At 36.4% G+C, this 71,912-nt stretch overlaps 3 protein-coding genes across 5 annotated transcripts; 1 reads left to right on the forward strand and 2 right to left on the reverse strand.

Annotated features, from left to right (window-relative positions):
- The first annotated feature begins 209 nt into the window (after positions 1 to 209).
- On the forward strand, positions 210 to 34,365 carry LOC140155812 (uncharacterized). Of its 3 annotated transcripts, XM_072178796.1 has the most exons (17): positions 210 to 319; positions 4,855 to 5,118; positions 6,546 to 6,680; positions 9,054 to 9,245; positions 9,553 to 9,744; positions 15,449 to 15,616; positions 16,148 to 16,321; positions 17,245 to 17,448; positions 17,825 to 18,076; positions 19,467 to 19,742; positions 21,936 to 22,163; positions 23,571 to 23,627; positions 24,405 to 24,515; positions 26,243 to 26,527; positions 28,546 to 28,639; positions 29,595 to 29,640; positions 31,976 to 32,091. In XM_072178796.1, exons 2-16 carry the CDS (start codon positions 4,992 to 4,994, stop codon positions 29,626 to 29,628), a joined length of 2,529 nt encoding a protein of 842 aa, XP_072034897.1. In that variant the 5' UTR covers positions 210 to 319; positions 4,855 to 4,991; the 3' UTR covers positions 29,629 to 29,640; positions 31,976 to 32,091. The 3 variants fall into 3 exon arrangements, with proteins under 3 accessions (XP_072034897.1, XP_072034895.1, XP_072034896.1); XM_072178794.1 differs by lacking the exon at positions 29,595 to 29,640 and having other exon boundaries at positions 31,976 to 34,365; XM_072178795.1 differs by lacking the exons at positions 23,571 to 23,627; positions 29,595 to 29,640 and having other exon boundaries at positions 31,976 to 34,365.
- A 15,634-nt stretch (positions 34,366 to 49,999) lies between these two features.
- On the reverse strand, positions 50,000 to 58,288 carry LOC140155813 (uncharacterized). Its single transcript, XM_072178797.1, has 3 exons — positions 57,556 to 58,288; positions 54,142 to 54,268; positions 50,000 to 51,770 (listed from the first exon to the last, which is right to left on the reverse strand). Exons 2-3 carry the CDS (start codon positions 54,223 to 54,225, stop codon positions 50,475 to 50,477), a joined length of 1,380 nt encoding a protein of 459 aa, XP_072034898.1. The 5' UTR covers positions 54,226 to 54,268; positions 57,556 to 58,288; the 3' UTR covers positions 50,000 to 50,474.
- A 2,870-nt stretch (positions 58,289 to 61,158) lies between these two features.
- On the reverse strand, positions 61,159 to 68,696 carry LOC140155814 (m-AAA protease-interacting protein 1, mitochondrial-like). Its single transcript, XM_072178798.1, has 5 exons — positions 68,256 to 68,696; positions 66,017 to 66,088; positions 65,413 to 65,536; positions 62,682 to 62,805; positions 61,159 to 61,833 (listed from the first exon to the last, which is right to left on the reverse strand). Exons 1-5 carry the CDS (start codon positions 68,688 to 68,690, stop codon positions 61,737 to 61,739), a joined length of 852 nt encoding a protein of 283 aa, XP_072034899.1. The 5' UTR covers positions 68,691 to 68,696; the 3' UTR covers positions 61,159 to 61,736.
- Positions 68,697 to 71,912: the final 3,216 nt, after the last annotated feature.

Here is a 71,912-nt window from a genome sequence, read left to right on the forward strand (position 1 = left end):
CAAAAAATATCTGCGCTGCAAAAACGGGGAAATTCCTTCTTTGCTTCCGGTTCCGGGTTTTACGTGAGTTATGCTGAATTTATACTCTATCGCTGAAATACGAGTGATTGGTATTTGACCAATCAAGAAGGGCACTTTTCCCAATGCAGCAAAAAGCGAGCTACCTCACTGGTCAAAAGCCAATCGCTCGTCGCTCAGCGATTGAGTAATAAAGTTCAGCTATACAAAAAATAATAATTCTCGGAAAATTGACGCAACGAATGCAACGCAATCCCCATCCAGTCTACCATTATTTGCATTGAAGGACTATTGTGAAAAGGTAAATATCCATTTCGAATAAATCTTCACAAATCAAAGACCTATCTCATACCTTTATATTTGTAATTCTATGTTTTTGATGGCAAAAATCAGAGCTTTTTATTTCTGACATCACGAATTTTGCACAGTTCGCAAGCATGCAAGGGTGCATAATTCGGCGAAATATCGACGGTAATTTCTCTTTGACTTTGAACAGATACTTTGCAGCCCCTCCTCTGAAACCAACATAAGGATTGTGAGCTACGGATTTTTTGCTGTTTCCTCAAGTGGTTGGTTGTTTCTTGCTTTTAAACGCTTCTAAATTTGTGAAGATTTATTCAATGTTGACAATATAATATTTGTCAGGCAAAGCCAAAGCAAAGAACCATTCAAAATGAATTCATACTAAACATACATGTATACGCGCTAAACTTAACAACATGCGTGATTGGTTGATAGGCGGGCATAAACAATGTTTTCTGGTCGTAAACAAGCTGGCGCTAGAATAGTTCCAGTAACTGTAACTCGGTATCTTTATTTAACATTATGACATTATCTGATACCGAAAGGGCCCAGTAAATGTCAGTATGTTGAAGGATAGGACCGAAGACATGCAGGCAGGTCTAGCGCTAGAACCGATGGATGCTCGCGAGTAGGATATGGCCTATGCACCCGGGATAGACGCATGTATGTGTATGCTCGCGAACTGTACTAGTTCAACAAGTCATAGAATATTTTCTCAATTTAAATTTCATCCTTTCTAGGTACGACTGATTTTAATACCGTAAAATTTGTGTCAATTCCCGATGTCATGATATATATGCGCCACATTTTGTAGGCTCCGATTGCCGATTACATACAAGTACAACTGGTAACCAGCTAAAGCCGGAACTGTGCACGCAGTGCCGGTCTGCTATTCAATTGCGTGGTGCATTGGGTGTATGTATTTTCTATGTCATTTGCCTATACGATGATCCACCCAAAAATAAAAATCATCGTATAGATAATTCCTGTACTACTCACGAACTATTTACGCAAAGCGCGAGTGATATACGCGATGATCGCACACGTTCAAACACGATGGACTGAGCAAGTAAACTTTTTCTCACAATTAACGATGGAAAAACTTTTAAAAAGGATAAGGAACTTGCCTTATTTCTGACCCCACTACACCCCTCGATAAATTTGTGTCTATTTTTGCATTTTTCTCAAAAACTAATAACACAGCGGTAACAAAAGTTAGGTATATTATAGGGGCAAGGAATCCAATTACTACACTGGAATTCCAGTGGCCCATGACAAGCGGTTCGTTATTTATGATAAGAAAAGAGTTACCGCTAGGATGTACCTCATTTCCAATCATTAAAACTGAACCGCTTGCCTTGAGTCACTGAAATTTCAGTATAGTAATTGGATTCCTTGCCCCAATAATATACATAACTTTTGTTACCAGTGTGTTATTATTTTTGAGAAAAATGCAAAAATAGTCTAAATTTACCACACAGGTGTACATGTAGTATACCCCTTAACTGCTGAGGAACATAAATTTCTTGTTTTCTTGTGATGTAGGACTATATCAATCGTTTTGTTTGTTCCAAGAGTTCCTGGTCATCATGTGCATTATTTGAATTTGATTCAGATGTACAGTTTTGAAGAAGCAGCATCAAGGTTTTTTTTATTGTATTTTGTGTACACCAATATTTCATAACTTTTAAAAACCTACACTTAGAAATTACAGAATTTGTCCTGGAACTAGAGCGTTCCTATGGCATGAGCATTAACATATTTTACTCACACTAATTTTAAACTTGCATTGGGTAATTTGATAAAAAGTAGATACACTTTTGGTAAAAGATATCTACAATTTAAAAATTACCATAGAAAGCATTCTGTGCATAAAACATTTATGTCACTTCATTTCCTGGGTAGGGACTTCCAACAATTCTCCAAAAAGCTCTCTCTCTCTCTTTCTCTCTCCCCGCGCCCATTAGCATTATAAAACCAATTAAGGACCTGTCAGTCACCTGTGACTCTGATTAGTCTTGTCATGTGTTATTCAGGATTTGGAAATTGTCCACGTGTATAATATATACATATGTAGGAAATTGATACCGTACATATTTTAAGTTAAAATTCGTACATGTTTACATGTGTGAAGAAGTTTATATAAAGATTTTTCATACCGTAACATATTGTGTTTGTACCATATGTTGAGGCATGTACCAAAATAATCAATTTTGAGGTAAATTGTACTGGTGGTTTTGATATCAAAAATTATACAAAATGTGTTTTACAAGATCCCATAGAACAGTATGAGTGGTATACATACCGTAAAATTCCGTCTACAAGCATATATATAATGCCTCTAAACGAGGTTTTTTTGACACAAGAGACAAGAGGCAGACACTCTCAACAAAAACGTTATTTGGAGTTTGAACAACTATATTACTGATAAAGGCGGTTGTACAAACATGTATATTTGTAAGACCAATCTATTGCAATGTTTTTGAGAAGGGTATTGGCCTTTCATATCTTTCGTTAAAAAAAACCCTCGTTTAGAGGCATGCTTCTAGACGGAATTCTACGGTACATATGTAGTATGTACCACAATTGGGGATGAGGCTATCACTTGTTTGTTCATAACATCTAAACAGAACATTCAGGCCTAAAATGTCACCAGGATTATGAGAAAAACATGACCTTTCTTCTGATGCCAAAATCTTCATTTTGATAGGAAAAAGTGGTTACCCCTCCCCCTTTATTTAATATTGCAGTGAATTCTAAATTACACTGTAATTTCACTTTTTGTCTTGAAACATAACATTAAAATGAAAGTGAATTGTATCAAATAGTCATTACCTAAGTCATTCAGCTCCTCTCTTAAAGAACTATAAATAAAGTACTTTGTGTTTATGATACCTACATGTACATGTATGATCTTGAACTAAGTACTTTCATAGTTATTCATATATAAACATTTTACCAATCAACTTCCTGAAGCCTTTCAAAATTATTTTATAAAAACTGCATAGGTCATTTGAGGTCAAAGGTCAGGTCAAATTTAAAGTTGCTCCAATTGGCCTGTAACTCAGGAAAAACAATCCCTGACACTTCAGGAGTATGAAACTGCAAAGGTCATCCGAGGTCAAAGGTCAGGTCAAATTTGAAGTTGCTCTGATTGAGCTGTAACTTGCAGAAAATGATCCCTGACACTTTAGGAGTATGAAACCGTGAAGGTCATATGAGGTCAAAGGTCAGGTCAAATTTTAAGTTGCTCCCATTGGGCTGTAACTCATGGAAAATGAGCTCTAGAAACAAAATAAACAAAAACTATCCTTTCATTTTTAGCATTTCCACATTTAATATCATCAACCATATCAGCTGCCACCTGATATTTGTGCTTCTTGAAGCACAGTAGCTCTAGTTGTGTTTGTTTTTGTTCTGTTGTATATTATTATTGAATGAAATAAATATGAATGAATGAAAGTACTTGAAACAAAATACTGTTAATCAGGACTGTTGAATCACAGTCACTGTGCAAACTGATCCTTTATTTATTGTCTGTTGACAGACATGTATTACAAAATAAACAAAAGATTTATCTTCAATTCTTCCAGAGACCATCAAATAATTATAAGATAAGGTTAGGCACAACTTTGGTAAAGGTTTCATATGATATAAAGATCTCAGCAAGTTAATTTGGGATAAGGGGGAGAGAAATCAGAGAATGCTGTTGAAATGCCCCTTTAAAAGATATTTGCTTGGCTACGCACTATTTCCACTTCCTTATGATGAAGGATGTGATTATCTGAAGGGAAATTGGAATTTCTTATGTTCTTTTACTTTACTCTTTCAGATCTTTTGTACATGGTATAGTCAACAATAATAGAATCTGACATTGGGTTCTCCCTGTTTCATGGTATGGGTATGTTTTAGCATCTAGGGAAAATGTGTGATGCACAAAAAAAGCTAAAATTTGTGCATTTTGGGTGGATCGTGCATTAGCATTATAGGTCCGGCCTTGAATTTTAAGATTTTACCAAGAACTCATTTTTTCCCAAGAACTCATTTTTCAAGAACTCATTTTCCAGAAACCTGAATTTTTCACCAAAATCATAGAATCCATGCAGCACAATCCATGTTAAAAAAAAGTATAGAAAATAGAACATCACAAAAAATTGTAAAGTATATGGAAATACACATTTTCAGGAAATGTTAAAACAGTTTCAGGAATTTATGTCTGCTTGTTTTCATCCCTGAATAAATGCAAAACCTACATACTTTCACAAATCCTTTCTTTATGAGAGGCCAAACATTTCACAATTCTGAGAAACAATTTGAATCCACATTTTATATCGTCTGATCATGATTAATAGCCACATGTCTAAAATTACATTATTGCCAGTATGGGGTTTCCCCGTTGTTAAGCCAACACCTATCAACCACCTTCTTAGTATAAACAGAACCAGAAACTTGGCATTCAGCATCAACTAGGATATCCTGTACATACTTCCTATTATAATGTAAACTAAACCTTAATTATTTTCATTATTTCAGATGTAAGATGGTACAAGCCATTGCCATGTGGTCTATCACAACTCAACGCAATGTAAATGAGAAGCAACCATCAATTCAAGTATCCGTATTGTGTTGGAATTTCTAGAATTTACTGAACAAGTCTGTTGCTAACACTGATGACCCATACAAAAGGATCAAGGCGGCATGTGAGGCCATGGAGGATGGCTGTACTGCAGCTTGATATGCCAGTGGTGGTCTTGATTGTCTGCATTACAGGTTTGGTAGCTGTTGTTAATGCACAGGGTAAGATTGTTATAGTTACCACATTCATTTGAAAAAATCTGTAAATCCCACTGGACCTATCAAAGGCCCATGCAGTGATTTACTCATCCAGAATACCGTAATAATCATCTAAATTCAGATTTTGGCACCTTTGTCGTTGTCATATAGATGTGCTAACATAGCATGCTCGTGGTTCAGCCGAAAGCTGTGTATTTAAGGCAAAATAAGGCATCTACATGAATCTATATGCTGACAGTGACGTAACTACATATATTTGAATGAGGTTTAAAGTTCGTCAATGCTGCTGTTTACTTTGTTTTATGCCAAATTTTTCATTTCAAAAATACCAAGTGATAATTTGCATGACTTATCCTTCACTTTTAAGCAATTTTTAAATAATTTTAATTTTTTTACACTTGCGCTGGGATCACTGAATGGGCCTTAAACTTTTTAGTGCATGTTCACTTGCAAATATGTTATTTATTTTAAAAATGTAGCAATCTATAGAGCAACCTGTAACAAAAATGTCTCCCATTCACAACACTAGATAAAGGGTTATTCTAAGTCAAATAATGTCATCGATGCCAGTTGGAATTTGAAGAAAAAAAAATTGGGTCATGAAGACATGTATTTGTGACCTAAAATGAGTAGCAGGCTGCATGATATTAATATTACAGGGTTGTCAACCCTTGCATATACATGTAAGGCGTGAGTTGTCATGCTTAGAAAAAATCTTCTCATGGCCATCACCTAGTAATCAAAATCTACCACTTTTAACTAAAGTATCACATTGGCCTTATAATTAAAAATTCATGAAATTTACATTGGCTCCCTTATTTTATTGCAAAATTTTAAGACAATTTTGCAGCAGGGTTTAGGATTAATTCAGTAATAATGGTACCAAATGAACTTTGACATTTGTGGTGTGATCAAGCAAAATCATTCTGAAGTTGGTCATATTCAATTTTCATTTTCTACTTTTGATGTATATAGGATTTGCAAAGCTACATTTTTCAGAAAACCCCATGGATATTGCACATTTAGTTCCAAAGATATGAGCAGTTTGAGGGTTTCCAAAACACTAGGAAAGAGAAGAAATTATTTCCTTTGTTTGACTACATCTCAAAATCAATATTTCCGACTTCCGGCTGATTTTGCTTGATCACATCACATTTGTTGAGAAGACCATGATTTATTTTGATGACAGTTGCATAATGCTTCATGTGTGCAGCTTAATTGTCATCAGACTTGCAGCGACTTGCAGCCCTCTTAAAAGATATTTAGGACAAGTTGTTTTCTGTGTATGACCTCTCATACCAAACATGAGGCTCTGTCTTCCTTATCAACAAACTCATTTCAAAATCAATAATATATATAACATCTGCGCATTCGCATTCAGAAAGAAAATGTGTATTTTGATTCACAAATGAAAGCGTTGTTGCTTCCAGATTGCAGTAAGGATAATGCAGCGGTAACCTCTGCTGGCAGATTGTGTGGCAAGGCATGTAATGGAGCAGCTGACTGCAGACGCAATCGGGAATGTGTTTGTGATGATATATGTGGAAAGACTTGTATTGCTACATGTAAGTCAGACATATTTTAATGGATCTTGAATATAGGCCTAACAGATAAAACAAAAAAAGGTTCATTTAATCCTGTGTATTTATCTCTAGCCCTGTATGTGGGAAACAAAACAAACATACTAAATACCAAGATATGTGGATTTCATGTTATCAAGAAATGCATCATATTATCATTCTCAACCAAAGTATATGGAAAGCCACACTGTTTAGGAATTTAACCCAGTGTTTACGCTCTCTAGAAATATGGTGTACTAAATGAATATTTTTTCTTTAAAATGACTCAATTTTGGCAAATATTTAATCAAAGTTTTGACAGATTGTCAATTCCTTTGCCTTGAATCTCATTTTTCACTGCACCAAAATCATACAGCCTTAGACGAGTGAACATTGATTCTATATAAATGTACCCTATTTGCCCTAATTAGCAGAACTTTAGCACCAATCACCTGGTGCTAACATCCGTCACTTTTCAATCAATGAAATTAAAATCAAAATTGGGAATTTACATACATGTACATAAACTTTAAAAATATAATGTATCTGAAGTCGAAATCATCACAAGCCAGAAGATTTACATAGTTACATTATTTAAATATGTGACCAGCTCCAACAAATCCTGGAACAAGTCGCCAGGCATGTTTTTGAGTTATAGGCCTTTAAAGATCATGACATTCCCATAAAAAAAAATCAAAATTTGGAATTTTTATCCCCATGGTATTTGACTGTGAGACTATTCAGACTAAGTTGACTTTCAAATTGTTGAAAGTACATGTACAATCAATAATTAACAGTTGAACTATGATAATCCCCATTCAATCCTGTGTAAGGTAGAAAACTAATTGGCCCATGCTCAGAATAGCAATTAGGCAAAAATATCAAGGTATCATTTCAAAATTATCCATATCTTGAAAAGTGGTATCATTTTAAAGCTTATTGTCTAGTACTTACATTTTTACTCAAATCATGAAATATCAAAAATGCAACTTGTTCCTGGTTTTGTCAGAACGGGTCACATATGTGACACGATCAAGGGAAATGAGTCAGATGTCTCTAATATTGATTTTGAGATATTGGCAAAGAAAGTGTTAAACTTCTTTTGTTTTATATTGTTTACAGCGATTGATAAATTGACGAAACTTCGCAAAGAAAAGTTGTATCAACATGGGGTTTTCAGTTTCTGAAAGCTCTATATTTCCTCTTCAGAAACATATATGAAACTCATTTTTGACGAGGGTCGACATGTGACTCATTCCCCCTGATCATGTCACATATATATATGATGGAATTTAGTTGTACAGGTGCAATGGTGCATTGAAAAGGGGATAGTTAAAGGGGGGTAACCCTATTGGTTTTGGATATGGATTGTCTTTAAAATTACATAATAATATCAAATATCTCCCCCTTTATGCTGCTTTGTGAAAAAACGAGAGCATTTTCAGCGTAAATGTGAATAAATAGCCAAATTTGCAATCCAATACCTTGTATACGTGAATTGCATTCTGGGTAGGCATGCAACAACAACAATTCCCGTTCAGTATGACTGAATGCTGACATGCTGCAATGCCGGCCCGTATTGAACGGAAAATATTTGTTGTTGTTTTTTTTTTTTTTGTTTTTTCGTACCGTTTCAGAAAAAAAGGAAACAAAATATATTTCCCCTTGCAATATGTACATTTCAAATGAATATAAAAAAGTTTGGGTTAAAAATGGAGAGGAAAAAACCTTCCGATACCGGGTTTTGAACCGGTACCTCTCGGTAAAAGAACGGTAGCTTAGCCAATTGAGCTATTTCACCAACTGAAATAATCAAGGAATTGTTTTAATTATATACGGCGGACCGTCTCCTCAGCACTTAGCGTAGTCTCCTACACAGCCAGTTTGCGTCGGTCTGACACTCGTCGATCTTCGTGATAGCCACATACAGTCTGACCCGCGAGACTACACTTAGCGTAGTTCGCTTTTTTCTCTTCCCATGATCCGAAGAAATTTTTATTGTTTACAAACTGGTAACCTGTAAAAACCGCTGTGATTCATGATTTCTCCGAAATACATCGACTTGGAGCGTCAAATTTCAGGATAGTAATGAGAAAAATAGTATCTATTATGTGATACCAAAACCTCATCAACAATGAAAAAAAATCGGGGATGATGCTGTCGATCGGGTTACGGACCTTTAAACAGTTGTCACTCAAAAATTCCATGGGATTTTGAAACTCATTATTGGGGGGGGGCACTAGGTTGAATACAGTACTGGTCTGTTACATCTCAACCCTAGATGGATAGAAAATGGAATTGAGGTGATGAATCAAGTTGATATGTGCTATGAAATGGGAATCTTAAAGCTTTTTTCCATTCCACTTTTGAAATTTGCAGCAAGGGTAGACTATTGTGATGAAGTACCAGCTAGTGAAGGTGTGATATTGACCTATAATCATCCAAATAGGACATTCCATGCACAAGTACGGGGTCAATGTGAAGATGGATATCAATATGAACAAGGAAATAATACAAGAATCTGCCAAGGGGATGCTAATTGGAGTGCGGATCAATACACCTGTGTAAGAAGTAAGTTTTGTAAAATGGCACTCATTGAGCATAGAAAGCCTAGCAATTACAATGACCTTGTTTACACAGAAATCGGCTTCAATTGTGACATTCAACTCAGTCAATTGTGACATCCAACTCAGATTGCGACTAAAGATTAGTTTAAATTATTTGTTGATGGGGTGTTTACACAGCAAATAAATTGTGAATTATAATTATATAATGATCAACGATTGGTGGATCAGATCTAGGGTGGATTGGTTCTTCACCAACAAATAATCAGTCATAATCAGAATAACAAGTAACTTATGTTTTATTTTATCCCCAGTTATTTGTACAAATCCACCTGTAGTACAATATGCCAGTGTAAACCAGGATTATGTGAAAGAGAGCTATAATGTGAATGAATGGGTCTTCTACACATGTGATTATGGCTACTATCGTCTCGGTGGTTATAATGGAATACAATGTACAGGTTTTGAACAGTGGAGCACGCTTGATTCTTCCTATGAATGCAGACGTAAGTTATGTCATAACCCTTCATCAACAACTCTGTGTAACAATTTATAGATTATCCAGTGGGGGGGACTATCATTGTCAGATGCTATGGGTATGATGAGTACCTCCATTTTCGGGCTCCTCTCCCTCCTTTTACTTTTTACTTAAAATTGTTTGCAGTTTTAGGCATTATTTGCACCAAATTGGGTAAGTTTCAGCTCTCAAAACTTGTGAACAGGGCAGAATCAGTTTATAAGGAAAAACAAGAAAATCTATGTGGCATTTACCAACTCAAAAAGTATGAGTACCCCCTCCATTCCCCCTGGCTTGGGAGGTCATCAAGGGGCTTACCAAGAATTGTGGGCTACCAGGTAAACCTGGGAGTACTGCTGAGCTTTTGATCACTGATATAACTGCTAATGGTCTGAATACATATGATTTTGCTGAAAACATAGGGCGGAGCCAGGATTAGGGTCAGTTACAATTGCATTTATCACATAAGTCAGCAACAATTAAATTATTTGTTTTCCAATTACAATTCAGCTGGTTCACAAAACGATGTGCCTACAGCAGGCGAAAATATCATGTATGTACATGATCCACCAGTGGAGCTTCTGCGACCCCTACGCAGAACTTCCGTTAGTGGATTAACTGCGCACGGTGGACGCAGGGAATCCACAGTTGATTTTTTCGCGCACGCCGTGCGCTGAAACTCCCCTCCGTATATAGGCGCCGGTGGAGTATTTCTGCGCACGGTCACAGGGAATCCACTGACGGATTTTCGGCGACGCGCGCTGAAACTCCCCCTCCGTATATAGGCGCCGGTGGAGTATTTCTGCGCGACGGTCACAGGGAATCCACTGACGGATTTTTCGGCGCACGTGCGCTGAAACTCCCTCCGTATATAGGCGCCCGGTGGAGTATTTCTGCGCACGGTCGCAGGGAATCCACTGACGGATTTTCGGCGCACGTTTTTCTTGAATTGTTATGATTTAATATTTGCCTACCCTAGAATGTTTAATAAGTGATAAGATAAAGGGTAGAAAGTAAGAAATATTATTTAGGCCTATATTTTTAGAGTCAGAAGTTACGATTCTGGGCATCAAAATGTCTCGTGTTTAAAAAGAATAACTTAGAAAGTATGAAATGTATAAATTTGTAGAGTTTATTTTTAATACGGTGGAGTAATTCTGCGCTTGACGGTGCAAGGAATCTACTGACGGATTTTCGGTATGACGTTTTTCTTGAATTGTTATGATTTAATATATTTCTTACTCTATACCATTTAATAATAATAAATAATAACAATTCATGAGATGATTATAACGGCGCCGATAATCCGTCCGTCGTGGATTCCCTGCGACCGCGCAGAAATACTGCACCGTTCTGACTCTAAAAATATATATAATATTTCTTACTTTCTAAGTTATGTTTTTAAACATGAAACTTGATGCATAGAACTGACTCTAAACATATATAGGCCCTAAAATAATATTTTTACTTTCTACCATTTAATAATGTTAAATCATAACAATTCATGAGATGATTAAATCGTATACCGAAAATCCGTCAGTGGATTCCCTGCGCAGAATTACTCCACCGGAGCTATATACGGAGGGGAGGTTCTGCGCACGTTCGCCGAAAGTCCGACTGTGGATTCTCTGCGACCGTGCGCAGAATTACCGTTCTCACTCTAAAAATATATATACTAGTAACTAGATTTCGCGGTTCTCGGGTAGGGCGGTTCTCGTGATAGGCCTATACCCGTCCTGCCCTGACCTACTAATACCGTATGAAATGCGTATCTCAATGATCAAGATCAAACTTGACACAACAATTCTCTTGTGTTTTGTAGCTGTGATGCTTAGGCCTACTTCGGTAGTTAGGTAGGCCTACCTATAATCTGGAAATTTATCATTCGCTTCTTCCAAGCCCTGTACCACATTGTAGGCCATACTAAAGTAATGAAATCAATCGGGAGAAATAGGCCTATTGGTCCGATGAGATGCACCTGTTACTGTTAGTCACACTGTAATGCTTTCCGATGCGCACACTGTACTCCGCGCCCATTGATACTCCGCGATAGCACACCGCGAGCACGCGATAGCACACCGCGAACTGCGGGCACGCGAACTGCGGGCACGCGAACGCGATAGCTCGCGGACGGACACTCTGTAAATAGTATTATGATATTTCTTACTTTCTAAGTTATTTTTTTAAACATAGTTTTTATTAAACATGAACTGACTCTAAACATATAGGCCCCTTAATAATATTTCATACTTTGTACCATTTAATAATATTAAATCATAACAAGTTCATGAGATGATTAAAGCGTGCGCCGAAAATCCGTCAGTGGATTCCCTGCGACCGTGCGCAGAAATACTCCATCGTTCTGACTCTAAAAATATATATAATATTTCTTACTTTCTAAGTTATTTTTTTAAACATTGTTTTTAAACATGAACTGACTCTAAACATATAGGCCCCTTAATAATATTTCATACTTTCTACCTTTTTAATAATATTAAATCATAACAATTCATGAGATGATTAAAACGTGCGCCGAAAATCCGTCAGTGGATTCCCTGCGACCGGCGCAGAATTACTCCACCGAACTATATACGGAGGATTTTCAGCGCACGCGCAGAAAAATCCGTCAGTGGATTCCCTGCGACCGTGCGCAGAATTACTCCACCGGAGCCGGAGGGGAGTAATTCTGCGCACGGTCGCAGATGTTTTTTAAACATGAAACTTGATGCGCAGAACTGACTCTAAACATATAGGCCCTAAAATAATATTTTTACTTTCTACCATTTAATAATGTTAAATCATAACAATTCATGAGATGATTAAATCGTGCGCCGAAAATCCGTCAGTGGATTCCCTGCGACCGTGCGCAGAAATACTCAACCGGAGCTACATACGGAGGGGATTCTCAGTGCACGTGCGCAGAAAATCCGACTGTGGATTCCTTGCGTCCACCGTGCGCAGATAATCCACTATCGGAAGTTCTGCGTAGGGGTCGCAGAAGCTCCACTGGTGGATAGCTTACATAACTCAAAATATGCAGTACATCATGGGAAAATGTTGATATCCAATGCCCGCATAATACAACACAGGAACATATATCGTTGACTCATTGTGTGTTTAAATGTCAAGATATAATACTGTTACATGCGAATGCATATTAAAAGAGCAATTTTACAATTATAGTAGATCCATTTTTATCTATCGATCACATAGAATCCTTTGTGGAATTATTTTTATCACACTCACATGAATATCCAATGGTGGTCGAAAATTGGACTGGCAAGAGCAACCGCTTGGACTCAAATTATCAGACTATCCATGTGATATATGTTAATTTAGCCACACTCATATTGCAAGCCCTTGTGGCTATTACGTATTGCGAAAGTTAGAGTTCAATATTATTGCTCCAGCACAGGGGCGTAGCCAGCTTTTTTGGTCAGGGGGGCAAAATAAAAATTTTTAGGGCACAGACGAAAAAAATTACAGTTGCATCATACAATACATAGAGACTGTATGTCTTTGAGCTTCCAAAAAAAAGACCATTATCAGGATGGAAAGGGCTTTATCCGTACAATGTGCGCGTGTTGTACGCCCATGATCAGGCTGTCCCTATTCTTTTTCTTTGCCCTCCTGATTTTCTCTTTCATTTTTTGTCAGAGGGGTACTTTTTTCTTTCATTTTTTGTCAGGGGGGCACTCTGCCCCCCTGCCCCCGCTGGCTATGCTACTGCTCCAGCAGTTTTGTATAAAAGCAAAAATGTATATCATTGTTGGTTGTGCCAACTCAGCAACTCAAAACATTAGGCTTAAAATTTGCCTGGGCTGTAATAAAAAATAACAGCTTTTTTCTTCTGATACCAATTATCATTTTGATGGGATAGACTGGGGGGATGAGGCTGCCAACTGAATCACCTACCTTCAATGTACATGTAGGGTTCTAAAATACTACACTAAGAAGGTAATTTTTCAACATAAATGTTTCTGTGTGTCATTCATCAGTCATGTGTGTGACATAAAAATAGGCTCATCTGATTACTGAGGATTTCCTGGTGTCTGAGTATATGTGTACATCCATATCAAAGCGATGCACTTATATAGTTGCTACATGTGTCTCATTTCACATAATAGTTAGAATAAATACCAGACTCATCTCTGAAGTGGAGGTCACTTCAAATCATCCCCAAGTCATGCGGTTAAGGAATGTTCTGTGACTTGCGATGATTGGAAGTGACCTCCACTTTGGAGATGAGTCTGGTATTTATTCTTTGCTATTATGTGAAATGAGACACATGTAGCAGCCGACAAGTGCATCGTTTTGATATGGATGTACACATAATAGTTTCCTATTTCACATACTGTTACAATATATTTTGAGGGGTCATCAATGTTCGGTCACATGTGTTTTTTATCATGCCCATCATTTTAGAAATTTTAAATCCTTTTCTCCTAAGTTTGAAGGACTCACTCACCCAAACTAATTAGTAAATAGTAAGGCTGATTTAAATGTCATTCAAAATGTCAAATTCAATACGAACAAATTAGATGCACTGCCTCAGGCCTCCAAAAACCGCGGGAACGGCGTTCCCAGAAAGGTCAGAGAGGTCACAGAAAAAAAAATAGCAAAAAAAAAATAAAAAATTTTAATTTTTTTTTCTAAAGTTTTCGGCGACCTTTGAGAACCACTGGACCTATTATGAAATTTAAGGATCATTCGCAGTTAATTTTTAAAAAAGAAAAAAAATCAGAAACAAATTACTAAAAAATTACAGTTAAATGTTATCCTGTATATGCAAACCATTAACTAATGTTTATTTCTTGCATCTATCACATATTATAGATGCATTGGTTTTCCATGCATTTATAATATGTGATAGATAAAAAGGTAAACACAAGTTAATGGTTTGCATATTAAGGATAACAAACTGTAATTTTTTCGAAATTTTTTTCCATTTTTTTTTCAAATTATCTGTGAATAATCGTAGCCCTTCAGAATAAGTCCAGTGGTTCTTCAAAGTTGCAGAATACTTCTAAAAAAATGTTAAAAAATACATAAAAAATTGTTTTTTGAATTGTTTTTACCGACATCCAATAATCGGTTGAGCCCTAGATGTGATTATACCCGGTATCAATCATATACTATATGTACTATGACTTACGACAAAAAAATGACAACATTGTTGGAAATTTGTGAGTTTTGACAGTAATACTTTGAAATTTTAAGGTTGTGTTTTTTAGTGAAAAAGGATGTAAATTTTTATAGAAAACTGTTCCAAAATAAGGCCCAGACTGCACAAGAGAGCATCTAAACCCTGAGAGATTCCAGGTCTCGCTTGTGATGTCCGCTACGCGCACATAGGCCTATTTCAGTTATTTCACAGAAAATTTCCAGCACTTGTCATTAAGTTCCCAGACAGCAGAAAATTTTCTGGAGGCCTGCACTGCCTAAGTTTTCTTGAATATGAATTTTTATTTGGTAACCTGTGTAACATTTTGTATTTAAATCAATGGTAATTTATGAGTGAAAAGACACAATTGTGTGTATTATTATTGTATTATTTTGAACATTTCACTGAACAAAAATTAATTGTATGAAGCCACATAAGAAAGTTTTATCAGGAAAAATCATTAGTTTCAATTTCCAAAGATACAGTAATCAACAGTGATTAAGATTTTGTGTTGTTTGTTTTTTTGCAGCCAAGACCTGTCCACGTCCAGATATAGATAATGCATATTTTGACGGCCTTTTTGAATTTGGAAGTACATTGACTGTACGTTGCAATACTGGATATGAATTGCAAGGTTTGCCATATACAACATGTCAAGGGGATCAGACTTGGAGTGGATATACCAGGAGTTGCAATAGTAAGCACTCATAACATCATGTTAATTAAGTCATTCCAAATATAGTTGACAAAAATTTAGCCTTTGTAATATGCTTGCATTGAAGTGATAAGCAAACAGCCAGAATATAAAATTCAGGTGTCTGGTTTGTTGATCCCATCCACCTTTTTCATAATTGACCACTTCATTGCCGTTGGAAAGCGAGGCTAATGATGTAAATTACATACGCCCAATTATGCAAACGTTAATTAGCCAAGTAACTATATAGAACTATCTAGCTGAGACTGAGTACATATGTAGTACAAGCACAATAGAAGTATAGGGAGAACAGCGCCAGTGCATTGATTGGTCACCCCAGGTTAAATAAGAAATAAATAAATAAATAAAATAGTCTTGGGAGTTACAATGTGTTTAGGACTTAGGATGCTTTGTTACTCTTTGTGAAATCAATTGGTAGGTCAAATCAATAGCTTCATTTAATTGTTTTATGTATATATTTTGGCTTGACATACCAGATATAAGCTAACCATATGATGATATTTCAATTTTCAGTTGTTCAGTGTCCAGCTCTGTCAGCACCCTCAAATGGCATAAAACGGGGAAATGTGTTTGAATATCAGCGTGAGGTCAGATATGAATGCTCAGAAGGATATATACTGGAAGGGTCAAAGGTGAGACAGTGTCAAGCAGATGGCTCTTGGAATGGCCAACCTGCATCTTGTAGAGGTAAGTTCAATTTGGTGGAATAAAATCAAAGGTTGAATTTTGAATATTCACAATATAGAAGTGTTGCTTTATGGATAGTAAGCATTTCCAGTATAGAATTCAAAATCAGTTATAATGAATAAACTGCTGGTATATGTAGGTTAACTGATGGACTGGTGACATTACCACTGAAATATGGCTGTGCTTCTAAAGTCATTTACTGTTTTCCTCAAGTCTTGTGTGAAACCTTTATGGATAAGAAAGAGAAAAATATATTTCCATAACTGCGGTGCTCACTTGTCAGCTTTGGGCATGCTTTATGCATTGGTATGGGCAACCATGTATGGTGCAGGTCAAAATTTGATGTGAAAGTCCATGTGGATTTGCATAAACATCCCAACATGGGCAACTGTTATAGAAAGAAAACAAATAGGCCTATAGCTTGTAACCCATCCCAGGTTGCTAATTTAACATCTGTTTGGATTTGATGTATTTCATAATAGGAAGTTGGTTCATTGTAATAATGAAAATGTCAGCTATTCTATTGCTTGTCTGTGCACACGGGATGTTCTTGCAATCAAACAGCAGATTGAGTTACTGTATTATGGTGATGACACATATCAGAAATTATCCTTTAGTTGACATGAATTCTGTAATCTCATTGGTCAAACACCACTTAGATAAAACTTTGAATTACCTGCGTGCTCCTAATAGTCTATGGGTACTACTAATAGCAATTATTTTCATTTGTAATACACTCAGATGTTCTTGCACTTACACTTGCAATATTTATTGTATGAGTGTAATGATACATATATCGGAAACCATGTACATGTATGTACTACCAATAATTTGTATGATTATATTTTCAATTCTCTGCTCATACAAGACTTGGTATAGTGTTACATCTAATAGTTTTGTGTCTAATCTCCTATGTGTTACAGCAATCAACTGTGGTGAGCCTATATGTCATTATCCCAACTTCCCTAACCTGACCACCTTAGAAGGAGGAAATATAGAAGCCGCCGCATACACTTACAGTTCTGTGGCATACTTTACATGCAATGGTGGACGCAGACGGGAAGGCAGTGTATCAGCTGATTGCACAAATCAAGAAACATGGAGAAATCCATGCCCCAAATGCAAAGGTTAGCTTACAATACGGTTGTATATTATTCATGCTATGATGGGCAGACACAGGGGGAAATATATCAGGCCAAAACATGAAGTTTGCCATGTCCCAAATGCAAAGGTAAGCTGTAGAGAGGGAGAGACTACATGTGAAGTGAAAACTAACCTTTTAACTAGGGTTTTTTTTTCAATGTATTTATTTTTTAAAGTTAGAAAATATTTGAAGTCCTTCAAATGCCATGTAGTCATTAGTCAACCCAGGGAAAGGGTACCCTGGGTAAAGTTACCCGGGGTAGAATATCATATGGGTATATCCAGTTGTGTGTGTGTATAATTTCAACATTGTAACAGCCTACTTTCACTTGTTTTGTCTTTGCATCAAAATATTAATAGAATCTGCAGATCCTGAGTTTTCAGACCCTAAACATATGACTGTAGACACAGATCTAGGGAAATCTACAGCAGAAGTGGCATATACCGAACCGATTGCAACAGACAACTCTGGCTTACCACCCTATGTAACATATAGGCGTTCTGACGGTCTGACTGGAAATGTGTTTGGCATTGGTATTACTACTTTATTCTTCACTGCTATTGACCCATCTGATAATGAAGCTGAAGTAGAAGTAACGATTACTGTGTTAGGTAAGGAGAATTTGATATCAAATATTCATATTAATCAGGTTTCCAGCCACTCGGGGAAATCGGGAATATGAAAATCAAGTTAGGGGAGCAGGGAGGCCATTATTTTCATGCAGATTGCTTGTGTATCTATCAGTATATCATTTGCTTTATTGTAACCACCTCTTACCTTCCCAACAACCTTGATAAACTAGAAGTATATCTCATATAATTTTGGAAATTGGTCAGGGAAATACTGGGAACCCAGGCCTGTTAATTATCAGTACATTGCCTAAAATCGGCTGTAAAATGCTATCACAAATGATGGAATTCCCATAATTTACAAATGATGTCGCTGCTTGCTAAAATAGCGGCAAATGCAGTGTAAGAATAATTTCAGCAATAGTCAAACATCCTCATAATGCACATGTACATTGTTTTAGTAGAATACTGTTAATATCAGTTGTTGTCATGTGCAGCCATCTTTGTTTGCAGTGGCGTACCGTGGCCGCCCCTTCCCCGGGGGGCTGAAGAAAATCCAAATTTGCCGCCCCTTCCTCAACAGCCCGAAAAGGTTGCCCCAATTTTTTTTTTACGGTCGTTTGAAAAAGTGAAAAGCAAAAAAAATAAAAGGATTTATAGGCGCTACCACCCCAAAAGCAACACATTTTGATGTATAGTACAATTTTTTCACATTTTCCGCCCCTTTTTCTTTACTAATTCTTTTTTTGCCGCCCTTCTTCTTTCCGCCGCCCTTCGATTTTGGCCGCCCCTGCTTTGACCCGGGCTGGCGCCCCAAAGCCCCCAAACACGCGCATGGTTTGCTACATACTGTAGATGTAATATGCATCTCACTGCAATGCATTCCATCATACTATACTGCAGTTCAATGCATTCAGAACAAATTTTGTGCCCCAGATTTAGTCATTTTATTTGTGCATTGCATTTTATATGTGCATGACATGCCTTGCATTAGTTCAGTACAAAAATTCATCAGGAAATGTAAGAAAAAGGAACAAAGCTAAAATGGAAACAGGATTAGAAATAAATAACAAGGAAACAGGAAATCACAAGCTGAGCAGCAAATTGAACAAAATATGTAGAAGAAAGAAATAAGACTGAAATGAAAGGTAATAAAGGACAGATTTATATAGTGAAATAAAATTGACCTGTTCAGTGATTCCTCTTGTTTTAGTGAATGCTCCCGTTTACTCAGTTAGCAGGGGCACACATGGAGTACAGGCATCCTGCTATTATGTTAGAGAGTTCAGCAAGATATTTTGGATTTGGGGGGGGGGGGGCAGGGGATACAAAATTTGTGTATGTATTCATAACCATCACTTTGGCTTCACATTGATTCAGTAATTTGATTGGGCAATTTTCCTCAACACAATCTATTCATATTTTGTTTCAGATAATGAAGTTCCAGTGCTAGTCTCCGGCTGTCCTGAAGATATAACCAAAACCTTAGCCATTGGGGAAGGCACAGCGCAAGTAGAGTGGAACGGGACTGCTACAGATAATCATGGAGTAAACACTGTGACTTGCAGTCCTAGTTCAGGCATGGAAATAGTAGATAATATCTACTATTTCCATCATGTTTTTAATATTGATAGCACAGAAGTGTGGTGTACTGCCACTGATTTATCTGGAAACACAGCAACATGTTCATTTGGGGTCACCATTATAGGTATGTTGATTTGTATTCGTCTCTCAACATCAAATGGTAATTCATTGTACAGTTTTATTTTCTGCACATTAAATTAAAGTAAACCAATTTTTTGGGTACTTTTGTTATGATTTTTATCTTGTCTGTTCAGAAAGAGACAAATATGTTTGTGCTACTGCTACATGTAATTTGGTGTAAGTTTCATAGATGTCATTCCAAAAGTATCACTACTAGTAGTGAACTCAAACTTGGTTGCAATGATCATTTGGTGGGGATTTAAGATGGCCTGAAGGATGGTGAGGTCAAAGGTCATCTTGGGGTCAACTGAGGTCAAATATGCACAATACTAAAAATCACATTTCCGTCTTGAAGTAATGGATCATTACCAAGGTTAGTTAAATTACTTCTTATGGGAAGGGTGAAGTAGGGTGTAAAGGACAATATGGTCAAAGGTCATGCAGGGGTTATATACACAATATTTGTGAAATTTTAGGAATTGGTCTGATTGGGCAAATACTTGCTAGGAGAACAAACTCATCTTTTTGCCCCAGATTGGTCTCTGAAAGATATATTTGGTACCGGTATGAAGTTCTTTATTTCCTGGAATATCATGGCAGTGACATGGGGTTTGCGATCAAATAATGCATTTCTGTGAATGCTCAATTCAGGTGTGGCTAATGCACCATCGATGATTTTTTATTAGAACTTCCGTTTTGATGTATTATTGGTCTTAACTCAAAAATCTCAAGATCTATGGAAATATAAAATGCAATTATTGGCTTCCTTGATTCATTTCCTGTAAGATCAATATATTTATATTTAGAAGTACAGTGCAGTTGTTTGGTTAAATTGCTAAAACAGGAAAAAATGGCCTTCACATTTGCCTTTAAATTGTTTTCTTAACTCACTTTTTCCCCTTTACAGCTAAAATGTTAATAACAAAATGGTCTCATAATATGGAAAAAAAACACATTGGAGTCGATTTTTGATAAATAAAAAAAAAATGTTATTAATCATGATGAACGCATTCAGTTGAAATTATTATCATCATCATCATCATTATGATCACCATCAGTCGGCTGCGGAGCAGGCGACTACAAGCTTTCTCCAACTATTGCGATCTTGGGCAAGCGAAACAATTTTGTTTGGCTGTAGCATCCCTTCAGTATCTCCCAGGAGGTGCTGGACATACTGTAATTAAAAGTACAGTGTGCGCGGCCATCCCGGTTTCCTCTTCCCATGTGGTGGAATATAAAGGGCATATTCTTTCACAGGTTCATCATCTTCAAGACGCAGTATATGGCTGAGAAATTTGAGTTGATGAATCTTGAAATTATACTGATGTTTATTACATGTAAATACTAGTAAATAGTTATAAACAAATTTATATAATTAGAGACATTAAAAGTAAAGTATACATAAGCTTTAATACATTATTCAATGCAACATATCTTAATGGCATAATTATAATGGCTCACTTCAATACTGAACAATTCTGATTTTAGAATCTACCAGTTTCGCAAAAGCATGAGTAAAAATTGACTATGTACTTTGCATTTTGAAAAGGACTTTGATCGGGGACTTTGTCCCTAACACACACTGTCAATCACACTTGTTTATCAATCCAATTTAACCACAAGCACAAAGCATGTATGTACAAAACGCGCTGGAACACACGTCATGCACCTAGTGAGAGGTTAACTTTCATGCTTACACAAAGCTCCGCAAATTCCACAGACAGTTGTGTACGATGTAGTTAATGGTAATGGCACGTGCCTGGAGGATTTAAACCATAATGAGATTTGGGGGACCAATCACATGCCAGATCCATTTAAAGATGCATTACATCATGGCCAATTTTAGTAGGCCAGAAATCCGACAATCTCATCCATAGACAACCGTGTTAAGCAAGTTAACGGTAATCCAAAGTAAGTAGTCCACTTTGGAAACTAACAAACAGAGGGAGTATGGTGACTGAAAAGATTCGATGTGAAATCTATCAATTGCGCACAAATTTATACAAATCAAGAGTTTTATGCTTAAATGTAATAATAGGCAGAGTATACGCACAATGGGCAAGTGCACTACGGAGAAGTCCACATAAATAATGCAATTTTGACTTCTGAGAGAAGGCAAAAAGGGCACATTTTTGCTAGGATCATGTCATTGTTCTAACAAGCATATTTTGATGTATTCATATTTTTCTATTCATAGACCTGGAACCACCGGTGTTTGTCAGCCCACTGAAGAACATTACAGTGTTAGTAGGCACCAATGTTAATTTTGAGGAGGAAGTGATAGTAACAGACAATGATAAAGTCATTAACAGAACGTGTAACCCTAGTTCTGGAATATACCCAATAGGAAAAACAACAGTGATGTGCATAGCAGTGGATGCAGCAGGAAACCAAGCAAACCATTCTTTTTTGGTCATCGTTGAAGGTAATATGTGTGTAGTAAAATGCAGATTTATTCAGGGTAACTATGTATTCAGAACTGGAATTAGTGAGATTTGAATAGATACTGATATTTTTTTCAAAGTTGCATAAATGTGTACATCCATATTAAAACGATGCACTTGTCGGCTGCTACATGTGTCTCATTTCACATAATAGCTAGGAATAAATACCAGACTCATATCAAGTGTAGGTCACTACAAATCATCCCCAAGTCAAATTGTATAAGGAATGTTCTCTGTATTCCAAAACCATGTGACTTGGGGTGATTTGAAGTGACCTCCACTTTGAAGATGAGTCTGGTATTTATTCCTAACTATTATGTGAAATGAGACACATGTAGCAGCCGACAAGTGCATCGTTTTGATATGGATGTACACAAATAAGTTTTCTGACAGATGCATTTCAATATTAGAACTTAATGTAAGAAACGGTAAAGAAAGGTGAATTTGCTAGAAGCAGGCAACCCATTACCTGAATTGCTGATACATATCCATTATCAAAGAAATGTAGAGTAAATAAAGGATTGACTTTAACATTGGATTTTCATTACCATCAACTACCAATTGGAAGTGTCATTCAGATGCATACTGATGGGGGGGGGAAATACCAGGACTAAAAGGTTGTAAATACTGGGACAAGATTATACCGGGACAAAATTGCTAAAAAGTTGTAATGGGCACAATTGTCCTAATTTTAGGTCATATTGTTATTAAAATTGCAATCGCGCAACCTGCATGACCGAACCTTGACCTTGCCTAGCAACGACCGTGTGATTGGTCAATTCTCAAATGCTGTGTTTGCGCCGTAAGCGCCGGTATTTGCGTACTACGCTCGGCGCAAATACCTGTGCGTACCCAAGTTGGCTCTCATGATCGAGAATTTAATATTTTAGCTATAGTGGTATTGGATGTTATATTGCATATTTTGCAACATCAATTTGGTCAAAACAAGTTACTTAAGAAAAACGGTAAATTGCAGAAAAATTATTTAGCCCTAACCCCCCTACTTTTTAGATTCTCAAGCACCTGGCAAATTGGGGTCAACAATTAACTGTATTATAGTCTTATTTAGCTTTCCATGGATAGCAAATTGGACTATAAATAAAGTCAGTAAACCATCTCAGGTATCTCACTATCTCAGGCCTGTCAGCAGGACAATTTGGAAACCCTCTCAATTTGGTCGGCCTCCCTGGTGTAATTAATCATGTTGTTTTAAACTCCAGACACTTACTTTGAGCAATTGACACAGATGCAACCCATAACATGTAAAATGATTTACTCAATTTTTGTGAATGTATTATTGTCTCATTGAATGTTTGTCTGTGTCTTGTATCAAACATGTCTGTGTCTCTTTGTTTTGTTTGTTTTTGTGTGCTTGTTGTGCATATTAGAAATAGTGTCCATATCAACAACGACAACTACTGTTGCAACAACTCAGTTTGCCGATGGTAATGCATTCAAATCTAATCTATCTATCCATTATGATGTCAGCTGTATTAATTCTCCTTTTTGGTAAATCCCATAAGCCTTTGTGGGTAGACCTGAGACAACGTCATTCGATGTAAAGCCGATGTACACATCGCTTAGTAAACTTTGTTACTGCACATTTTAAAGCTCTGAAGTGTGCAGTAATGCTGTGCGAATTGGAGTGATGACATCAGAGGTCTACCCACAAATGCTTATGAGATTAACCGAATAAGTGAGTTAGTGACATACAAACTTCTTGAGTTATAACAGAGTGATGTATAGTAAATAGCCAAGCATTATTAGATTGAAGATCAGTTTTAAGGAAAAGTATTCTTATGTAATGGAAGCATATTATATTAAAACAAATACATGTTATGCAACATGTAAAACCTGAAAGGGCCTATTGAAGAACAATTGAATCACTTGAAAGATAATACAAATATATTTTAGGCTGAGATGCACTAAATAGTGCAGTTTTATTGTAACAATACAAAATGGACTAGTGCATAATGTCTCCTTAGTTTCCTCTTGGACTTTCAGAGAAAAAAAATTTCACTTTTCATCATTCATTATATTGGACCTCAAACAAGATGTCATGTTTGATCAGATTGTTTTTAATTCCATGTAATTTGTTTTTGTGTATTTATGTTTGTTTTTGTGGTCAGCAATGGATGTTGTTTATTGTGTTCTATAGTCTGTTATTTATTCCAGACCAAGTAGGTCAATCAAATTAACTGTTTTATCTTGTTACCTTTCAGATAAGACACTTTTTAGTTTTGATACTGAACAAGTGTATGTGTCAAAGGCTGACCCCAAAGTGGACGTGTCCATACTGAGGCAAGGCAATGTATCACAGGCTGACAAAGTATGTAAGTGCACAAACCAGTGTAGTCCAGTCAAAGTGGGTTTTCACTCAACACTAATTGCAACAGAATTTTATTCACTGCTATGCATTTCATAGATGTCCCCTGAACAGTATACAAAAAGTATACTAAAACAAACATGGTGGAAAAGTAATTAAATCAAATTTCAAAATTGCTCCAATCATTTGAAAAAATACTATACTAAATTGTTCCGTTTGTCATAAGAATACAGAAAAAGTATAGTTTGCCATATCTGTGATGTACGGTTCTTGAGTTATAAGCCAAAAGATAGCCACAGAGGTAAAAAAATAAAAATTGTCTGATTTTAACCAAAATTGTCTCAATTGTATGCCTTGCAAACTTAATTTTAAAGAATTGCACTATTCAGGATGTTAAATTACATAGGTAACATCGAAAAATAGGGCATGGTCAATAGAGTTCAATGGTCATTGACCTCTTTTTAAACTGCTACCTAGGTAACAAAACATCCAAGACATGGCAAACTATTCTTAATTTAGAGTGTTTTTCAAGAACGAACAAATTGAGACTATTTTTAAGGAGATCTGAGCATTTTTCGAAGTTGACCCACATGGAACCCAAAATATGACCTTTGACCCTTTAACTTGAGAATGGAACAGCATAGATATGACAAACTATACTTTTTCTACATCCTTATGACTAGAGTAGTACTACGGAATAGTTTTTAAAAAGATTGAAGCAATTTTGAAATTTGATCCCTATGTTACCTTTTTCCACCAAGTATATTTTAGTATACTTTTGGTATGGCACCGATGTATCACAGATTGACACCGTATGTAAGTGTACAAACCAGTGTTGCATTTAAAAACTCAAATGAATCCTAACAAACCTTATCAATCATTCTAGGTCATGCAATTTTTTTTATTTGGGAGACCTTACGGCATAACCATGTGTCCTCACTGTCATGTGAATGCATCAAAATGAACTCCATTTGAGTTTGTCCATGGTGGAATTGGAGATGAAGAACATGAAAGGGTAGGGTAACCAACTCAAAATTGCCCCACATGTAATGCTAGACTAAATCCACCATATTGGTTTCTTGCATCTGTAGGCTTAAGCGTTACAAAATGTTTCTGCATGCAGCGCTTAAACACATTTTTGGCACAATGCGTTACATGCATAATCTTTGAATCAAAGTTAACTGGTCACCTACTGAAATAGTGCGGAGGTGCACTATTTTGCCAAACATGGCCGAGTCGGTACTCTTTGCTTCTACCTCAATGCCAGGGACAGGCGATTTGCGCGAAAAAAAAAGAAGCAAATTGCGCGGAACTTTATTTTAGTGCAAATCATGTATCCCTGCCCATAGGAAAAATATAGCCAATTGCGTGGAGATTGCGCGGAAAAAAAGTTCCGCGCAAATCGCCTGTCCCTGCTCATTGCATATACACAGATCCAAAGATTTTCACAACTGTATGACCTTGTTTACACTTAATTTGTTAATTTACACTTAATTGCCAGTTAAAAGAACGACAACATTAGGTCAAATCAACCCACCCTTTTTCAAAATAAATACCTTCAACCACTTCAGACAAAATGTAGAATAACACATTGATGATCAATTCAAGTAATATTTACATCATCAGCTTCAAACACTTAACTGCACAATCAAGTAGAAGATATAGGTAGTCTCCTTGTTTTAACCTACATATTTGTAAATAATTGTATTTTGATGTTTTCCCCTTTTTTTCTAGGTGTCAGTGTCACAGATTCATCTTGTCAACCTTTGTTCATAGAAATATTGAATGATTACTGCAGCTATATGGAGTGTGTGGAATTTGAACCACAACAGACAAAACCGCACAATATTAGCCTTGACTTTGGTCAATGTTTAAATGGAGCAAAGAAGAAGACTAATAATAAACAGGAAGATGTTAAAGAATTCTTCAATTGTTTGCAACTTAAGATGGAAGGAACTGTCACCGATAGGAAGGAGTATGGTAGCAGCATCAAAATTACATATGAATTCAAATCACCAGGTAGGTAATGCCTGAGAGGGAGGGGCATGTCTTCCATTAGGTTGGTCCTGTCTGATCAATGAGGTAAACAAAAATAGGTCAGCTAACTGAAAGAAATTGTATGGTTATGGCTATCAGAACACTTGGATCAGTCATGATGTTCAGCCTTCACAGATGTGACAGATTGGGTATTTTTTTATTTTCAGGATCACTTTTTTTATGTCGGGAAACACTAGAAGGATTTGCATAGAAATTATGCTAGCCCTCCAATGAGATAAGACTTGGTGACTATGGACATTAAAATGCCTCGTGTGTAATGCTGTTGTAAATTGGCCATGTTGTTTTGTTACTCATGGAGGAGTAAGCTGGGCCTACTCAAATGCGCCGCCAAATGCACTGTGTCTGTGACAGTGGTAATGAACCATGTGTTGCATTATGTCACATGAACAGCTTGCCTCGGAATGCGTGAAATAAAACTGAACAAGTTATATTCTCTGTTCATCAGAATAAAATACTGATCTGTCATGCTATGCCTGGGCCTACTCAAATGCGCCGCCAAATGCACTGTGTCTGTGACAGTTGTAATGAACCTTGTGTTGCATTATGTCACATGAACAGCTTGCCCAGGAATGTGTGAAATCCAGGTTAACGCGGCTGTGTACTATAGACATTGTTTCTTTCGCAAAATTGAGTTTTTTTGATATGTTTGTACTTTGTTATGTTTTTTATAAATACAAGGAATGAAAATCCAGATTTGTAAACTCCAACTGCAATATTTTAAGGATTTTATTTCACTGTTCCACTCGTATTTGAAATTGAAAAGGAGAGAAAATCTTTGTTGTACCAGCAGGGTACATCGCGCACAAGAACCAGCGCAAGATCGCGTTGGGCGTATCGCGCAATTTGTTAACGCACAAATACGCTACGCATACGCAACGCTGTATCTACATGCGTGGCGCATCTCATGGAAGCACCACGGAAGCACTGATTTCACAAAAACCTAGCGGTCAAATGGCTCCGTTTTAGCTGATAAAATGTGGGTTTTTTTCAAGTTCTTTCCCCCGATTTAAATATCAAGTTATGAATGGATTTCGCTCAAACTTCTCAAGGGGCTGTGGATTTACCCGATGTTCACGTAATATAAGGTACAAAACGAAAACTGCCGATTCTCCTGTGAGATTCGATGAAAGTGCAAAATGTGACCACTTTAAACTTCAACGGCCATTATTTCAATGTTCATTTTCTCGGTAAAATGACGATTTAGGTACACGATAACTCAATAAATACAGCATCTATAGGTAAGCAAATATGATCATTGTAAAAAGCATGATCGACTCAAGAAACGGTTTTCTCATTTTTTTTATATTTTGGTCTATTTCCGATTTTAGGCATCACTTTGTGCAAATAAGCGTTTGTGAATTTTAAAAAGTTCAATTTGATGCCTTATATGGTCAATATCTCAAAAAATAAGGCCAATATCAAAAAATAAAAAACCGTTTTTAGAATGGAGCCTCAAGATTGAGCTAAAAACAAAATAAAATATTTTGGAAAGAGTGTTTTTTGTTATGATGTACCTAACAAATATTGCCAAAAACTCACTTTTTGTGATTTTCTTCAGAATTGTTGTTTTACCCCAAATCTGTATTTATATTAATATTTATTGATGTCTTGCCTTCATAAAAATGTATACTTTTATATGTCTTGCGCGAATAATTACAAAGTTATTGCACTTTTACTACATGCATGTCTGAGAGTACACAGCCACCTTAAGTACACAAACTGACTGACATTCACAGGGTTACTAGTAGAAGGTACATAGATTATGTCTTGAAAAGGACATTTATATTTGTTAACATTAACTTAGATTATTTTCAAAAATCTACATGTAACCCTTTTGGGGAACACCCAGTATATAGACATACAAAAGCATTGTTGAAAAATACTGGACTGGTAGGGACTGTGTATATGATACACCCAAAAGATATTGAATTTTTCATTTAATTTCAAGGCAACATATTGTTTGTATTTTTCCATTACAGAATCCCATGTTAATCCTGTTGTTGTTGGTGCTTCAGTAGGAGGAGGAGTAGGTGGAGCAGGTCTACTAGCATGTCTATGCTGTTGCTGTAAGCGGTAAGTTGCACATAGGCTGTGGGTGTTTGGACAGGTGGCAGACCTAATGACATCATGATCCCTGTGTCCATCAGCCCGTGTAGATGCAGGATGTATCAAGATGATTGGTCTATGACTATTTTCAATTTTTGAGATTTTGTTTTATTATAAAAATAAAAATAATTTGATATCAGCAGGACATTCCTCGTATTCAGAATGCAATCGCGTGTGCGTTGCTGTGGCGCTTAGAAACACCGTGTTCGAGGAGTCATTTTGAGTTACTAATGACCGCGCAATAAGTGCACGGTCAGGCAATCAATCTCTTTTGATTGGATCGCGCTTGCTACATATATTAATGAGGTTATGAATATACTTTACCGACTCGAGGAAGGTATACAGACTATAATCGGTATAATCAATTTCTGACTGTACTGTAGCATGAAAAAGAATGCCCAAAACACAAGGTATCAGAATTTTGTCTAGAGTCAGTCTACTCTGAAGTGCAAAGTACTGACACGGACGCACACATTGTGCCGACTTTGAAGGCATGCATACTTGCAGCAGAGACGCAGCACTGCGCACTGTTTACATGCCACTTTGTACTTCAGAGAGGACAAACTGTAGTTTAGGGCTAGTTTATGTGATATGATTTGGATGGGAACTTCTTTTAAGGATAATATTACTGTAGTCTGATAAATAGGCAAAGTTAGGATAAATAAAATTTAAGAGACAGAGTCGAGACTGTAGGACAGTCTAAACAAACTATAACCAATTGACTGATCCTCATTTGTCAGCCTCAGAAGGAACAGAAACATTCAGCTTATATAGTTAAATTAGACTGGTACTGTAAGCTTTGTTTGACAGGAATTTGGGCTTCATTATGTCTGGAATCTTAATTTAATACTCCTGTACATATGATATACATGAAGCATGTGCAAGCAAAATAGCTGTTTTTATATATATTGCATTTTTTCAGTAAACCAAAAAGAAACAAAATCTCAACTGGTTAGCAGAATCCCATGGTAAATGACTCTAATACTCTCAGTGAATGATTGCATAGATACTGACATGAGTGGAAACATGTAGAGCATAATACCTATTCCTCTTGCAGCTGCATGGTTGCCTTAAATACTTCATGTTTGTGATATCTGTTGTGGGAGTATCTTGTTGGCTTCCTCCATCTGTCTGTCCGAGCTTGTAGCATGATTTCTTGGAACTGGTGAGGCACATGGTAGCAAAACCTGATGCAATGAAGCATTTGGAACTCTTCCTCATCTGATGAAGTTTTTGAAGCCATCACTACCCCAAGGGCCCCTTCCCTGCGGTCCTCTTGTATTCACCCTATTGTGACTCTCCCTCTCTTAATCTCACTCAGAAAACAATTTGGAGACAGATCCAATCTTCATTTTTGCTGAACCATGAAATGGTATCAGCCTATATTAGTGTATGTTACTAGGTTCCTAGGTTACTAGGTTACTAACTAACCATTTGGTCTGAAATGGACATATCTCAAAATGCCACGAAGGTATGACCCCATGAGTGGTGTCCTATGAAAGAGGAAAACATAAAGAACATAATAAAAATATTTCCAAACGTCAGAGGTCATCCAGGGGTCACAGGGGTCAAAAAAGGTCATTTTAACCGAAAATGCTCCGATTGAGCTTAAATTGGAATGCAATGATCCTTATGACATTCTAAACATGTTTAAAACATTTTAAAATTTATTTAAGGTCATTAAGGGGTCATAAACGGGTCAAAGGTCAAGTTCTTTAAAATGCTCCAATTGAGCTGAAATTTAAATGCAATGATCCTTATGACATTCTAAACATTTATAAAATATTTTAAAATTCATTTATGGTCATTAAGGGGTCATAAAGGGGTCAAAGGTCAAGTTTTTCAAAATGTTCCAATTGGGCTGAAATTTATATGCAATAATCCTTATGACATTCTAAACATTTTTAAAATATTTTAAAATTTATTTAAGGTCATTAAGGGGTCTTTAAGGGGTCCAAGGTCACGTTTTTCAAAATGCTCCAATTGAGCTGAAATTTAAATGTAATGGTCCTTATGACATTCTAAACATTTAAAATATATTTTAAAATTCATTTAAGGTCATTAAGGGGCAATAAAAGGGTCAAAGGTCAAGTTTTCAAAATGCTTCAATTGAGCTGAAATTTAAATGCAATGATCCTTATGACATTCTTAACATGTTTTAAATATTTTAAAATTCATTTAAGGTCATTAAGGGGGTCATACAAGGTCAATAGTCAAATTTTCAAAATGCCAGCTTCCCACGATCAAGGTATATTGAAACGGCAATTAATGAAACAGTCTTATTAAAATTAATACTATCCAGCACAGTATTGCTGCTTGATCAGAATCGGATCGTCACAGTCATCCGCCTAACTTACCTCGTGCATACCTTCGTAGCATTTGGAGATTATGTCCATTACAGACTCTGGGTGACAGTGGTATAGGCCTATACCACAATATACTGCCGAAGCCACATGGTTCAGCTATGGTGCGGTTATCGCTCTAGTTTTAACTTCCCTCAGCCTTTTATACTCAATGGCAGTATAGACTGAGGACTTTGCGTGTGACATATTTGTATCAAGGTGGAGGCATTGCTGCTGACACTTTGTGTCAAGAACCACAAAATTTCTAGTTCGCTATTCAGCAAGGGAGTTTGACCTTTATATTTGGATAGCTTTGTAAAAGCATTGTTTGATATATGTTACATTGTTAAATGGCTAATTTATGTGCATGTATGATAATTCCCCTGGATCTCATTAGGGGCCTTAAGACAGTCCACCGGACCAAATCATAGTGCCCAATTGTCACGCTAGTCAAAATCACTCTGCTTAAGTTTGACATTGTAGTGTTTTCATAGACTGTGAACATTAACAGTACATGTAGTCCTTATCACTAACTATGAATTTGTTAATAGTAATACTCTGTTTTTCCCAATTAATCATTAGCTATTCCTGCGTGTTTTCTGCAATATATGCATGACCTTGTTCTTTGTGTCACTCTGAATTGGCATGATGTTATAACTTGCCATGTCCCAACCTAACCAAACTTGAGGATGCATAATGTGCATGCTTGACACTGCTTACCCAAAAATTATTAGCTACCATTATTGTGCCCAGTAATGGTTTTTAAAGATCACAAACATACATTCTATGATACGAAGTGCATTTAATTATGTTATATAAAACTATAAGAAAGTTTGACTTGCATGTCACATTATTCAGAGCTGTGCTTGTGACTTGCATCCACATTGAGCACATGCAAGAATGTATACACAAACTTGTACTATGTATAGTATATCATGCAATTTGATTTTTTTTGTTGCAGCATTCGAGATTTCTTCAAAAACATCTACAGTCGCATGTGTGAGTGCTTTAGAAATGGTTTACTGGTTATTTATGAATGTATACGTTCATTATTCCCTTGCTTTGATAAGACTGCACAAGAACCTGTACCTACTCCTGGCGAGAAAGTGCCGTTAAATGGAAGAAAAAAAGAACAATCTACAGAGACGCCATCCCAATGGACTAATTCACCAAACACAATTGAAGTTAAACAAGCTTCATCATCATTAACAACGGAGGTGTAACTGAGCAGAAATACCACGCCTATAGATGAGTTCACCTCAATGTTTATCAACAAAGGCAAGTGACTGGTATATCGATATGCTTGAGGGAACTGCATACAACCACTACATTGTTCAATGGCCTTATTGTGATGTGGCGGGAGTTTTAAAAGCCACAGGCCTTGAACAAAATAGGAGGCGCGCACATGATGCCAGGCAAAAAACAATGGTGTAATGATGCATATGCATACTACCAGGCAATGACTACCAGGCAATGACGTCAGAAGTCAACTCATCTATAGGTACTCTTTATAGTATGATATGGGTTTGAAGGAAAGGAAGTTAATATAGGAAAATTATTTAATTTGTGTTCATCATAGAAGTTTCCCACCATGTACACGTGGCGTATAAGGTAGGACGCAGATGTGAACATGTTATTGTAGAAATGCGATTGGTCAGTTTTGAGAATGTTGCAGCTGCGCCATATACACTCTCCTGTTGCTACCGGTGAAGTCGCTGGCGTACCGACAGTTCCAGGATGAAAACGAAATTAGTAATTTTCCTATAGTAAGTATGTATGTAGTGTGACCAAAGATTTTAGCCTATGAGAACTCAAGACTCTGTATTGTCCTGTGCATAATAAGATGAGAAATTTGCTATATTGGATTGTTTCACATGGAACCACAGTAATGTAAAACAAAGTGCCAGAAATTATCGGTAAAGATCCAGTATTTTGAATGCTAATTGGCCCTTATAAGGGTATTGTATGTAGCGCTGATTGCAACAATACATTAGTAGTAGTCCGACGAGTAGGACCTGTTTTTTCTTAGTTTACCAACTATATACTCTAACTCTGATCGCTCAAGAAAGATTAACCACAAAAATCCACTAACCGCTTCTCCCGAAAATTTGGGGGCGGCGCGGTCACTGGACTTTCGCGATTCGTCTTTCTTGCGCCATGTGAGAGAGTGATCATAGTGTGAAATGTGTATAGTCTGGTAACTTAGAAAAAAAAAGGTCCTACTCGTCGGACTAATTAGTAGTTATGGACAAGCATGCTTTAAATGAATGTTTGCCATGGACATGTGAAAATAATATGGAGGTGTACTAATTCCCGTCCATGAGTGACATGCAATTGAACATGGCAGAATCTGAGCTCTCCTAGTCTTAACTTCTTTGAGTGTCACACTTGCCTTTGATATTTTTGGTATGACAGGTAAAGTATAATTAAAAGCACCTCTGATAATGGGGTCATTCAATTATGTATTACTAATTCTCATATTATATTAAAAAACATTAAACCAGTGTACATTGTTTTATCATCAGTATTATCACATCAATCTTGACAGTTTGTAAGTTCCTTAAACAGTCTTGTATTCCATATTTATGAATACGAACTCATAAATTCACCATGGGGTACATGGGCACAGCTATTACACAACATCATATCAGCAAAAAGTACCTAGATAAGCAAAATTAAGCATTCACTCCATACAAATGAATAGGAAAACAAGATGTTGGTATTCATGAATTTTCACAAAAATGATTACTGCAAAAGTCTGAAGATTGGGAGATCCTGTAACTAACAACTAATTTGAGAGAAAAGTTATCGAAAGCATTTGAAAAGTTATCGAGCACCATTCATTACAATGAATTTTATTCAGTAAAAAAAAACACCAAATTTTGAACGACAAGTTGCTGAAGTCAAATGCCTTAGCATTGAAATGAAAGTACAGAAGATCACCCACTGTGCTAAAGATTAACTCTACAGACATACTGCGCCCAGCCCTAAATGGCAGCCTCCAGTTCTCTCTATCAAGAATTCATAAATTTGTATTTATAAATACAGTATACAAGACTGTTAAAGGCAGATGACCTGATTGAAATCAACATCAATAACCCCATCAAAATAGAAATTTTTACATTTAATGCCAGTAAAATGTTAGACACAACTTGAAAATGTTTGTTGTGAGGACAAAATAGAGGTGATTACAATCATGTATGTACATTGGAATGCTAGCTGAGTAGCTGGTCTGTGCAACCATTAGTAGTCTGTTGAATGTGTTTTATAAACTGCAAAGCAGTTAACGGGGTACTACACCCCTCAATAAATTTGTGACTATTTTTGCATTTTTCTCAAAACTAATAACACCCTGGTAACAAAACTTACGTATATTATAGGGGCAAGGAATCCAGTTACTACACTGTAATTTCAGTGACTCAAGACAAGCGATTCAATACTTGTGATAGAAAATGAGGTGCCGCTAGGATGTACCTCATTTCTTATCATATTTACTGAACCGCTTGTCTTGGTTCACTGAAATTTCAGTGTAGTAATTGGATTCCTTGCCCTAATAATATACATAACTTTTATTACCAGTGTGTTATTAATTTGTGAGAAAAATGCAAAAATAGTCACAAATTTACCACAGGGGTGTAGTACCCCGTTAAACCATTGAAATGTATAACAATGAAATTGTTTAACACTTGACTTTTCTCCATGTCAGATGCATTTATGATTTATAGATATGGAATGTATGATGTATGTAAGAATTATCCACACTGTGGGTTGTATGATAATTGTGTTTGCACTTGCCCATCACTGTGGCCTGTCATACAGTCATGCAGGCAAATTATATAAGGCTATGTAAATCCCCCATTTTGGATTGTCGCCAAAAAAAGGCCTTACATCGAACAATTGTTGGTATTTTTACTTGCAGAACACACAAAAAAATACTTAAAATCAAAATTTGTTTGCATAGTACTTACTTAAAATATCATGTAAGGTTCACTATTTTGATCTCCATGCATGACATATGGTCTAGAATCTTTAGTTTAATATTCTTGGCTGATAGTACACATACCCTGTAGATCTTTTAGTGCAGTCAGTGCCAAAGTAAAAGTCATGAAGAAAGAGAATGTTAATTGACAAGTGCTTTCACCATCACCATATTACTCAGTAATGGAGTCATATGACGAGACAATAATATTATGGAATTACACTCACTATTACAATGATTACTTCAAAATATGATAAGTCCTCGGCTTGTATAGTGCCACCAGAAGAAGTTGGGTTGACAGTCTCATGTCTGATGAAGAGCATGAGAGTTGCGTAGCAGCTTGAAACTGTATTTAGTCATGTACTGTGAATGATTTTATTTCAATTTGCTAATATGGATTCCCTTCAAACATAAATCACCTACATCTCTTCCTTTGAAAATCTTCACTCATGGGGATTGAGCAAATTTGGGAAAAGTGCTCATCATTTAAATCTCGCGGTACTATGTTTAGCTTGTAATACAATTATAGGCAAGAATTGTTCAGTTTTTGTTACTTCACTGCACCCAGCTGTATGTACGCCATTCCACGTCAATCCTTGATAAGTCCCACCTATTATGAGCTGATAATAGAAACGGTTATGAAACTTTGGACTTGGTTGACATGTGCTAATCAGATATTTTATAGAATATAAAAGTATGCTTGTGTTGCTCTAAAAATACTGCAATTCAATAGGATACAATTTTTTCTATGATGGAAAGTATATTTTTGGAAAAACTTTGGTAAGTGATTAGATCTTGGCTATGAAAGTTATTCAAGATTTAGGCTGAATATGGTACTGTGCTTGTACAGAGCTGAATGATTCCAAGCTGAATAATGCCACGTCATTTTTGGAGTATCCGCCATTGTCAGTGACTTCCTGCAAAGCGCAGTGATCTTATATAATTAAGCTATATATAATTATGTGTAGAATCTGTAAATATGCAACTCAAAAACCTTGAAGCCTAGATATTATGTGCATCAATCTATTATAGCAATGTGTATGTCACTGGCTGTCCCAATATGAATATCTTTTAGGGTGATATAAGCAGTCAGCCACAATTTGGTTCCCTTCAACAAATAGTTGACTGATCTTGATGCTTGGAATGTTCATTTAATTTTGACTACAGGCAAAATATCAAATTCTCAATCACGAGAGCCAACTTTGGTATGCACAGATATTTGCAGCAAGTGTACTTTGCAAAGACTTCATGCTTACGCCGCAAACACAGCTTTTGAGAATTGACCAATCCCGGTTTTCAAATACGGTCGTCCCTAGGCAAGGTCAAGGAATCGGTCATATAGGTCGCGCGATTGTGTCATTCCACCAAAAGTACGCTGACGCCGAAGATACATCCTCTCATGATCGAGAATTCAATATTTTGCCTATGGTATCAAATACATGCATAAGGGTTGACACTTATAGTATCACCTTTAGTATCAGTAGACATATCATCTCTTGTAATTAACAACAACACCATTTCAACTGACAATCTTAAAATTGTCTCAACTAACAACATGCTGAAATTACCACATGAAATCAATTCTGTGGATAATTCTATAAATAATATCCTCTTAAAGCTAGAGCAATGAAAACCAGGGCTAAATTCTTCTAAAATATTGTAAGTTATTTCTTAGAGGGGATGTATCACCCTCCATGAACTTTGAGACCATGTTGCCTTTGTGTGCAGCTATACTGTATACATGTGACCAAAGTTGTTCCGTAGATGCAAATACTTAAAAAGACTTAAGACAGCTCTAGAGCATATTAACATGAATTTATTAGCATCACACCAGTCTGCTTAACCGCATCTATAGGTGGTCATGGTCAGAGCCTATAGACCTTTCCAAATGAACATTGGTGATGTTCAGAAACCTGGTCATGTGCACCAAGTGCAATGTAGCGTTTGAAAGCGTCCTTAGGCTCACTTAAATTCACATAAGTGCAACTGGCGTAGGCCGTAAGTGTTACGCCCAACAACTTCGTGACGACCCAGAATATTATTATAAACTGGGTCATCATAAACAAAACCCAACTGTCAGAAAAGTTTGATTTGAAAAGGTTTATTGGCTTTATACAATGGCGATGCAGTATTGGGAGGTATGCAGCCATCTAAGTAACTTAAGATACTGTTGCCAACATTTGGCCCTGGTATATATTTGCTTATGAGGTGTCATTATCAAAATGATTTTGAATGTATTGTTATGAATCCAGGAGATTTAAAAACACAACCCCTTTTTGATATTGCTGTGCCCCTAGGGCATTTATAAGAGATAATAATGTGTAATAAATAAAGTGCCTTTACACATTACACTGTTCAAGTCACCATGAAGTTCAATTTTATAAAAGATTATTAACATACATGTATATATTATGAAGAGGTTTATGCTAAATGTATTACATTGCTTATATTTGTCTGACATGTTTATTCAATAGACAAAAATGATTGAATGTTTATTACATTCATGAATTTGTCAAAAATTATTTGATCAAAATTTAAAATAGTATTTATATATATTTATTTATTGTTTTCTGTTATTGTTATATCAACTGTAAACATTACATAATCTGTGACAACCAGGCCCCTGACCAGGTTTTTTATTTTATTTTATACATTATTTTTATTAAAAAAGGCAGTGTATGTTAGGTGTATCAAATTTGAAATGTGGACTGGGGGTTTCCCCAGGAATGTAAATTTGGAGTTTGGCCTGTAAGTTGGATGTTACATCTTTTTATAACATGTGCATGCAAGATAGCGGAATGTTGCTTACAAATTAGAACATTTTGGGCACATTTTAGAAAATGGCCAAAATGCATTGCCCCTGACTATGGGTCTGTATACAAGTCTGGATATATTGCTTGTTACATTTATAATTACACATTATGAGGTTATTTTGTTTGTAACTAACATTAATATTCAAAATAGGCAGTAATATTTGTGGACAATTATTATTTTATGTTCAATTCCAAGTAAGTTTAGACTTATTTATCAGATTGTGTGCTTAATGTGTGTGTTGCGTTACTGACTGTAAAATACTGTAAATGTTGTCCTGTCCTGATTGAAAAAATTGTGTTTTATTTCATTCCATTTTGTAATTGATTATATTATCATTACTGTTATTATTGCCATATTATCTTTATTTTATATTTTTATTATTATCAATATTATGATTATGTCATTCTTGCCACAGAAAAGCACTAATTATGAAATGGTTGATTATTTTAAGTATATGTGTTCATTTACGTCATCTCTCTGAATTTCTAATTCCAGACTAAGCTCCATTCTGATCCAGGATTAAAGCCATAATGTATGATCTTATAATACAAAATTAGATCATTTTATTTAAACATAATTTTTTGCTATATAATGGTATGTCCCAACTTACACCGAAATGGAATCCGTCAAAATGTGTTGTGTTAGTAGGCCAACAGTGATTTCAACAAAGTCATAATACAACATTACATCCCCCATAGAACTCCACATTAAACAGCCTGTGGTGTTTCTCTAACTGTACCTCGGTATATTAACTTACAATGGACAGAAACTCATCCAGAGACTTACTAGTAATATTATTTCCCCATTTTGATAAAAAAATAGCTAAATTAAATTTGCTGGAATTATTAATTAATTATGGCTCTAAAAGGGATGTACAAGTGAGTGAATGTTCTTAGTCATCCAGTAATTGAAATCAACACAATTTGGGAGAAAATCTAATAACTTATTACGATTTTGATTTAAACTTTTGATCCAAACACAAGGAAATAATTCCTACCTCGGAATTTTCAGATGGTACTCCATCTTTCATCAGCGTAGTGAGTGTACTGTATCAGGTCATGATTTTCTTGACCTTTGACCTGATAACAGACTCGTAGACTCCTGAAAGCTTGAACCGGCCCCCGTCTTTGTTGAGAGATGGTTGGTTGGCTTTGATGTGAACTGCTTCTTTGACTCCACCATCTGAAATACCTCTGGAGTACCATCTGAAAATTCCGAGGTAGGAATTATTTCCTTGTGTTTGGATCAAAATCATGATTTATACCAACACAGATGAACTTTCATGAACCTAATAACTTATTATTATCATAGACTTGCTATGTTGCATCTGAAACCTCAAATCTTCATCAGGCAACTGATCTGTTGGACTGGTCATGTGGTAGATGACTTGATGACCCAATCCGATGCATGAGATGAGTCATAGCATAGTCCCACCTTCTTGATATTGATAGTTGCTCAACCATCACCTAACTAGTCCGAGTTTAGCTAGATTAGATTAGGTTCTAGACACAACATAGCAAGTCTACAATGAAAGAAAGTTCCAGTATGAGATTTTCTCCCAAATGGTTGTTGATAATAGATGTATGCCTACTTGAATACCAGGTTGACATGAAATGGCTGGTAACTTAGCAGTTGGCTGCAAATAGGCAATTTATTAGCCTGACTGGTTGTTTGTTTGTTTGTTTGTTTACCCAGGTTGGTCCTTGAGGGACACATGCTAATCCATGGGAAATCCATGGACCGTTCCAAGCTCATTATTATGCAATAAAAATGCACAAGCCTGGATAGCCAATATAGGCTAATTACTAATAACACAATAGTATATTAGGCATGTACAGACTGTATCAAAATGATTGGTACCCATCAGCTTTGTTGTCTGATGAAACACCTGCTGCTTAGATCCTCTTAAAATGACTACAATTTATAGTTGAATGACCTTTTAAACATAAATCTACAACTGAGGTGGATGTTATGTTGCACTACAACTGAGGTGGATGTTATGCTGCATTTTGATGTGGCAGTCTTGGCCAAGCTCATTGGATATTGATGGGTACCAATCATTTTGATACACCCTGTAGTAGCCTCTGTAGGGCTGGAAACTTGCATTGGCTATGTGTCTGACTGGCTAGTACAAATAGATATGGTACAAAAACCTGTTTTTAATATTAACTTAGTTACTTTCATATATCTATATTTTGTATTTTATAAGATAAGAATTACCACATTAACACTAGATATTGCATGTGATTTTGTTTCTGTCACATTTTGTGACCCATTCATGGTATGAGATTGATGGGATACTCTTTGATTGTGGCTCATTTCTCAAAATAACAGTTGAGATTTTATAAATATATATTAAACTTTATTCTTTGTTATTGTGTGTTATCACATAACTCTACATAACTAATGTAGACAGGGGTTGATGAAGTACAGTGCAAACACAGCAGGGAAATTAACATGATCTTACCAAAAGTTTTGGTCATGAGACATTGCTGACCAGTCAATTGACCTTTTCGGTATAAAATCCCACAATTCCTTCTGGTTAGACCTGAGATGCCTTCATCTGACATCACGCTGATGCACGCATCGTTTAATGAACATCGTTTCTGCGCATCTAAAGTAGGCATGACGTCAAATGACGACATCTTGGGTCTAAATGCAAGGAATTATGGGATTTACCAAAAAGGTCAATTTGAAGTTTCAGATCACTTAGGTCACATGGTGTCAAACCTAATTATTGTGGTTTGACACATTTGGTGCTAAGTAGGTTATTGCAAATGTTATAGGCACCCTTCAAGACAATATAAATAGGATTGTCTTCATTGGGTATTTGGGAATTTCATTCATATAAAGGTGTGGAGTGAGAAATCTTTTTTTCACATCTTTTTATTACATATTTTTTATGTAAAAATTAAACGTCTTTTCTTAATAGGGCACTAATAATTCATACGAACAACCCACCTAGTATTTCTTGCCACTGCAATAATGTATTTATTGTGGCACCTACTATAAAAATGAATTGCATGATTATCAAGTTTGAAACAACAAATTAGAGTAGCTTTTGCATTATATTTCAGATTCCCATTTTAGAGATACAAATTGATAGTGTTTGATACACATTTAGGTTGTCTTTCAGAGGTTGTCAGATGCAGGTGGGTAGCAATTAATGTGACAGTGACCCTATACAGGTACCCCCCCCCCCATCTTTGATCATAATGTTCATAGTACTTCAGCTATTTATGTTGCTACCCCATTCTCTGCTTGAAAAAAATAATTTATCTTGCCAATCCTGTTGATTTTGTTTTCAAAATAATTATGTAACAATTTGTTCCTTGACCATAAAAATAATATATGTTTGTTACCACAACTCATTTCTTTTTCCAATCAAGGAAGCATTTTGTGGTATTAGCATCATCTTTTTAGGGTATGGTTCAATAGATATCCATGAGAAAAACCTATTTCCTAAATTTCAATGATTTGAATATTGAATTTACGAGTTACTGAAAATACACATTGGATGATGTCTTTGTCAGATAACTAAATCAGCAAAGAAAGTTTATGCACATACACATAATGGTTTCGGATGGTATCAAAATCTTTCTGGAGTGAGTTGGTGGGGATGAGACTGTGATCATAAAGTACTCCATTAAGGTTATGGCAAATTTGCTTTACATATGAAACATACCCGAGGATTAAAAATGTTATATGTATTAAAACAAAGTTGTTTTAGACATTAAAATGAATAATGACTTTGGGATGTAATGTATGTATAGTCAGAATATCTAAAACATGTATTTTTATTGTGTTCATTATTATTGTTTGCACTGAATAAGAGCTGAAACAATAATATAGTTGGTTTACTAGTCTCAGTTTTATTATTTAAGCTGTAGCTTGGTTCATAACAGCTCTGTAATAATTACTGTATTGTTCCATTAACCACCCATGCCCCTATAAGTGCCCACCTAGTGACATTACAACATATCGAGGGTTGACAAACAGAAGGCCTTAACTCAAAAAGTGCCTTTTTGAGAAAAATGAGTAACAATAATATTTTGCATTGAGATGTGACCAAGTATTATTGTGCTATAGATGCAATAGGAAGTTGAATTGAGTTAATGCTTATGATTTTAAGAATCTGTGGGTATTACAGATTATTTTGGTACCAAAATCTCAATATGGCCAAAAGTGAGTTAAGGCCTTCTGTTTGTCAACCCTCGATATGATCTTCCATCATTATGTGCAGGATCAACAACACGTGTATCACAATGTATGTATCATCAAACACAGAATCATCTACACATAAAATCCATAATTTATGCCATTTTTTACATTTGCAATTATGGAAACAATATAAAAAATAAGGGCCCACCCAAAATGACTTTTTGTATGAAGAAACATTTTAGTACAGATGGATGCATCTAAAAAATCTCTATTATAAGTGAGATAACCTACCTTGGGTTTTTTTTCTTCATTAAATGATTAAGGTTTTTCTTTCTTTTGTTTTTTTGTTTATTCATGACATGTTTTTTAAAAGGACTGTTATATAAATGCACCCAGTTTTACAACAGGTCTGTAGATATTGTCATAACTTTTCGATCCATTTTAGGCCAGTAACAAGACACTATAGTCTGTACGTTATCATGGTTATAATTATATGGTATGCAATAGTCGGAATTTCAATTGAATGAACACAGCTGTACTTATCCAACCACGATTGTTTATCGCATATTTCAAACTACAACGCGAATGCACGACCTTGGATACAATGCTAACCAATCATAAGTGGGTTGGCATGGTTGGATTCGCTTCCCCGTTACTCACACAGTTGCACACGCTGGCGTACATCGCGCAGTGCAAGCAAAAAAATTGCCATGCTATGTCGGGCTGCGTTCATTCAATTGAAATTTCAACTATATTGATATTATGTTAAGTCCTACAAGCTCTAAATGTCCTTCAAACTGCTCATGAAACAAAGGTTACAGTTGAGATTTTAAGCATACATAGACTGCAACTCCTTAGATATTTTCGTACTTGACAGGGTGTATTGTCATGATGCCTTGACATTGTAAAGCTTTTTTTTCTTGCATTTTATAATAAAATATTATGGAACTGAATTGTGCCTCTTGAGTTGGAATTGTCGCACCATAAAAATGTAAAATCCTAATGTTATAGTCCTAATTTTGTTGAGTCATAAAGTTACCAATTGACATGTGTCCAAAAAAAGTGGGTGGATAAGCACTTGATATTTCACCAAATTGGGCAGTTTAATAAAATGCTCTAATAGCTCTCCAATTAAGCAATGACATAATACTACATTTTACCAACATAAAGGAATTGAAGCATACTGAATTAATGTTTTCTATGGTTCCTCAGCTTTAGGAGTGCATAATGACTATGGGTAGTGATGATTGATGAAGTGGTTCATCTTCTTTGGTATAAGTGGATGCACTATTGTATTTTTTGCAAATTGGGTAGGTTCCAATTCAAATCAAGATATAACCAATGTTTGGTGTTTCTGGAGTATGGGATTTTAAGTGTTCGCAGAGTGAGTCATTAAATGTACTGCTACTAAAAAAATAAGGTAAAGAGTGTCAAGATACACATGTGTGGCTGCATAGTGCATTTGCAGGTGTTTTTTTTCTATTTATCGTGTGCAGACCTACCCATTTTCAAAAACCTGGATCCTACCCAGCCCTGCAGTATACCAATGTATTGTGCTCTTGGCAAGAGACTTGACATAACTTGTCACCTTCCAGCCAGGTGTAATGGGAAGCTGCTAGGGTATAATTACGGTATATAAGTGCTGAGATGAGCTGCACTAGTGTTACGTGCTGCTGTGTCTTTGTTGAACAGAAATTATTATTCTGATGTATTTCAGTTTAAGCAGCAGAAAAATACATTTGTTCGAGGTCAAATCAGTAGATTCCTACATTTTTTAATAAATGAACAGCAATAAAAGTGCACATTTTACACAGTCAGCAGAGGTCAAATAGGTTAAGTTTGTTGGATTTCAAAGTCATTTCGAAGTCGGAAGCAAAGAGTGTTGAATATTCATGACCAAAGAAATAATCATTGTATACACGGTCATTTCACATCATGTAAAAGATTGTTGGATATGAAACTTGGTAGAAATGATCACCTATTAAAGATAAAGGTTTACATGGTCATTTCAAGGTCATCAAGGGTCAAAATTAGTAAAGATTGTTCGATTTTCATTGAGGGATCGGATAGCAACATTTGTTGGATATGAAACTTGGTAGAAATGATCACCTATTAAAGATAAAGGTTTACATGGTCATTTCAAGGCCATCAAGGGTCAAAATTAGTAAAGATTGTTCGATTTTCATTGAGGGATCGGATAGCAACATTTGCACAGTATTTGTTTGTGGGTCGTGAGAGCGCATCACTCACAGACACATCAAATGGCATTCTGAATACGAGGAATGTCCTGATGATATCAAATAATATTATTTTTTAAATTCGTGATATAATACAAATTTTATGGCAAATTATGGTTACTTCAAATGATGGACGGCTTTCTATCCGCCAGCTACATAACTTCAAGGACTGTTAAATATCAAAATTATAATTTTTTAATAACTTTGCCACTGATAAAGTTTGTATTATATCGCGAATTTCAAAAAAATATTTGATACCAGAAGGACATTCCTTGTATTTGGAATGCAAGTTGGCGTGTCTGATGTGCTCTCAGGGCCCACAAAAAAAATACTGTGCAAGTTTTGCTGTATTTTGATAAAATAAACAAAACAACGAAGGATGCATGCTTGCACAGGTAATTATACGATATGGAATGGAACTTTTGATAATTCTCTATCCTTTTAATAACGATAAACATTACTGTTACATGTAAAAAGACAATGTTTACAAGACACTAGGTAGTAAGGCTTTATTAAGTTTTTAGCATTCATGCTTTGAACCCTTGAATTATGGAAACTTGGGCCACATTACTGCTAAATTGTTTGTCTAAAATGTATAATAGTATATTTAGAATGAAACGTCGACAAATCCAACTGTGACAGATTAATGTCAAAATGCTCAGTTTTGGAGAAAATCATTAAAACACGATTTTGACCACCAAAATTGATTTCGGATAACAACAAAAAATTCTTCAGTAAACGGATTTTTAATCAATTTTCAAAAAACTAGATGCTCTTCAGATTTAGAAACACAATTTTTGTTCTGACCAAATTTTAGAAATACCAAAATGCTTCATTTTTGATAACATCATTTAAAAAAACATGATTTTGCTCCAAATTTCATCTTTTTGGTGAAGTTGGTCAAATGGGTTCCTAGATCGTCTTCATATCAGGAAAATTGATCAGAAAAACATTTTTACGTTAAAATTATTTTATGTTGACCAATTCCCTGGTTTCTGATAATTTATGTTCAAGAGTAAAACAAGTTGTTAAAAGCAATTGTTTTTAAAACACCAGTAGGTTTAAGTTGTTCATTGCACCACTTTATACAACTGGTGTAGGCCTACATTTCCTTGTGTACATACCGACGAGTAACGCATGACTATAAACCGTTCCTATATAAAAAATGTAAATATATGTCTCGCGAAGTGCCTCACGTGATTAGCTCGGGTAGCATTTTGTCACTTGAAAACATATCCAACGATATATTCCCCCTTAAGAAAAAATCATTGCAACTGTATCCATGTGCACGTTGTTCATTCAAAGGGTCGCCGTGATAACAAATGTTGGACTATGTGATTAAGCGAATGAATGTCATCCGTTACCAATATATAATGTTAATTCTAAATATATCTACTATAATACCAAATAGACCCGAGACAACAACTTGAAAGTGTGCATGTATATACAACATAAAGGAATTTTTTGTAATAACGCATTAATAAAAAAAAATGAATTTCGCGATTGCCGGACTGAATTTAATGCTATTTACAGTACTTGAAGAAACAAAGTATACCACTGCAAAAACAGCACTGTCTTTGCAGCGCATACCTTCAAGCTTCAACAAGTTGGGCCGGCGCTGATCGTCTGGCTGGAGTGGCTGGAGGCGGGATGCTTTCGTTAAAATTGGGACAGTCTTGGTGCATGTGCCAGAATAGTATTGGGACTGACCTAGCACACACACATTTGACTTTCACGTCAAACAATTGTCGCCAATACTCTCTCTGCGGAACGATGACGAATTCAAAACCAACCCAATTGGGGTCATCAGCAGGGTTTTCTTTAACGCACAAAACACGCGTATTTACGCGTTCAGGCACTTTTCTGACTCCTTCAAATCCATAGTCCCAAAGTCCAATGCGTACAAAATCTTGAAAACGTACGCGTTCAGACATTGCAAGATTTAAATAGAGAAACACCCGACATTGTGCATTTATTCTCGGCTTTTGGCATTTAGGATCTACTCCCGATATGTAGGGCCCATCACATTTTGTCCGCATCGATCCATGTATGTTTTAGTGATTGCGAGTCTCTAAAATTGTATCAGTTTGAAATCTTGCAAATTGGGTTCGGGTCCTTTTTTCTGTTTAAATGATGCACCAAATATGTCTTCAATTGGACTTTAATTTTGCAAAATTTTCCATCTCAGGGGGAACATCCCCCTCAGACACCCCCATGCGTAGTGGATAAATAAGGTTCTGCTTTAATCGACATTTGCCAATCTAGGCCCTATGTTTAACACAATTTATAGGTCTAATGGGGAAAACGTGATAACGAAAGGCTTTATAACTGTTCAAACTTAAATTTTACACATAGTGCCAAAATGGTCCACCAAATCGCTTCAATTTGGTCTTTATTTTGCACAATTTTTCCAAGTTCTAAGGGGGGGAAACATCACCATGCGTAGTTGAGCCCCTTTCACTTCTGCTTTCGACATTTGCCAATTTATGTTTAACACAACTTATAGGTCTACCATAGGGAAAACTTGCCGTCCTCGAAAGACTCCGTGGACTGCTCATTTCACAAATGTTCGGCTTTTTTAAACTAAAATTTTACACATTAATAGTGCCAAAATGATCCTCCAAATTGCTTCAATTGGGTATTCATTTTGCAAAAGTTTCTTACTTCACAGGGGCATTTTTAAATATTATTATTTTCTTCTAAAAATTGCCCACCCCCTTATGACTGCTCTAGATCCGCCACTGCTCCAAACAGTGGCGTAGATTTCTTTTTGACTCGGGGGAGGGGGGGGGTGAAAAAAGTGTCTTGAAGTATAGTGAATCCAGCACCTTTTGGAGAAAGAATAAGTTTATGGTAGGGCCTACAAAAACTTTTTTCCCTTTTGAAGCTACACTGTTGAAATATGCAAAGATTTGCACTTTGGGGGTAAAATGGCCAAATATGAGGTTAATTTGGTCAGAAACCGACATACAGGCGTCAACATTGGGGGATGATTGTATGGACCATCCCCTGGCAAAATATTGGGAGATTCCCCCCACCCCTTCGGATCTACGCCTATGGCTCCAAAAACACACATATTGTTAAAAATGTCTTCAAAAATAATATTATAAAAATACCCGTTGGTCAATGTTTTTGACTCCTTCAGAGGAAAAATTCACAATTGAAAGGGTCAAAAAAATTTGAAAATACCCCTTCAGCAAAATGCTTAAAGAAAACCCTGGTCATCAGTATTAAATGCCCGATTGCTCGAATTACATGTTTGGCCCGGCACCGTACACGGGATGAGAGAACGGTGTTCCGAATTTCTAATTAAAAGGGTATGATATGCAATTTCGGATGGGCTCATTTGCTTTAAGTTTAACCAGCGCGCCAGGTTCATTCATGGCGCAATAGAAGTGTAAATGATTCCTACTTTCGCAACATTTACTCTAATCAAAATATCAAAGGAAAGGGGTTGATAATTTCTGTGCACATATGGCACACTTTCAAGTTATTGTCTCTGTCAACGAAACAGTTTGGAACTTCTAAAAATCTCTGATCTACAGTTTCATCAGCAAATCATGCCAGTGTGACCAAGCCTTTTACAATTCTTTCACAAGCCTTTTACAATTCGTTGAGGTTTCTCATACCGACAAACTCGCATAACTATAATAACCCGTCCCACTGCATTATACCGACTAAAGAGGGGGCGATATAGAATTATCCGGCCAGCAAAATTACACCAGAAGATTCAGATTTAGGATTAATAAAAATTCCTTTAAAAAAGGAATGGCGCCCAACTGTTTGGATATTTTTTTTCTCTTTAAAACAATAATGTAATATTAGCATAGAAAGCAAAGAAAGATTTGGAAATGTAAAGCTATTTATTGCAGTAGGAGAGGTGTAAAATCATTTGCATGGATGTAAGAGGATTGGTTTCAAATAAAAAGGAATAAAGCTCAGGTTACCATTTCGGTTAGTATTGTTAGGAAATGGTAGATCATGTGGGGGTTGGAGCAAAATTATTTCATTCAGAATAGGCCTATAGGTTTACATATTTTATCCTTATGGATTGTTGTAAAACAGCTTTTATTCCTTGATGATTGACTGCATCAGGTTACCATTTGGTAGGAAATGGTTTATGATGGGGGGTGGTAATTGTTGGAGCAGAATTATTTTATTCAGAATATAGGTTTACATATTTTATCCTTATGGATTGTTTTCCAAACAGGGGTATTTATAAATTTCTTATGATTGACTGCATCGGTAAAGACAAGGACAAACAATCTGAAGAAGTGTTATTTAGTGATTTAAAAAACAAATCAATAGGCCTACTAAAAGATATATGAATATTAACATTTAGATAACAATGCTTTAGGCCTATACATTCTAGTCCTAGATTAGACCACTTAGTTTGACAAATTATCTTTTGTCTCAACATCGATAATATTGCATTTCTCCATGTGGAAATACACCTAAAAATATTTTTATTGGACAAAATACGTGTCATACGAGTGAGCGGTTTTGCCGTATCGCACATCACCTGGAACATACTCTGTGTTAGTATAGCACCATCTCTTGATTGCTAAGATCTTGGCGATCAACAGATTTCGCTATTAAAGAGATGGCGCTATTAAAGAGACTGTAAATGGGTTCAAAGGTCTCGCTTTATTTGGTGTTTTTATAAGTCCATTAATTTTGTATTTTAAACAAAGAATATACGCACAACATTTTATCCCGCACATATCAGAAAACAATAACAAAATCAAATCCAAGCAAATTTTGGTTTTATTTCTAAGCTGGGCATACTTTTAAGCAAAACAGTTGCGAACTTCTAGCAAGACCGAAATTAGAAGCTGTTTGCAAAGTCAATCCAAATAATAGGCCGCCGCCGTAGCGGGCGCCAACCGGGCGCCAATAAGACGTCCATACTGTGGGTACTTTTATGGTGCCATACTTGTCCCAGGGTAATTCGTGGTAATCACGGTGTATTGCAGACATGTACCCAACTAAACATATTGTCATGATTGTACAATGTATTGTATATTCTTTTGTTTAATACCAGGGCCGATTTTGTTTCCAATGAAAAATCGTGTTTGCCTCTATCGCTAATCGCGCTCAGCGAATCGCGTAAAGCACTTGACGTAATCCTTCGCGCTTTTTTTTTTGTAGACCTGGGGTCCAGGTGTGCAGCTGGGATTATGAAAACTGACCCCGAAAATTTAACGAAAATTGTATCCACAAATTATGTTCTAGATGATTTCAGATCAGATTTGCCAAAATTCTGACTTTTTGTCGTTCATAAGGCCATGGGCCTGACAATAATACCCGAATCTGTCGCACATGCAAAATCAATGGAAATTGATTTAATCTGCTGCTATCCTCTACTCGTGTAAGTTTTCATTTGGAAGTAAAGCAATATTCCGGTCAAATTGAAGGGATATCTGCAATAACAACGAAATTAAAACAACAAGGCAGGCTTATTGAAAATATAAAAGCGCACACATGTCCTGGTCGACGGTTCTTGTAGAAAACAATCACTGGTGCATGTTGTCTCAACTAGTATGTTTAAACATGGTCAAATGCGTGTTACTCTACACACATATTATGGCATAAAATTAGATTGTATATTAATATGACACTGGATAATAAAATAAAATTTCACAAGCCTTCGGTCGAAAATTTACCAATAAACATTGGGCGACGAAAAAATCCATGCTATATCATAGCTTGATGGACCGACCAACCCATACTTTGCGTCTTAGGGAGTGTTTTAAACCATACTTTGCGTCTTAGGGAGTGTTTTATACCATACTTTGCGTCTTAGGGATTGTTTTAAAAACAGTCGTTTTGGGCCTAAGTGGATTGATTTCGACTGATTTTTTTGAAATTTAATGTTTGCCAAAAAATGTCACATATCCATGCAAGCTTTCATGGAATTTGGGTTCATTCAGCCTACTTCAGAAAAAATAAAACATCCCGACCGATCGCCGCCCATAGAACAAGGTGTTTGTTTGTTTTGTCGTTGCCTTTTTTGTGTAAAGCTTTGTTTTCCTTGATAGATCATTGCAGGACCAGAGTTCACTGCAGGACCAAAATGTGCCCGAGCCCAGGGCCCAAGCTCTAAGGGCTCCAAATTTGGGAGGACAAATTAAAATTTATTTAAGATGTAACACGTAGATCCAGAATTTTAGCCTATTCCAGGGCCCTGAAAAAGGTCAAACCGGCCATGGATCATTGGATCAAAAAACGAAGGCATACATGGTCTAATAATAATTACGAACAGTCACTCATGTTGCTACTTGAGCATGTTGAGCCACACTGATAGAATGGCTCGAAGTCCTGATAAGTTTCTTTACTCTCGCCATGTGGTTAGAACGCTTCTCTCCACCTCCAATGGCCGAAATTTCAGAACTACTAAGTCTTCTTGGGAGAGCTTGGAAACTATTAGAAAATTCTGGAATCTCTCCTAACTGATCCTCCATTCCTGGAAGCTCAACAATGTCCTCTGGTGGAGGTGGCGGGGGAATAGATGGCGGTGGCTCGTCTATTTGTTTCGATGGATGAGATGACTTCTCTGGTACCTGTTCCAGCTGTTGATTGGTGTCTTTGCGTCGCAACAACGGTCTAATTTGACGTGTTGAAGGGAAGCGGAGTTGTGAACCAGCATGTCGTATTTCCTCTTGGGTAAAACGTCTTTGCAATGGCGGAGGCCTTCTTAATTGCTCGGACACGGTATTGGGTGGAAGATCTGTCAGCTGCGACTTTACTCTTTGTTGGATCTGATCGTCATCATTATCTAAGCCGGGAGAGTTGGGACTTCTTGATTTAGACTGATCCTTCAAGACATTACTGGACAATTGGTGTTGGGCGTCTCTTCTACCAAATTGTCGCAGTGATTTTGTTGCAGTATTTTGAGATGTAGTTTGATATACTGAAGCACCAGGATATGTTTTGTTAAATTGCTCAGAATCGAGATTCATGAAGATGGTGTCTTCATCAGCTGCAGCTGAATGCGTCTCTGTAGTACCGTTGCTATTTCGTGACAATTGTCTCTCTGGTAGACGCGTCGAAGTGGTTTGCTTTGCGATGAGCTGGGTTTCAGAACTTCGACTTGAATGACGTCGTTGTATTTGAGTTGGACTAAAACGCTGCGGACTAACGTCAACATTATTATTACCAATCTTCGGTGGGGTTGATTCGGGTCTGCGGCGATTGCCTACAGTGTCATTATTGTCTACATGTCCATTTTCAGCGTTACATGAAAAACTGCGTTGGCGCTGCGACTCAACCTCGTCAACCTCAATATTCTGCAGGGCTTCTGAAAGATTTATAATTTTCTGATCTATATTTTCGTCCTGTTTATATTCATTATCCGTCGTAAAATCTAAAACTGAGTCCGCATCTTGATTGTCTTTTGAGATTTGGATATCACTTTCAGCCACGCTGCTAACGTCACTCCATTCTGGTGCGGTAGACTCTTGAGCATCCGCGTAGGTGTAGAATTGACGCACCAATTTCTTGAGGGCTCTTCTGATAGATTTGATCTCACGACGCAAAGCTTTATGGGCCTCAGTTAGCATCTCCTGTGCGTCAAAAAATGAAAAGATAATTATCATTATTGTAGCACCAGTTATAAACATGATTATGGTCTAGAATGGCTTCGATAATGGCTATTCGAAATAGTTTTCATAACCCATTTTTGGAGCAAATGTATTTTTATCAAGATACGGTTTACACTGCTCCATATAGGCCACTGTATTTCGTCTAAAGGGCTCGGACACCCACATTTACACAGGTTTTTTTAATATATTTTATACAATGTACTTCGTGCATAAAAACCCATCACGGCTAATAACAACATTCGCATGACAACCAAGCAACTGAATTCAAATTGTTGGTTGTTTTTGTGCGTTTTTTAAAGTTTCCACGCAGGATATTATTGAAATATGAGTCATCCCATTTTAAGTAACATTTTAAGGTTTAGGTCTTAGTTCGAAGGGTTATTAGTCAGAAATACCAATATACTTGATATAAACCTTAAATTTCACCATTACCCTAACCCCGGGACCCTAACCTATACGTACATAAGCTAAACATCATTACCCCTAACCCTTAGAGCTCCATGTATGAAGCTTTATACCTATTTAACTATACGCTATAGTATTATATCACACAACCTAACAACCAACAACAAAAGTTGTGTCGTCTTTACACTCTTATAGAAATATTTTACTCAACTTGAGCAAAGAGGTCAAAGCTCAACAAATTGAGTAGAAATTACTCAAATTGAGTTAATAATATTATTAATATAACATTGAGCTCATAATAATAAAAACCCTCGATGTTGAGTTCTATTTATCAAAAGGGGCTAATGTTGGGTATTATTTCTTCAGTTTGAGTACTCAATTGGTTGAGTTGTGAGCTTTTTACTCAAGTTTGAGTAAAATAATTTTAAGAGTGTATATATCTACCAGAAAAAAAAGAGCAAGGTACACCAACTTGATGTGGGGAAACAAATAAAATACAGACTTGACAGTATGCAGGGGGGGACAAAAACAGCAAATATATAGGTATAAGAAGCAGGCAAAGTTCGATAGCCAAAAATTACCAGTTCCAAGGCCCACAGACCTGCAAAAACAACAAGGATCAATGGGAATATACAAAAGTGCACTAGAACGATGATTAAAATCACTGTGCATATAAACAGACACGATAAACCAAACAATCAGTGTAGGCACAAAAACAGGTCAAAAAAATGGCCAATTCCAGAGCCCACAAAAGTGTCTGAAAAACAGTATAAATGTACACTGGAAGTGATGAAAATCACTAGATGCGACTATAGCAGACAAACAAAAAAACAAAACAACAACCGACGTTTCGAGCAGATAAACTGCTCTTCTTCAGGGACAGACAACAAAATATGAAAGCAAACTAGTTTAAAAACAACTTCAAGTCAAAAATTGAAGGCAAGTTCAAATTGAACTATAGCAAACAACACAGCAAACTCAGAGCAAAATAAGCTGTGTCTTTACTCAATAGGAGCAATCACTAAGCGCATCTGTCTTTAAAAATTAGTCTGCAACTGTTTTGTTTGTTTGTTTATTTATTTGGGGTATTGTTTTGTTTACTGGGTGGGCCTAACCGCTGAAATTGCACAATAAAAATGTTCACGAGATTCAGCCTTGGTTGTTGCATGGTTTAATCTTATTATTCTTTGTTAAACTTCAACATGGTCAGTGAGTCGATTGTGTTAGATGAAAGCCAAGGTAATAGATGAATACTTATTGATAACTAAGATTACGACATGATATTGGGCATATATCGATTAAAATATCTTGAAGAATTTTAACGCTCTTATTTTTTCCCCTCAAAACCCGGAGTAGAGTTTTTGCAGAATCGTATTCGAACGAACGCTCAAATTTTAAATACTTCTTTACAAATGCCTAATTGTACTCATTATTCTCATATCGCAATTGGCAAGGAATGCAACAAGAAATTATTTGCAGATTTCTCATTTTGTTGCATATTTTGCTTTGAATTTGAAATCGATATTGCTTTAAACAATACTTAACAGTGTAAATGTGGGTAAGACCGGGAAAAATTCCTGGCAAGACATGACAATTCATTAATAATAATATAGGTCTGTATGTTACATTTGTAAGGAAATACCGTAGTACATTAAGATGAGAGAGCAACAAAACCTTAAAGACAAAATATCTCATTCGCACTTCTAAAACAACGGTTCAAAACAGTGTTCATGGGCGTTCCAGAACGTTCATGCACTGAAACTCTTACTAGTCAACTAATTTAATATAACTTTATATGTAATATGTATAGGCTAAATTGCTTTTAAAAAAAAGAAGAAAATAAATTATGTGCAGGTGTACAAAATATACATTGCCATGAGTGTTGTCTTCAGAGTCTATGGTTAAACGTTGAATGTGCAGCACGTACCTGATCTTCTCTTGTTACGGCTAAGATTTCTTCAATAGGTGTACAATTTAATTCATCATCTTCGTCGTCTCCTGCCCATGCCATAGTGCCTGGTATTCGATTATATCCAAATAGTCATCAGCAACACCTATTGCAAACGAAATCGACAACAGAACTTAAAATATTGCGTTGATAGCAATAGTATTGAATTTATTTCTATTATTACACATCATGTCATTACACAACGAGTACTAAGTAAATATTCTTAATAAAATATTGAACCAAAACAAACAAGTGAAGCTATGTGTCCATTCATTTTATCAAATATAGCGTGAAAATGATAAGAGACGCAGTGTAGCATAATTGATACCCTATTGGCGCAGTCTCGTGAACGGATTCACAGAAATAAATAAATGCAAAATAAAATGATCAATTTTGATTTAAAAACCGGTAGTCTTATAGATTTATCAGGTCTACTGAACTGTGTTCCAATGTATCATTTTATTTCATATTATATAATAAATAAATGATATCATACAATATTAATCCTATGTCATTTATCTTCATTTTTGAGTGTGTTTTCGTCATATTCGTTCATATTGTGGCGTTTATGCTGAGAGGTACCACTGGGGATGAATTAGCTCAATGATGATTATGAGACACTCGCTTCAGATTTTAATCGAGAGTTTATTATATTGTCATCTTTCTTCATCAAAAGACTATCAAACTCCAATCCGAGACTGACTCGATTCCTCTTTAACTTGGAGAACCTCAAAAAGACGGGATAGAGGCGTAAAACCGCATCTCCACTATATTAATCATCATGAATATAACACAGTTAATTGTTTTCATAGCTAGCATTTTAGCATATTTATTCAATTTCAACAATTTGCCACAGAAGTCAGTTCATCACGGAGGAACTTAATTATTTCCAGGCTAAATCGTACTTTTGGTTTTGTGATGTAACAGAGCTTAACAGTTTGGTAAAGTAGGCCTATCACAACCCGCGCTGTTTCACAAACGTGTATGTAAAAGGGTATTCCGGTGAACAGAAAACGCACTTCACTCGGTTTTGTTTAGTCGATTCGTGCCTATTGCCTTGCTCCTTGCAGTGGTAGGTCTACATGACACAATTGACAACTTTGTTCCGAGCAGATTGATCAATACAACCATTGATAATTGACTCAACTTTATCCCTTGATGGCATTCTGTTGACTGCCTCAATCTCATCGACCATGGTCTCATTAAAAGTGTTTCTTTGAATCGCTAACCACTGATCTAATATAGTACCAAAATAAGGTCAACCTTTGTTAATAAGGCAATTAACGATATTAAACACGTTACTTTTGCGTAAAATATTGAAACATTTCCAAAAAACGAACCATCAATTTGACAACCATTAGCCACGGTACGTATCAATAATCGATAATATCAATCATCTGTCATTTATGTAATCGATATAAGGGATGTGCGTTCAAAAAAAAATTTTTTTGCTCTAAGTGGATTTGAAAATTCTTAATCTCTCAAACACTAATGCCACATTTTAAACTTATTTAAATTTATTGACGCGAATTTCGTGGAAACGATGACTATATTACTAGGCCTATCATATATGGTCCTGTGTCACAAACTGGGGTAACACAGGATAAAACAGGATAAAAACATGACTAATATAGAATAAATTAGCCTCAATTTAAGACCTAATTGAATATTCTAAGTGAAGGACACTGTTTTGAAGTCCAAGCTGCACATCAAAATGTAACCACTTTTTTGGGGACCCCAGTATATGACGCAGGATCATATGCTTTACTCAACTGATAAGATTAGCCTAAAACCATCTAAAAAGATATCTGCATACCTGCCAACCATAAAACCTCACAAATGGGAGAAAAAATAGGGAAATAGGGACATTCCTGAATTTCCTATACATTATAGTCATATTCTTGCAAAAATAGGGACACATGGTAAAATCGCTCTCTTTTATGCTTTTTGTCTCATGTATCTGAAGATTTACTTTAACTCGGTAGACAAGTAATGGACGTACTTATTCAGTATATCCATGGTAATGATAATAATAGGCCTACATACTATAGGCTGAACCTGTTATTTGTCTCAGCTTAATATATGCGTGTCACAGTAGGCCTTGATCTAAAAAAATGTGCGCAAGCCTTATGATATTTGCTCCTAATAGCACATAGGTGTTAAAAACAATAAAACAGGCTTTGTTTTGACATTATCAAATATACAACCTGCGTACGTGCAATCCATGATTTTGTACATTTTAATATTATTGAACCAGAGATGTTTTAATAACAGTTTAAACTTACGACCTCATACACGACCTGTATGACTTAAGCAGCCGTTTCCATGGTTTCTGGGACGCCACATATGAAAAGTCATACCGATTAACAATACAAGGCCCGTTGAAGCGTAGACTTTTTTTGAATCCTTGGTCATTGCCTTTATAATATTGCATTATTGGGTAAATGGGGTTCAAGAGTTATATACGTTGTTGCCATAGCTAACCACTTGATAAGACTCAAGTATCGTGAATTGATCATAAAGTCAATTCCAGTTGCATATTGTTCAAATAAGAGGTATTTGCTCATGGAAACGTTGTATGTATAGCCTAGTAAAAATAGGACACAAACAATGTCTACATCTTGATGACATATGGTATCAAGAATTCACATCCAAACTTTACAGATAGAGTCCTCCTCCATTCAAATATTATAATATTATTATTAGGCTTATATAATTGTCACAACGAATTACTTGCTAACATGCAAAACCCCTGGCATTAAAAGATGACACCCAGAGAAACATTTTCTTTGGTAGGCTTAGAAAAAACAGATATTTTTCTCCTTTTTTCAGTAATACGGAAAACAATCATAACTTAACTGGTAGGCCTTTTATTCGAAGGGGATCACAAACGACAGTGACAGAGATCGATTGTTTGGATTTGAATATTTCGGAAAAGACTTTTATTACAGAATGGAAGTTGTTAATTTGCGCTTAGTTGATTAATGTCAATCAATTTGTAGGCAACGCCGCAATTAATATGGAACTGTGACTGCATGATGAATGCAACCAGAAAAGATACATCTTATCCGACGCAAGAAATTGAACCTAGGCCTATTTCTACCATAAAAATATGATCCGACGTTTGTGGTGTACTTTATATGAAAAATTGAAAGTCGGGTATTAAAAGGTAAACGTATTTCCTGTACCGGGTTCATGTATTAAAAGTAGGCCTAATATCCGGTATGTAAACAGGTACAGTCACGACCAAGTTAAATTGGAAGAAATTACTTTATCATGACAACCGCACTTATGAGTGATGAAAACATGATCTCCGTATAAAACAAATGGGAAGTTGAGAACAATAAGCAAACGTTTAAACTAAAAGACTAAAACTAGAAAACGTCAACTCACCGTGTTTCAATCTTGTGGTCCAAAGGTTAAGTTTAATACGCTTTTGTCGAGGAAAAGGTCTGCATCCTGCAAAGTTTTCAGCACAAGTTTATATACCTCTGCTCCAATATCTTGCAGTCGGTCGATGTAAAAGTAGTAGGCTTAATATTAATGTTAATCCACTTTTAAACCTGGCTTTATCATCAATTTGGCGTGATAATGCCCGGCGATATTATATTTCTTGTCGTTGCGTTTGCATTCACGGTAGCGGTGTCCGCGTTGAACCGTTCTCACCTAAATTGCTGTGCAAGGTGCAAGATCTTACACCATCTCCACAACAGGTAAAGAAAGGTGTGAAGGGGATAAGGACAGAGTGTTTCTATAAACTATCCTATAATAATCACTCCTCTAGGGTGGTCCAAACAATGTCCAAATTGCACAATGGCATTGCAGAGAGGAAGTTCATAATCATCTTAAATAATGCGCGTTGCACTTTAGGTTACAAAAGGCAAATCCATCGATATTGCAACAACCAATTAGAATTTCGCTTCACGGTAAATCCCTGGTAAAATAGATGTATCCTAAAGTTACGAGGAATTCCCTCAAATGTACCCAATCTGCTTTTAGTGTAAGATAACGCAAATTTAAAATAAGTAGGCACATTCCTCTTGAGTTAAAAGTTACATTCAATTTTTCGACAACACGCTCATTAATAATACTAATCTATAGCTATAGTATCATAAAGCCGGTCCAATGATATTATGCAAGTTCACTGTTCACCAGCATCATGCATTATGCATATCTGTAATTTTCGGATTTTGAGGATATAATCATGGTATAATAATATCTGCTAAGGTTAATGCGCGTCATCCTGTACTGATACCACATCTTTTTGTTGTCTGGAAAAATCATCGGACCACAAAAAGACGAAGGCGTGTCAACTTGGCAGAAAATCGATGTTGTGGAACTTGTTGGGCACAGATATACTTGTCGCTGGCTCAACGAACTGACTTCTTACATGTACTTCAGGTTCTTTATTTCGACCTTGAAGAAATCAACGCAAGTTCTCGAACTAAATTTTCAACTTTACGGTACTCCGATCACCGAATTCAGTAGAAAACAGTTTTTTTATGTAAATGCGTTAACCTCTTATTATTTCAATTAGTCCCACAACTGACATTGCATGATTGCAATGTGCCTGAAGTTAAAAACTAAGGGTGAAGTTGTTCATGGAAATGATTGCTGTTGTAGGTCATTAGAAGCTATCTATTTGGAAGCCGAATTTAACCATTAAACTCAAAATGCAACACATGTATACATAAGGTCAAGAAACTCCGTGCAGATTACAAATATCACTTTAAAATGAAAAGAACTACGACTAGACTCGGACAACGTGACAGTTGAATATCTGACGTGCAAAAATATAGATAATATAGATCCATATTGATGAGATTGATATTCGCATTACAAATCGGTTTCTTGCTTGCATAATGAACACAATAGACTCATTTAAGACATTTTATTGGAAATAAGAATAAAGGAATACAAGCTCCAGGAGCAGAAAATGAGTTAAACGGTTTGCCACACAATCCTTTCATGGAAGAATAAGCCTGTAAACAACAATACGATACACAAATTTGGTTATGTACGAGTTTTATGGGGCCAGTTTCTCGAAGCATGGATAGGCCAGGCCCGTGGGGTCTGCTGGATTACTGTTATAATACGACAGCATCCCAGCTAGTATTTGTTTGCGATTTAGATTTAAGGACATCGCAATTGCTAATAAATATTGTCTAAAATTGTTAAGGTACCAACAAATTGTTTCTATGCATCTGAACAGCTGAAGGAAATAAAGGCATACAAATCAGGTTTTACATTATTTTTATAATTTTTTTTCTAAAGTTTATTCACATATTTAAATCTTGCCTGAGTTAAAATGAATCACAACGTCATTCTTTTTATGAACAACACAACGAGTACATTATTTGACATCCATGGTAACTCAGTCACAGTGATGTTTACTTACAACAAAACACAATCCAGGTTAAACCCATAATGTAAGATTTCCAACAAATGTTAATTTTGTTATTCTCAACTCAAAATGCAGCCAATTATTAGTAATAACTGTCAGGAAAGGTTTCGGTCCATTATAAGCCAAAATAACAAGGTTAAGTGAAAGAAACCATATAATAGCTATTTTGGCCATTTAACCCAACGTACCAAAATACATAATTATAATGAGTGATCATTAACAAAATGCAACATTGCAAATGATCATTGCTCAAGCACACATTGCATCCTAATATATCAATGTTATCATAGCATGGAGGTTATTTATATACCTCCATGATCATGGACTCACCTAAGCTAATAATGTCCAATCATTTTAATAGCATTTACGATGTGAAATTATTGCAAACAGAGGAAGTCTTATCAAAGGCAAAACTGCAGAACTAGCTGCCATAAGTTGGAGATCCGGGTAAGGGGTTCTTGGATAGCTCACATGCTTGTCTCTATACCTTCTTGGTGTTAGTAATTTAGATATTGTTATTGTATATCTAAATGTAATGATGAAAAGTATATAAAAGTTTACATTTTCAGAAAGGAAATGATGCAAGGAATCCAACTAACATAACAGATTCCTGCAAAATTGAACAGGTTTTGAAAAAATCTCAAAATTAAATTGTACTTTACTGACTCCAGGAAGGTATACGGACTATACAAGACTAATGTTAGATTAGCCGCAGCCCCCAGCCCAGTTACTATTTTATTATATGGCATCAATATCACAACTTTCCCTTTAAAGTCCTGCAAAGTACTATATTGCAATTACATCAAGACAGTGCAAACCCAGGATAAGGTATGTACAAATAATACTTTTTATCATCATTTAGGCCCGAGTCATTTTCACCATTTTAATCCTGCATATGGTTCACATAGGAACCCATTCAAGATTCAATTACCTGCTGGTTGGTGTTGGAAATGGTAAGGAATGAAAAGGTACATAACATTGTGATCAAACAAAATAATGATGAAGATCAAATATTGTCAAAATGGGTGTGCAGATTTTGAAATTGTCCATAAAAGCAACTCATGAACTACTGCCACACTTACAGTGAGGGCAAAAAATAAATTGTTCGGTTGTACGATGGGCCGACTGAGCCAGGTTTGTTTTATTGCCAATATTGAACACACATTTTCAGGCCACATAATCCAAGCATTATTGTAATCTATTTTGGTGTGATGCTGAGCAACCCTGAACACCTGTTTCTTCAATCAATCTTGCAACAAACAGTGGACAGGTGGTGATATGGTTAAATAATACCTTAGTTTTGTAGTGTAAAATTTAACAAATTAATGATTATCCTCAAAACTTTCATTATTTCATATAGTATATGACTCCATAATATATACCCATTAGTAAAACTATTGGAAACAACTATTGAATTGGCACTCATGGTCACCAAAATAGTGTACTTCCAGCATTTGGTGTTACAGGCATGTTATTGCATAACTTCTATATGCACCACAAAAGTTAGCATGTGCATGTGCAGCACTTTGCACATATTACTGGACCGAAATAACAGATTACACACATTGCAAATAAGCATGAACTTGTTTATATAAGTTCATTGAGACTGTTCACAGTTAATTTGGCAATTCATTCTGGCAAAGCAATATTCTGATATGCAGCTCTTCATTCTTTCCATAAATTACTGTCAACGGTGGCCATTAGAAGTGGTTAAAACATTTTGGTAAGATTAAGCCCCCTCATCTCTGTTCAGGATGTCCTCCCTTCTCCTTGTACAAATTACTTAGTTCATTTGACTAGCTTCTCACACCATGGGTAATGGTGGTGACTTCATAAAAGAAGATAAACTGTTGCCAGTCTGATGAGGAGCTGCATATATGTAGCAGCTTAACACTAAAGGTTTGTTCTCAACTTATGGATAAAAATAAGTATGCATAAAAATGGGCATACTTTTATTTAGTATATTGCTGGTATGAAATGCTAAAATGAGTATCCACTTTATATAAAAGTTTGCCAGGTGCATGGGTAAACAATTGGGAACAATGTTTTTGATATGAGTAATAATATGCAAATACAGCGAAGGAAACAATTATACTGACAGCTCTCTCTGTCTTTGTTTGTGAGGCCAACACAACAATTGCTTTAGCAAGTTGGATGTGCAATACAGTTTTCAGTTTTCATTTTGTTTCACTTTCATAGTTGAATACTCGATGCCACTGATTATCCATTCAGCAGTGCTCACTCCAGGTGAAAAATCTCTATGAAACCTGCAAATGATAAACAAATTCATACAATGATTATTTACAATGATTATTTAAGCCCCGCCAGAGCAGGTCTTCTGAGATGAACCAAACCTGCCTGGTTATCAAATTAATCAGTGACAAGGGTATATCTGAATTTGATAACTAGGCAGGTTTGGTTCACCCCAGAAGAATTGCTGTGGTGGGGCTTCCTCTTTAAGCAATGATGCCAAAACCAAATGTCAGTCAAAAGTCATGTAAGAATTTTTTTTACGACAAATGAGTTTGAACACATACATACATGACATAAGATTGTGCTTTATAGGAACACTAAATTAAGAGTTGTCATTCTTACAACAATAAATACAGGAATCCCTGTGACCCAAACTCTTGATCTTTATAATGCGCTGCCAAACTTACAAGGCTGCACGTTTTCCAGAAAGTTGCTGATCATTCCATAACCCATTCCAATATTACAAACAACTCTTAATCTAGGCTCTAAACACATCTTCACAGTACATTTTAATTTCATGCTCTTTGGTTAACTAAATAAATAAGGTATTTTGAAAAACTTAAGTTCACTTTGGCCAACCATTTTTGACTCTAAAACTGCCAGCAAGTACATAATGTAAACTACAGCAATGGGCAGTGGCATACCGGGCAACATTTCCAAGGGAGCCAATGAAATATGAAAGTTGAAAAGTTCTTGATCCTGCTCACCCACTCTCAGAATAACTTTTCCAGGGCAGATGTGCGCATGCCACATAGCGCAAACAATAATGTCAAAATAAGTTAATTTGCATCTGAAACAAGCCAAAAGGATGAATGCACATTTTGTCCTGATATTTTAATATATTCTGATAATTATTACTTACTCATAATCGCAATGCAGAATTTTCCTTAGTCTTTCGTCAGGTGATATGTCTTTGCTATTGGAGAAAGCTGAGTAACCCCATATACACCTCATTCGAATCTTAACTTTGACCACTTTAGTAGCTCCTAGTATTGGAAGAAATGGACAAATAAATGGGAAATAAAAAGGAAATAAAAGTTATACTAAAGAATGGGGAAGAGAAGTAAAAAGGTATAAAACATTTTTGTGAAAGCAAACTTTTCGCTTGAAGTGTGTCATCAATCTCGCTTGTTGTTGAACACTTGCCTAACAGTTACCAAATTGAAAATTCCACTTTCCTAAGAGAATAATTGTACTTGAGCAGATGGATCTCAAGTTGCTGTTGTGAAGAGTAAGTCAATACATCTATAAAACAATGAGATGAACCAGGTAGGACAGGACAGGAACATGGAAAGTCCATTTTAGAAAAGTGTGTATTGTAAAATATCTAATACACACACTTCTAACACACACCTGTCTAAAATGGACTTTCCATATTCCTGTCCTGTCTTACCTGGTTCATCTCATTGTTTTATAGATGCATTGAATTACTCTTCACAACAGCACCTTGAGATCCACCACTTGGTAAATATATGTTGCATGTTATAAATCTGTGTATTTATTTTTCTATATTGACAATAACAAGTCAGATGGTAAAAAAACATACCAGCCTGACTACAAACATTACCAGCAACCCTATTTTGGAAATCATTCTCCTATTAAGGTTAAATACAATTGATTTTCAAGGCTTGATTCCAGAGGGGCGTAAGTTAATAATGGAAACAGCCATGCAGAAAAGAATTAACTATCAATCTGAACTAGGGCCACGGACAAACCGCGGCTTATGAGTCATCCTATATGTTGCAGGGATAGGGAGGGGCGACCATGATAGGACCATATGGGCTGATGGGGGGGGTGATTGTGGGCAGCCGTTTTCGGCAATTTTCCTTTGGATTTTCTAAATTTTCAATTTTTAAAATCATCCTGGATGATATCTGTCGTGAAATAAATTAATGCTTCTATAGGATATAAGTATAATAGGCCTAGTATGCCTATTTATACCCTGATTATGCAATATATACAACAATAACTGCAACAACAATAATAACAAAACCAACAACCAAGTTAATCTAATTTGTAAAAAATATTCATAGGCCGCGCCTATACTAGTAGGCTTATAGCCTAAAAATTCCTGAATTATAATGAAAAAAAAAAAACGGGCAAAAACAATCAAACGCTGCAGTCAGAAAGAAAGAAAGCGAACAAGAAAAAAAAGAAAAAAGTGAGAGAAAATAAAATAAAATAAATGGAACGGACCACATAGGGACTCGAACACGCACTCAAAGTTTTCCAGCTCAAAACTATAATATTATATAGTCGATCGTGAGTCCGGCGCGCTAACCGATTGAGCCACTGGGGGATATGAAATTGATTGATCTCAAACTGACTATTATGGAATAGTGCATAACAGGCTCTTATGATAAACAAGTTCATTACCGCTGTAAATGTCGGAGGTATCGATGGCGAAAAACCTTGTTTTTTGCAAAAGTAGCTTAAATTTGGAGTGAAATTCAAATGGTAAAGGAAGTGACAGACATTTGAGAAATAATGTAGGCAGTTAGAAATCAAAATTAACGTTTCACAATCCAGTTATCGATAATGTAAAATAACAGTGTTTTGTGGTACAAGATTCTCGAAAATTGTTCCCAAAAACGGGCAAATAAAATTTAATCGGTACTGTATTTGGTTCTTCCCCATGGCAACATTATTTTTTTGGTCGAATTTGTAGTACAATACAAAAAAGGAGAAAACAATCACACGGCGTGGTTTTATACGGAGCGAACATTTGAAAAAAAGTGCATGGAACGCGTTTTTGATCTTGTGAACATGGTGCGTAAGAATGATTTAAACTAAGGATTTTCAAACGGATTCTAAAAATTTGTATAAACACACAAAAATAATGTAAAGATACATCAATGCACCAACATTTGACTCACTGCGATATTTGATTGCTGAGAAAACGCGGTTTTAGAGAACAACTTTATACGTCTTTTATAACGCTTTTTTATCGTTTCTTCGTGTAACCTTAAGGGGTACTACACCACTGCCCAATTTTGTGCCTATTTTTGCATTTTTCTAAAAAATCATAGCGCATTGAGGACAAGTAAGATATGTATATTATAGGGGCAAGGACTACAACTACTGCACTGGGAATTGTATATCAGCGCAGACAACAGTTGTGGAGTTACAGTCAAAAATGAGGGAAAACTGATATTTGATCAATAAATCAATTACTTGTCACCAATGTGCTATAATATTTGAGAAAAATGCAAAAATAGGCACAAAATTGGCCAGGGGTGTAGTACCCCCTTAATGGGCTGGGCTTATACACAAGTTGTTATGGGTTACAATATGTGACATGATCAAGGGGAATGAGCCCGGGGGAATGAGTCACATGTCAACTGCGGTTGAAAATGAGTTTTACATGTTTCTAAAGAGAACATTTAGGGCTTTCAAAACTGAAAACCCCATGTTGAAATTTATCAATCGCTGAAAAAAAATAAAACAAAAGAATTTCTACACTTTCCTATCTCAAATCAATATTAGCGACATCCGACTCATTCCCTTGATCATGTACGTGACACCAAGGACTGTATAAATAAATTATTTCTACAGTCCATGGTTCAACTACTGGTGTTGTACATTCTACTTACCTTCAGCATCATAGTGAACCAGGATATCATGAGGGTAGGACACCATATCTTCTTCTTGAACAGCAAGATTATTTCTATCCTCAGCACTCATCCTTGTGTATCTCTCTTTCATTGCAGTCAAAACCTATTTGAATAGCACACGATGAGAAGGTTATCATTTCATATTCACTTTTAATCAAATCCATTTTTGGAATATTTGCAATGTTTACACATATCCCATCTTACACCAGTTGGAATCAGCCAAATATGTTGTTAAAATAAGCAATTTTGAATTAATGTGGCAATTACAACATTAAATCACCCATAAAGCTACACATGTTAAATGGCCAGAATACACTCAATACAGTGGTTATTTCATTCTACCTCATCAACTTGGCTTCAATAAAATGGACAGAAATTCATTCAATTGAAATTTGACAGAAATTGCTGAACAAGTACAGGCTTCAGGTGAGTGCAATTAACAGGTGTGTTTACAAATTATGATATCTTCTTTTGTTATGTATTCAAGTTACACAATCAACCCCATTTTCAAGCATGATGTCAAATACGCTACTGATAGAATGGTACTGGTATATTTCTGATTTCTGAAGACAAATAAGCTCACCTCATTTTGAAGAAGGCCATCTACTTTTTCAAATGCACCTTGTGAGATCTGCTGGGAGACATAGAGGACAGCCTGTGGAAATACAAACAAGTCATAAAAATCATGTAAACCCAGTAATAATAATAAAACTTGATCTTTTGGGCATCATCCAAACTTGACAGAATGACAGTCAATCACTTCTTGGAAATCTTCACTGGTTGCCATTCACAAAACATTAGTGGCATAGCCAGAACCGTTTCGGTGTGTGTGTGTGTGGGGGGGGGGTGCAAAAGGGGTGAGGGGAAAAGGAAACTTTCAAGATGGAGGTTGACCAAAATGGTTAAAATAGGCTAAAAAGTACAAAAAGCCATCAAAATCTTAACTATAAGGGCAGCCAGTGTCACACTGGGACAGCTCTTCTCCTTTTACTAGAATTCTGAAGACCTCAATCAGGTCACCTCTCAATCATCTGTTCTCTAGGGGATATACCGTATTTCCTCAATTAAATGCCCCGACGCGTTGCATTTTCCAAAAGGGGGCATTTATTAGAGGTCAATTTTAGAACAATAATTCCCGTTAAAATTATTAGGTACCACATAAGCTTAAAACTGACACTGAATTGACGAATAGGGGTAGCGCTAAGTTGCTTTTTGGGGTCCCAGACCCACCAAAATTCGGACCCCCTGTTTTTAAATTTTCTGCAAGTTCAGGGGTCCCTGCAGACCCCCAGTTTTTCAATCTAGCGCTATTGCAGACATACTATTTATGCTGCATTTGTGCAACTCGGACTCATCAAATTCTACTCTGGACCCCCTACTTTTTAATTTTCTGCAAGTTCGGGGGTCCCTGCGGACACTGGAGTGTTTAGTTCTAGCGCTACCCCTGTTAAATGACGAACTATGAACTTAGGATCAATGACGTCCGGTTCACTTCTGGGCTTACGAATTTACAATCAGACTCCGATGGCTACTCAGTCCCGGCCATTGAAAAATGTAGGCGTTTTACATTTTTATGAGATTTAACGCTCTATTTTCATGAACTTTTCAGGTGAAATTCATAGTAGTACAGTCAAAGCATAATTTGGCCTTTGTTCGGGGTGGGGGGGTAGTTTTTAAGGAGGATTTCGTGATCCTAGCATCCTCTTTTTATGACATTTTTCAGTAGATATTCACGAAAAAAGCTTATTCCCAAAATTTCAGTTGATTCCGATTATGCATGATGCATGATTATGTGTATTACACTGCTCCATAGGCCACTGTGTGTAATTTCGTTCTGGTGCACCAGAACGAAATTCAAATTTGACGATATTTTTGCAAAACGAATTAATCTGCAAGAAATTTTTGGTAGAAAAATATTATGTAGCCAGAGGTTTCCAGTGGTATAAAAATCTCAACTTTTTTTTGAAAAAAGTGGGGGATGAGGCTGTGGATCACGAAATGCCCCTTTAAGGGTTGTTGCTGGGGCATTTATTTGAAGGGGAGCGACTATTCGAGGATGTCTACTCAGGCATGGAACCAGTTTGGTAGCTCTTTTTTGGATTTTACCAAAATAAATAAAACCCTGGAGGCACAGGAGTATCTACATGTACAACTAGCCCGAAACATCATGGCCCTAGTTGTTCCTTCCTCACCATAGGGCCATGAACACGGTACCATGTTAAAAAGTCGGGCACCCTGAACTCATGTCGTGGTGATGACGTCACACTGACGACATCTATTTATAGGAAGAATTCAAAACACGGCAACGATAACTGTCAAGTCACATCCTGAAATGTGCTCAAAATTTATGAACATGCACCAAATATGTTTTGTTTAAGTCTCATCTTCACGTGAGGAATGGTAGGAAGTGGTATAAGAAAAAGTGGTATTTTATGTGTACCCTGGAAAGGTTTAAGGTAGACATCTCAGACCTTCATACGGAGAAGGACAGTGGAAATCGTAGTGACGGAGGTGTGAGTACCTCGGCTCGGGCTAATCTACAACTTGAACTTGAGAACAAGTCCTCAAACGTTCGAAATTTGTAGTTACTACCACAACTATGCATGAGTGCAGACTTGTAACGAGTCATGACTCGAGACTCGACTTTTCAAAAATGAAATGACTCGACTCGGATGTTCAAATTTTCCCCATAGAGATTGTACAGTGACTAGAGTCATTTGACTCGACTCGACTCGAGATATTGCAAGAAATGACGTGACTCGTTACAACTCTGCATGAGTGGCCTTGATACTCGATTTAATAAGACTAGAGTCTAGACTCACCTGCTTAGCTCCTTTTGCAAATTCTGCCAGGTAGAATTCTGGATCAAAATAAAACCTAATTAACAAAGAATAGAGTCCATCCCTAATTAAATGGAGAGGGTTGCGAATCGGCACCAACTTGGCTACTTCCACCTTTGGTGGTTGTCGATCACTGACATCACGCACCGGCACATATGTAACAGTTCTAAGCTTAGTGAATGAATTTCTTGATGTTATTGTCAAACGGGAGGTAAGCTTATGGAAGTTGTGGTAGTTTGCAGCGTTGACTGATCCCGTATTTCGTAGGAAAGTGTTTCTTTGATGATTAGAGCCACACAGTCCATAACAATATGCAGATGGTGTGGGATTGAAGTACATAAAAACGGCAGCATTTTGCAAATGCCTGCTTCCTAATAATCTTCTTTGGCAAATTTTTGCAACTGTGGGGGCTGCCATTTTGTATTTACCAGCAGACAGTATATTATAAATCCCGCCTTTGAACGGGAGCACCACCCAAAGGATTATTTTATTGTATCGTATTTACACAGCAGCCAACGGCCGAATTGCATGACATCTACATTAAAAATAGCATTATGAAAAGTACATACATTATAATCAAAACACTCAAACATTAAAAACATGAAAATAAATAAGAACACATTACACATAAGGAGTGCACTTGACTGGATTTGGAACAATGTCCAAAAATGACTGACAAGAAAAAAAAAACTAAATTGCTTTTAGGAGGTTGGTGAGAAAGGGCAGTGGACTATATTGAAATCTGTTGGTCCTACATCAGATGTACATCTATAAGAGTCAAATTGTTGTTGTCTTCTGAGAGTCATGTGGGAATGATACTTATAAGTGGGAACCATGGTGAGAATCTCACAGAGACATGCTTAATGCTTTCAACAGGGCAAATTCCTTGCAAATGTTTTGTGTCCTCTCTCAGACAACGATTGAAGTTCGAGGGTAGCTAAGGAATCTGTATAGGTTGTATACTTTTTACCAATGATGTAAGCTGATGTATTTGCAAACACGTCTCTGAATTTTCTCAAGCTGGGCCACCTGCTTAGTAGGTTCCTAACTCTCATCCATACTTAGGAGTACAGCTTGATGACAAGCTAAATTGGGCTGAACAAGTAGACAACACAGTGAAAAAGGCAAATCGTACTTAGTATGGGCATGATTAGAAGAAATCTGTGGTTCTGCCGAAAGGAGGTAAAGACAACTGCTTACATCACCTTAGTTCGACCTAAACTTGAATATGCAAGCTGTGCAAGGGATCCCTACAAAGTGGGACAAATCAAGAAAATATAGAAGGGGTTAAGAGAAAAGCAGCTCGCTTCTGCATGAGGAACTACAAGAGGGAAGCAAGCGTCACCCAGATGATAGCCGAGCTCGGTTGGGAAACACTTGAGCAACGGAGGGAAAGTGCTAGACTGAATATGTTACACAAAATTCAAGACAACTTGGTTGGTATAAACAAGGAGACGTATATATTAAGCCTTCGAAATAACTGCCACTAGGACTAGGAAGCAGAAAGCAGAAGTGCCGTTTGCAAGAAAAGATGTTTTTAAATATTAATTTTTTCCAAGAACATTGAAGAAATGGAATTCCATGGGAGAAGACACTGTAAACTTAAAGCAGAATGATGACACTGTAAATTTCAAGCAAAATGATGACACTGTAAACTTCCAGCAAAATGGGGACACTGTAGACTTCAAGCAGAAAGACACTGTAGACTTCAAGCAGAAGGACACTGTGGATTTCAAGCAGAAAGACACTGTAGACTTCAAGCAGAAAGTCACTGCGGACTTCAAGCAGAAAGACACTGTAGACTTCAAGCAGAAGACACTGTAGACTTCAAGCAGAAGGATACTGTGGATTTCAAGCAGAAAGACACTGTAGACTTCAAGCAGAAAGACACTGTGGACTTCAAGCAGAAGGACACTGTGGACTTCAGGCAGAAAGACACTGTAGACTTCAAGCAGAAGGACACTGTTGACTTCAAACAGAAGGACACTGTGGACTTCAAGCAGAAAGACACTGTAGACTTCAAGCAGAAAGACACTGTAGACTTCAAGCAGAAAGACACTGTGGACTTCAAGCAGAAAGACACTGTAGACTTCAAGCAGAAAGACACTGTAGACTTCAAGCAGAATGATGACACTGATGTAGACTTAAAACAAAATGATGGCACACCTGCAATTTAATTAAATGCGCGCAACCCACACAAGTTAGCGACTTGCGGAAAACGCCCTGCTGACTAAACATTCAGAAGATTCAGAAGATAGTAAAGACCAGAATGCCAGAAGTGGGTGCGCATAGGCCTACTCTAAAACAGGGCGGATGTACATGATGTACCCCTTGTAGGCCTACACCAATAACAACTCCTCGGTGAGAGAGATGCTTCCTTCAGTTTGCGGAGCATGAAGAGTTTAAAATTGGCCTTCGCATACTATATAGTCCCATATAGTACATGGAATCAACTTGTTCATCCCAACATAAATTGTTTTGGATCATAACATCCAGGATAGGAGTTTAACCTAATTCTCAACAACAGCTACAATGCAAAAACAGTGTTTAGAAATTAAACACTTTTCTAAACACAATTTTGCCTTCACTTTGTAAACACGTTATTAGCTAAACATCATGCATCATGTGTCAAATTTCTGAACATTGGTCAGTGATGGTGTCCAATTTCTAAACATCTGACATCCATATTCTAAACATACCGTTTCTAAACACATTCTTGCCTTCACTTGCTAAACACTGTTTTTGAAGTGTATCATCGATGGAAAGATATACATGTGGGGTAGCTTTCCTACCAAAACAAACTTGCATGGCCTGACATTTTGAAGGGTTCAACTTCAATTTATTGTTTAGACCACTCATACAGGGCATCAACATTCTCTTGGATTGCACTATCGTCACTATATGGCCGATTTTCACCTATTGTCAGGTCATCAACGTAATTCCAGACTCTATTGTTTGTATTCTGAAAATGAGTCCGATTCAAGGCATAGTTGATCATGGCAAAAAAGGTTATAGGACCCATGTTGGTACCTTGTGGAACACCTCCAGAGAGAGTAACCCATTCAGAAAAGGTTTGCTTGTATTTAACCCTTTGCTTACGGGAGGAAAGGAAGTCAATCACCCACTCCACAATTGCAGGAGAGACAACCATCTTCAACAAATTGATGACAGCAATTCTGTGGTCTATCATGTCGAAGGCTTTGGTATATAGTCCGTAAGGACAAGCGTGCTAACATTGCCAGCCCTTTCAGCTCCAGAGACCATTATGTGAACGTACATATATAGAAGATATTCGAAAAAAAATCTGGTGCATCATGTGCATGACATGCACAGACTCACAGTGGCGTTGCCATCGAGAGGGGGGATGGGACAGTGCATGTGTTGTCATTGGGAGGGGTGCAGCTTCTTCCCTGTGAGAAGTCTTGTCCCCCTCTTGCGCCTGTGAGATGCTGATACCCTGATGTTTAAAGCAAGTCTCCGTCAATCACAACATTATGCCTAGAACAATAATTATCAAGCACGAATCATGTGGTTTTATTCAAAACAAACTTATAGTTACCATAAAAACGAAAAAAAAACCCTTCCGTCTCTCAACACGCGATATTCAAAATTCCCGGGCGCCGAAATTGTCGAGTGCAA

The sequence above is a fragment of the Amphiura filiformis genome, chromosome 6, assembly GCF_039555335.1.
Source record: "Amphiura filiformis chromosome 6, Afil_fr2py, whole genome shotgun sequence".
Lineage (NCBI taxonomy): Eukaryota > Metazoa > Echinodermata > Ophiuroidea > Amphilepidida > Amphiuridae > Amphiura > Amphiura filiformis.

Coding starts and splice junctions, on each gene's coding strand:
- LOC140155812 (XM_072178794.1), top strand. CDS start 4,992: ATGACCCATACAAAAGGATCAAGGCGGCATGTGAGGCCATGGAGGATG. Junction 6,681..9,053: donor AAAGACTTGTATTGCTACAT/GTAAGTCAGACA, acceptor TGAAATTTGCAG/CAAGGGTAGACTATTGTGAT. Junction 9,246..9,552: donor TCAATACACCTGTGTAAGAA/GTAAGTTTTGTA, acceptor TTTTATCCCCAG/TTATTTGTACAAATCCACCT.
- LOC140155813 (XM_072178797.1), bottom strand. CDS start 54,225: ATGGCATGGGCAGGAGACGACGAAGATGATGAATTAAATTGTACACCT. Junction 51,771..54,141: donor CCGTAACAAGAGAAGATCAG/GTACGTGCTGCA, acceptor TTTGACGCACAG/GAGATGCTAACTGAGGCCCA.
- LOC140155814 (XM_072178798.1), bottom strand. CDS start 68,690: ATGGCAGCCCCCACAGTTGCAAAAATTTGCCAAAGAAGATTATTAGGA. Junction 66,089..68,255: donor TTGCAAAAGGAGCTAAGCAG/GTGAGTCTAGAC, acceptor GTATTTCCACAG/GCTGTCCTCTATGTCTCCCA. Junction 61,834..62,681: donor ATTCTGCATTGCGATTATGA/GTAAGTAATAAT, acceptor TATCATTTGCAG/GTTTCATAGAGATTTTTCAC.